A 72089-nucleotide genomic window follows, 5' to 3' on the forward strand; every position below is an offset into this window, starting at 1 on the left:
TCTTCATCGATACCCTTCTCCACTGATACTCAAGTCTACCCGGGCTCTCCAACTCTTTGGGGATTCTGTGAGAGACGTGGGGTTTGACTGATTGCCCCACTGGCGCCCGAGCAACCGTAAGGAGCTGCCAGAGTACGAAAAGTCTATCACACAACCTGAGATGCTCTGGAGTAGTTGCTACCCTCATCATACACAAGTTGTTTCAATACACGGAAAGCCAAATAAGCCGAAGGTTTCAAACCATATGTAACCGTATTTAGCGTATATTCTATTACAGGTTCATTGGGAGATGAACGCCAGAATATATGTTGATGTATGCGATCAGTTTTACTTAGAAGGATTTGCCTATACATTTTTTCTATATCGGCGCAAATAGCTATGGGATACATTCGGAAACGCAGGATAATGATTGTAATGTCATTTTGTAATTTAGGACCACTAACGTCAGTTTCATAATCGAATTTAACGTCACTTTAAACTTAAAGCTTCCTTTACTGTCATTTTTAGTAGGGTTAAAGGAAGCTTTAAAATTAAAGCGACTTTAGGTTTGATTATGAAACCCGGCCTGAGTAATCTATCATTAAGTGATTGACCCGATAAATCCGTATCAGATGCGTTCAAGACAACACGAAGTTTAGTTGATGAACTGGACTCCTTACGCACTACATGATGCGGATTTACGTATTTATTTGAAATTTTGGAAGGAGACATATGTCCTAACTCTAAATATTCGGACATGAATTTAATATATGAATTGTATGAATCACAATCTTTTAATAGTCGTTTTTCTAAGGACAAAAATGATTTTAGAGCCCGACTTGAATTCTGAAATAGCTCTGGAGAAGTATTTTCCACTTTGAATGGCAAGGAAACAATGTAACGACCGCTTTTATCACGTGAATGAGTGGACAAAAAATGATTCTCTACATATTCATCCACCGGATTGAGAATAGGAGTATCCGAAATCTCTTCCAACGCCCAAAAATTTTGTATCTGATCACTCAAAGCCGACTGCGTGAATAAGATTGATTTGTTCAAAGAAAATGCATCATTGATGGGACCAATGATTGTCCAACCAAAAAAGGTATTAACGGCAACGGGAGATCCAGAGTAGCTTCTACGGCCTTCACGGTCGAAAACGACTGAATAAGTGACTGCCCCCGGCAGCACATCTATTGGTTGTGAAATATGAAAAGTTTCATCGGCTAAGTTTAACTCTTTATAGGATTTGAGAATTTCTTCAGATAAGGAAACAGAGGGTAAATTATTGGTGATGTGTGGTAGCACTGTGCATTCCACTTGAAAAGAATTTTGCCCTGATTTTGGGTATCTAACATCTTCAGAGTGTATCTTTGATTTCATTCTAATAAAGGCGACATTATTATATTATTATTATTATTATAACCTACAGGTGACTAGCCCTAATGGTTTAGCATTTGTTTGATCAATGCCAGAAATTGAGACATTGACTGGATCAATTTTCAATCCTAACCTTTTAACTAAGTGAAGACTGACTACTGAAATCTGTGACCCTGGGTCCAGCACAGCTCTGATGGAAATCATGGAACCATCAGCACCTTTTATTCTCGCTTGTACCGTACCCAATAGTACCTGACCAATGGATTTAAATTTCTTATTGACGTGATATGAACTGAAAGTACCATTGGGAAGGGTTAATTGGGGATTGTTAACAGGATTGTTATTTTCCTGGGCTTCAGAACTATTCGACCCATTACCATTCTGAATGTTTTCAGAGCCGGAATTATTATTATGAGATTCGTTTTCTGGATGTAGACTGGTGTGATGTCGATTTGACTTACACATTTTGCATAACTTTTTGGAAACGCAATCTTTGAATTCATGAAGACCAAGACAATTGAAGCACCGTTTGGAACTTCTCAAAAACTCAAATTTATCCTTTCTAGACAGTGCCGTATAGGAAGGACAAACGAACAAGGGGTGTGAATCATGGCACTTTGGACAGCGAAAACTCTTGAACTTTGCTCGAGCATTGAGATTTTGGAATCTTGAACTGGATGCATTATTGGCGATCAGTACATTTTGACTCTTATTTTTATTAGAACTTACTGGGCGATTTGAACCGGCCGCTTTTGACGAGTTCTGTTCACAATATTCTTGCGCTTTTAATTGTTGAGTTACAAAATTTATTAATGTTTTGTATTCTGGAATTTCCGATGATCCCAACTGTCTTTCGGAGGCCTTTCTTGTATAAGAATCAAGATTACGAAGTGCTAGTGAGAAAAATAAGAAATCCTCCAAATTATCTATTTTCAAAGCCTTCATTGCATTAATAGAAACTTGATAACAATTCAAAAATTCTTTAAGATTGGAGGCTGAATTATTCGAGGGAGCTTTGTAATGGAAAATATTATTCGAGTACATAGTAGCTAAAAGTCGCGGATTTTGGAAACGAGATTTGAGACCATCATATGCTAGAAAATAATTATCATTTGATAATTGAAAACCTGATATAACAGCAAGAGCGTCATTTCGTAGGTATGATTTCAGTAATTGAAACTTTTGAACGGGAGCTAAATTATTGTTTTCATGAACCAATGAATTATATAATTGCAAAAACTCCGGCCATTCGGCACTATCACCAAAAAAGTTACGTATATTTATTTTAGGAAGCAGCATAGGTGAATCAAATTGTGAATTTGAGTTCTGTTGATTATTAGAATTAACTTCTTGTCTTTCTAAAAGTAAGAATAGGGCTCTTATATTTGTTACTACTTCCGTAAATGCTAACTCTGCTCGCGCCGTATCTAAGCGTTCTTCCTTTGGCAGTTCAGAGTTTAGATCCACTATTTGCTCCTGTATAGCTTGAAATTTGGATTCATACTCAGGAATCTTTTCTTGATAAGCTTGTAATTCAAATAACTTGGAAATAAGTCTTTACTCTATTCCAAATTCCAGTTACAATGGAGAAAACATTAGATCTTTTATCGATCAATTTATTCATTACATTACTGCCTGTATCGGTTTTCTGAGGCATTTATAAGATCGGATTGTACGAATTCAACACTAAATGAAGTAACGACAATAACCAATAAAAATGTGTTTGTTTCATGGAAACATATGACTTGATATCAGCTGTGATAAATGTTACCGGCCTGCGCTGAAACTCTATGATTCGAATCAAAATGGTGGACACAAATATCCTGAAAAAAAACCGAAAAATTCTAATGAAATGCACAAAGGGCACTAAATATCCGTCCCGAAGGACCAAGAATATGTTGGGGAAAATTCAGTTGGAAGAACTGAAGTGGTTCAACCTTATTGAAAAACTACTGTTACGATTTTCTTTCAAATTAGTGAAAATAATGGACTGTATTCTAAACTTAAAGAAAACAAAAGAATCCCAACATTTCACGAATAAAGGACAAATATGATTATCATTAACTATAGTGATTTTCTTACCTTTAGGTGGATGAACTTGAAGAAATGGACCTTTTAACTGTACTCACGCTCCAGAAGCAGATTTATCGAGCTCAACAAACTGAACGGAGGTGCAAGATCCTTCGGTTGAAATGATGTTCCGTAACCACGGAATTCTTAATTTAAAATTTGGCTTTAGAGACCTTTCACAGTTGTTTTGTTTCTTTTCGAGTTTCCTTTTTGTTGTTTTCACTTTTCTGCTGGCCAACGTCTTTCGCCGGAGGGAAGCGTGCACGTATATGCGAGCACCGCGCATATACGTTGTGACGTTTTTTTGAAGACGAAATTGAACGGTCGAACAGATGTATTATACTAATAATTTTTAATCGCTGTGTTCCGCATGATACGCAATTTTCCGAAAGTGGATAAAATACGTGATAAAATCACAAATATTTCGCTGTGAACGCTAAATAACTATAGTTTTGATAGATTGAAACGCGCAGAAGGTGTTTGTGCGGCTTTGGTTTGTGTGTTCTTCAAGAGTAAGCTGCGGATGCAGATAAGAAGGGCCCTTCCAGACTCCATCATCTCAATCCATAAGGTTAGGTCCAACGCGTTGGTGGCTTGCTGTAAATTCTGGTTATTAATTCACATTTTTCCCTTTATTTTTCACTCTGTGAAAGGTGTCGCTGACATTTCCTCGTTGTTTGTAGGACGAGTGGCCCGCGTCCATATTTTCTCTCCAGTCATATAATTAATTAAAATTTGAGTTATTGAACACATTTAACATGGTCCTTCGGCGCCGGATATTAAGGCCCTTTTCCTTCAAGCTTCGATGAAATAGTATTTTTTCTTGCCATCAGATTGATTTAATTCTAACTTTTTGAAGTTTCGCTAGCGCTGATCACTGATCGCTTCAGATTCATGCATAGGTGAATTTGGAGAAATTTTTCATTCATACAATCAAAATTTAACGTATTCATTTCAAAAAATTTACTGATCAGAATTTAAATTTATTCTCTTTGTTTCTTTGGACATCTTGATTTTCATATCTCCGCAACATATGTATATGTTCAGCCGACATCCGTTAAGATTGTAATTGTCATCATTGCGCATGGTTTTGAAGAATTGACGTTCCATCAATTTATCGCTTGACATAAATTAGATTTGTTCAGAGGTTGCACAAAATCGCACACGCTAATCATCATATTGTTATTGTTGCACGCACAAAATGGCAGATAAGTTACGAAAAATGATCGCTTTAAGACTCAGTTGTGTGAAGGAAATACAAGGTATACATAACTTGGCCCTTTCCGCCAAAGGGGACGCTGGATTTCGTATCAAATTCAAGGTTCAATATACTTCTCTCAAGGATTTGAGTGACGAGTTTAATAGAAGTCACAGTTCCGTTCTATCGTTATTAGCCGCGGATAAAGAGGCAGACCTGAACGCCGAAGATTCAGTTAAAAGTGATTTCTTAGAAATGTTTTATGACATCAAATCCATTTATGCGGAATTATTCGATGTAGCGTCTCATTTGAGCTATGCAGGTTCTTCAGGTGATCAAACTAATGCTGATATTCCGCATGTAAAACTACCGCAGATCGATTTGCAACGATTTTCCGGAGATATTAGAGATTTTCCTGGATTCAAGGATATGTTCGATGCTTTAGTTCATACTAATTCAGCGCTCAAGCCCGTGGAAAAATTCAATTATTTGATTTCTTCGCTGACCGATACTCCTTTAGAATTAATAAAACATCTGAAAGCCACAACCGAGAATTATAAAACAGCTTATGAAACTTTGGTTACTCGTTATACCAATCCTCGAGCTCAAGCTCGTGCTTATTGGCTGCCAATAGAAAATTTCGCTCCTTTAAAGTCAGAAGATCCTCATTCACTGCGGAAGTTATTGGATACATTTTCCATAAATTTACAAAGTCTGAAAAATATGAATGTTGACATAGAGTGCGATTTCGTTCTAACTCATATGTTGTTATCACGCTTAGATACGGAAACAGCTAGGGCATTCGAAAGGGAATATGGTTCTACATCTATTCCTGAATATTAAACGCTATTTACATTTTTAGAAAAACATTGTAATGGACTGTTGAATATATCTGGAAGTAACCCAATGCCAAAATCAATTTCGAAGGCTTCTAAATCATTCCCTTCGAAACCAACTCATAATTTTCTGACGCGAAAAGAGGTTAAAACACCCCAATGTGTATTGTGCTCAGGAGGTAGCGAATATTTGAATAAAACACAAAAGGAGAGATATGCCTTTTGTAAAAGCCGAACGTTTTGTTTTTCTTGCTTAAGTTGTCTTCATACATTGAATAGATGTAAATCCAAGTCAGCGTGTCGAAAATGCGGTAGTAAAAAACATCACACGACGCTTCATTGGGAAACTGAAAAATTTGGAAATCATGTCACAGATTCGAGTGGGGTTAATTCGGATCAAAACCGGGAAGGTCCGTCTGCGCCTAGCCCCTCCACGTCCGTAGAACATTCTTTTACCGCTCGTACCCCACCACGTTCTCGCTCACGCTGCGTCATATTGGGTACGGCGATGGTCGGGGTGCAAACATATGATGGAACGCAAAAGAAATTTCGCGCACTGCTAGATTCCGGTTCAGAAATTTCCAGGGGCTTGACACTTCCTTACCCCCACCCCAAATACGGTTTTTAGTTCTGCAATCAAACGCTATGTGGCACTGCATACGAAAATATATATCATATTCTCCACAGATTACTGTATTCTGACATATTGGATTTGTGAACGCCAACAGTGTCAATGTCAATATGTTTTAATGCAAATTCTTGTTTACAAACGAGATATTATACGAGAGTAAATTAAAAATACCCATTTATTGAACTCGACAGTCTTATCAGGAAATCGATTTTCTTGTAAGAAATGTTTGATTCAAAGAACCACGTAATTATAACATTAATCGTTTATACTTAAACCAATCCAACCAAACCCTTTAAAAATTGTGTTAATGGAAATGAAAGTCAAACTGTGTAGTCAGGTATTAAGCCACTCCGTGGGGTCAATGATGAAGCTCATTTCTCAATGGGGTAAGTTTTTTTTTCAAACATAATAATACAAAAATTTACTATTTTCCTTTTTAGAAATCAAGTATCCGCTTCAGCTTCCCAGAGAGGCTATCGACACTGCTGACTTTATACTATTCTTGGAAGAGTTATTTGATTCGTTGAATGTATCCAGAGCTTGGACATCCACTGCGAAACTCTTAAAGAAGACGGTTAGTATTCAAACAGAACACAATGTTTGTTGGGAGCAGGCGATACAAATTTTCAACAGTATTTCATTTTATTGCCCTCGAAAGAAAAGATCCATTGTGGTGCCCACTTTGAAGAATATAGTGCCAACATTGAAAGCATTCCTTTACCTTAGGCAAAAACTGTTCAATGATTATCACTTTAAATATATTCTCACTGGGGCTTTCAATCAAGATTGTTTAGAAAACCTTTTTGTGTACATTAGAGCACATGGAGTAAGGAATACTGATCCAAATGTTGAACACTTTATTTCATCATTCAAAACTATAGTTATTAAATTTCATGTCAGTGCATTCCTGGGGATCTAACTGTGAGGAAGATAAAACAGGGAGTCGTTGTTTAGAGACTTTGAAATCTTTCCTGCAGGAAAATTTAAAATCCACATAGGTCTTTGGGAAACTAATTTTTTCTTTTCCAAATTATTAATGCATTCTAAGCTTTGGCATGCTGTTTTTGATTTCTATTGCCGACTCCCAACAAACAGTGTGTCCTTTTCGGATAATGTTGAAGATTTCTGAAGATACAATAATTTCAACCTCATTTCCTATGAACAATATTATTACTGTTTATTATAATTATTGTCTTACGAAGATATGTGACCCATTGACATTTTCCCTCTGCTCATATATTCATTGCCATAATTATAGCTTATGTATTTCCATTTTTTTTTGTCCTGTGCTGGGTATATCAATATATGTATATTTTTCATGACAAGTTTTATTTCTCCTCAAAATTCGCCCTAATAATCCATATTATTCTATCGACGTCTAAAATACCAGGGAATGGGCAAATTTAAATTTCGCGCCATGCGATTGCAGTTTCCTGTTATACCGACATTTCTCCCGGTTAGTTGGGTGGCAACCGCATGGGGGCGCTGAGGGCGGGATAAACTGTATTTTTCATCGTAGAACGTGAGTGTCAGATCTATTCTACTCTGTAATCTGTGGAAATTTCTATAATATCGAGAGGATGTTATAACGCTCTAAATATTCCTCGATTGGTTTCCTCTGTGGTTATAAATGGCGTAGGTAATACGCGAGTCGTAAACAAAGGAATAGCGCAAATTAAACTTAGACCTATTGGTAACTCAGATTTAGTTTTGGCGATCGACGCGGTAATTTTGCCCGAAATATGTGATAAAATGCCGACTTATCGATTAGATAATACTTCGTGGGGGTATTTAAAAGATCTGCCTCTGGCAGATCCGCAGTATTACGTACCGGGTGAAGTTGATATATTGTTGGGCTGCGATGTGTTCGCCAATCTTTTGTTGAATGAGACAATTTCTGGAATCAATGGGGGTCCTAACGCTCTTCGTACTATTTTCGGTTACGTCTTGTTGGGAAGGATCGAACACGAACCGATCGCCTTGCAGGTCAACTCCTTCCTTAACACAATCTCTGAAGATTTTTTAGATAATTTAATGAAACAGTTTTTTGAAATAGAAACAGTACCGGACAGGGTCACCTCTCCTCCAGAAGGTGAATGTGAGGATATTTTTAAGAATAATGTTTGTCGAACCACCTCAGGCAGATACGTGGTACCTCTTCCGTTTAAGGTTACAGATCCGATTTTTCCTCAATGTCGTGAACTGGCACTTCAACGATTTTACGCTTTAGAACGACGTCTTTTGCGTCATCCCGCATTTCATGAACAGTATTGTGCTGTTATCAGAGAATATCTCGAATTGTCTCAAATGGAGATTGTGGACCCTCCGAGAGACGGGTTAAAATTTTTCTATTTACCTCATCATGCGGTTGTTAAACCCGATCATCAAACAACAAAATTACGGGTTGTGTTTAACGCTTCCGCGAAAACAAAAACTAGTGAATCGCTTAACGATTGTTTGTACGAGGACTATCAAGTTAGCCCGGAAGTTCTGGCATTTCGAAGAGAAAATTTTTTCAATGAAAATGCTAGCAAAGTGCTGGCGAATGCTGAAGAAAAAACTGAAAAATCTCATATAGATTTGGAAAAATTGGAAATTGAATTTTCCGGACCAACTTATGTGCAGCCCGGAAAACCCAGCATTTTTAATCGATATTTCGAAAATAGTAAATGCTAGCGAAATGCTGGCGAATGCTGAAGAAAAAACTGAAAAATCTCATATAGATTTGGAAAAATTGAAGTTTAAATTTTCCGGGCCAACTTATGTGCAGCCCGGAAAACCCAGCATTTTTCATCGATATTTTGAAAATAGTAAATGCTAGCGAGATGCTGGCGAATGCTGAAAAAAATACTGAAAAATCTTTTATAGATTTGGAAAAATTGAAGTTTAAATTTTCCGGGCAACTTATGTACAGCCCAGAAAACTCAGCATTTTTCATCGATATTTCGGAAATAGTAAATGCTAGCGAAATGCTGGCGAATGCTGAAAAAAAAACTGAAAAATCTCATATAGATTTGTAAAAATTGGAAATTGAATTTTCCGGTCCAACTTATGTGTAGCACAGAAAAGCCATCATTTTTCATCGATATTTTGAAAAAATGCAATGCTACAAAGTTCTGTCAAGTGCTGGAGAGAAAACTCAAAAATCTCATATAGGTTTGGATAAATTGAAAATTGAATTTTCTTGGCCCCTTATGTCAAACATGTAAAAGTCAGCAATTTTCATTGATTTCTAGCTATGTCCGGGCGAATGACCAGTACCACTAGAAAAATGGGTGATTTAATTTGCCAGGGCACTTCGTTCAAAAAAAAACCATTTTGATGAACAGCTTTATTGTTCCTACGCAGTAAGACAATCCGTCCTTTACTTATTAGTTGGCCGTGACTAAACAAAATGATACATTTTTCCGCTATTGATGTTGTTTCTGTTGACTCCAAAATAAGACATTTTAAGTCATCATATAGCATATGCATGAGTTCTAACAGAGGTTAGTGTAACGGGGTACCATAACATTGGGCGTATGATACAGGAGCTTAGGGAACAACCACCGTAAAAAATCCTGTCTCCACATGAATAGTGTAGTGATGACAGATTTGTTCACAGAATAAGCTTTCAATACTGAAGGGTTTCTTATCCATTGACATAATAATTTCTTTTTTCTTCGACTGTCGCAAAATACCTTCATTGTATATTCAATGATGATTTCTAAATATAGTATACTCCATTCACATTTATTTTAGCACTTGGTTGGCCATGAAATAATTTTCTCAAGTTTTTGTAACTACATCGGAGTAAGGTTGGCACTCATGAAATGTGGTTAATGTCATAACGCCGTTGCCACAACTAAAATCAATTTTCATTACGAAAATGCCGAAAGTGATTTAAAAAAGAGAGAAGACAGGGTTTCAGGAAGTGCTATATAGAATTCAGGTCCGCTCATTCAAATAGTTATCCCTGCGATATTCTAAATTCATTCATTCATTCATTCATTGCTGTATCCCGTTGCCCGGAATGAATCTACAAAAAGACGAAAAAAGGGAAAAGAAAACAAAAAGAAAAGAAAAAGAAAGGAAAAAAAAAGGTGCGAACAGACTTGTTATTCTAAAATCCACAATACGTCAGACGGTAGCGAACATATTCAATGTAAGAAAATTTATATGATGTTTCATCTGAATCTAAACGACTTATATTTCAGCTGAATATTTCCACCATCAGAAAGATTGTGAATGAAGACGATGACAAAGAATTTCCTTCTATTGGGAGACCCAATTGAGCATTTGAGAATTTTATGTTTGAGTGAGTTAAGGGGTTACATGTGTTTCGTGGGTTCAAAAAATAATTTTTTTTTTTGGCTCATTATTACTTTGTACAACATCTCAAGAATATTGTCCTAAATAAAAAATAGTTATTTTCCTATCAAGTGCGGAAAGTGATACTTGCCAGCACGAAACTGCCGTTGCCCGAACGATGCGAAGCAGAGTTCGGGTAAGCAGTTGAGTGACAATATTCTTGAGATGTTGTACAAAGTAATGAGCCAAAAAAAAAAAATTGATTTTTTGAACCCACGAAACCCATGTAACCCCTTAATTCACTCAAATATAAAATTCCCAAATGCTCAATTGGGTCTCCCAATAGAAGGAAATTCTTTGTCATCCTCTTCATTTACAATCTTTCTGATTGTGGAAATATTCAGCTGAAATATAAGTCGTTTAGATTCAGATGAATAATCATATAAATTTTCTTACATTGAATATGTTCGCTTCCGTCTGACGTATTGCGGATTTTAGAATATCGCAGGGATAACTATTTGAATGAGCGGACCTGAATTCTATATAGCACTTCCTGAAACCCTGTCTTCTCTCTTTTTTAAATCACTTTCGGCATTTTCGTAATAAAAATTGATTTTAGTTGTGGCAACGGCGTTATGACATTAACCACATTTCATGAGTGCCAACCTTACTCCGATCTAGTTACAAAAACTTGAGAAAATTATTTCATGGCCAACCAAGTGCTAAAATAAATGTGAATGGAGTATACTATATTTAGAAATCATCATTGAATATACAATGAAGGTATTTTGCGACAGTCGAAGAAAAAAGAAATTATTATGTCAATGGATAGGAAACCCTTCAGTATTGAAAGCTTATTCTGTGAACAAATCTGTCATCACTACACTATTCATGTGGAGACAGGATTTTTTACGGTGGTTGTTCCCTAAGCTCCTGTATCATACGCCCAATGTTATGGTACCCCGTTACACTAACCTCTGTTAGAACTCATGCATATGCTATATGATGACTTAAAATGTCTTATTTTGGAGTCAACAGAAACAACATCAATAGCGGAAAAATGTATAGTTTTGTTTAGTCACGGCCAACTAATAAGTAAAGGACGGATTGTCTTACTGCGTTGGAACAATAAAGCTGTTCATCAAAATGGTTTTTTTTTGAACGAAGTGCCCTGGCAAATTAAATCACCCATTTTTCTACTGGTACTGGTCATTCGCCCGCACATAGCTATAAATCAATGAAAATTGCTGACTTTTACATGTTTGACATAAGGGGCCAAGAAAATTCAATTTTCAATTTTTCCTAACCCATATGATTTTTTTCAATTTTCTGCCCAGCACTTGACAGAACTTTGTAGCATTGCATTTTTTCAAAATATCGATGAAAAATGCTGGCTTTCCTGGGCTACACATAAGTTGGACCGGAAAATTCAATTTCCAATTTTTACAATCTATATGAGATTTTTCAGTTTTTTCTTCAGCATTCGCCAGCATCTCGCTAGCATTTACTATTTTCGAAATATCGATGAAAAATGCTGAGTTTTCCGGGCTGTACATAAGTTGCTCGGAAAATTTAAACTTTAATTTTTCCAAATCTATATAAGATTTTTCAGTTTTTTCTTCAGCATTCGCCAGCATTTCGCTAGCATTTACTATTTTCAAAATATCGATGAAAAATGCTGGGTTTTCCGGGCTGCACATAAGTTGGCCCGGAAAATTCAATTTCCAATTTTTCCAAATCTATATGAGATTTTTCAGTTTTTTCTTCAGCATTCGCCAGCACTTCGCTAGCATTTTCACTGAAAAAATTTTCTCTTCGAAATGCCAGAACTTCCGGGCTAACTTGATAGACCTGTTTGTACGTCGGTAATAAATTACAAAACGACATTGGCGCTCCTTGTTAAAATTTCGTTTGCACATAATTTGTTTTACTGCAGATATAAGACAGATGTATCGCCAGATTTTGGTAGATCCTAACCACAGAGATTATCAACGCATAGTATTTCGCTTTTCTACTAAGGATGAGATATTGGATTTGCGCGTTAGGGTCTTATGTTTTGGGTTGAACTGCGCGCCTTATCTGGCCCTACGAACTGTTCGCCAATTAGTAGAAGATGAAGGGAAGATGTATGCTTCCACGGCTTTATTAGACGAGACCTATATTGACGATATTTGTACAGGCAGTGATTCCCTGGAAAATGCGCTCGAGTTAAAGGACGAATTGAATAGTCTGTTAGCCAAGGGGGGTTTTCAATTGCGGAAGTGGTCTAGTAATAGCGCTGAATTTTTGAATTGCATTCCTGAGGAACACACTTCATCGGATACCCATTCTCTTGATCAGAAGGATAACGTGTCAATTAAGATATTGGGACTTATTTGGGAGCCAAAGACTGATACTTTTCAGTTTGACGTTAAACCTCTCGATCGAAGTACATTATTGTCCGAATTAGCTAGAATCTTTGACCCTTTGGGATTTCTGACACCTATAACATTCATGTGTAAATATCTGATACAAAAAATATGGTTGGCAGGGTTAGATTGGGATGCCAAGCCACCAAATGAAGTCATACGAGTTTGGACCAAATATAGAAACGAACTGTCTGTCTTATCGCGTGTGCGCATTGATCGTCTTATAAGTATTCCTCATAATGGGATGGCAGAATTGCATGGTTTCTGTGACGCCAATGAACGTGGTTATGGCGCTGTAGTGTATTGCAGGGTCGTTAATAATGAAAAAAAACCTTGGAACATTTTTCTTGTGCGGTAAATCTAAGGTAGCGCCTTGTTCAAAAAGGCTTAGCATTCCTCGGTTGGAATTGTGCGGCTCTGTACTTCTTACCAAGCTTTTGATATGGATTAAGAAAATTTTTGACCATAAACTGCAATTCAGACTAATCCAAGCTTACACCGACTCTGAGATTGTACTCGCTTGGTTAAATTCGTCTCCACATAGATGGCAGACTTTCGTTGGCAACCGTGTTTCTTTTATTCAAGAAAGAATAGATGTATCTTCTTGGTCACATGTAAAATCGAGTGAAAATCCTGCGGACTTAGCCTCTCGCGGATTATTTCCATCTGAACTTTATAAAAATTAACTCTGGTTTCGAGGACCTGAATTTCTACAATTGGGTGAAAACCGGGCATACAAATATAATTTCGAAACACAAGAAGAGATACGTAGGTCTGTTCTTTTTACAGTGAATGATGAGAATTTCATCGATTCCTTGCTTTTGAATCATTCAAGTCTTGAATTTATTCGAAGAGTCTTGTGTTACATGATGAGATTCGTTAATCACGTCAAAGGAAAATTTAAGGTTGGCAATTCATTTACTTATTCTGACATCCAAAACGCTACATTGATTTTGGTTAAGCGAACACAAACATTACATTTTCAAGACATATTTGAAACAAAAAGATTTCCAAAATATTTCAAGAAATTAAATGCCTTCATCGATTCTGAAGGCTTTATAAGGGTAGGTGGCAGACTTTCCAATGCACATTTATCATACGATAAAAAACACCCCCTTTTGCTTCCCCCACGATCTAGACTTGTTGAACTGCTTATTGATTTTTTCCATAAGAAATATTTACATGCAGGTATCACTACTATGCATTACCTGTTATCGCAGCAGTTTTGGATTCTCTCTGCGCGGAAAGTTATTCGTTCCAAGATTTCAAAGTGCATCAAGTGTTGGAAAACTAATCCTGCTTTATCCCAGCCTGCTATGGGAGATCTGCCCAATTTTCGAGTTTCTCCGTCCAAAATATTTTCGCATGCGGGTGTAGATTTTTGCGGTCCTTTCTTTCTTACCATGAGTAGACACCGGGGTGTTAAAACTTCCAAAGCTTATGTATGCCTTTTTGTATGTATGTCGACTAAGGCCATTCACGTGGAATTGGTCTCGGACTTAAGCAAGGATGCCTTTATTGCTGCGCTGCGTAGGTTTGTAGCACGGAGGGGTAGATGCTCACATCTTTATTCGGATCGAGGGAGTAATTTTATCGGTGCGAGTAGAGAATTGAATGCGCTGAATATGAGGCAATTACCCATCACTGTTTACCCGGTCACGCCCCACACATGGGAGGTTTATGGGAGGCTGGGGTCCGGTCCGTAAAATCTCACCTCAAAAGGGTAATCGGTGATCAGATTTTAAATTATGAAGAATTTTATACCCTTCTTGTTCAAATAGAAGCTGTGCTCAATTCTCGACCTCTCACACCAATCAGTTCAGATCCTAATGATCTGTCAGTGCTAACCCCCCGGCACTTCTTAACATTAGAACCCTTGAGTGCCGTTCCCGATGACGATTATGCGAATGTCAAAATAAATCGTTTGAAAAGATGGCATCTAATTCAGCAAATGATTCAACATTTCTGGCGTCGATGGAAGAATGAATATTTAAATACTTTGCAGCAAAGAAATAAATGGTTTAAATCTTCTAATATGCCCATAGAGGGTTCGCTTGTACTTATCAAAGATGACATTCTACCTCCCTTGAAGTGGGACCTCGGACGAATTGAAAAATTAACTCCCGGTCGAGATGGCGTTTGCCGTGTGGCTGATGTTAAAACCAAATCCGGTATAATACAACGACCTTTGAACAAATTGAGTCCCTTACCACTGGAAACATGTTCTACCGCTGATGATGTCCGCTGAACAATACTTTGATTTCAATTTTTTTTTTTTTTTCGTAAAATAATTTCTCAAATTAAAGCAACTCATATTGTTTTTTTGGGGTTAAGGTTCATTATATTCCCCTTGGGGGGGGAGTATGTTCCGTAACCACGGAATTCTTAATTTAAAATTTGGCTTTAGAGACCTTTCACAGTTGTTTTGTTTCTTTTCGAGTTTCCTTTTTGTTGTTTTCACTTTTCTGCTGGCCAACGTCTTGCGCCGGAGGGAAGCGTGCACGTATATGCGCGGTGCCCGCCTGTGACGTTTTTTTTGAAGACGAAATTGAACGGTCGAACAGATGTATTATACTAATAATTTTTAATCGCTGTGTTTCGCATGATACGCAATTTTCCGAAAGTGGATAAAATACGTGATAAAATCACAAATATTTCGCTGTGAACGCTAAATAACTATAGTTTTGATGGATTGAAACGCGCAGAAGGTGTTTGTGCGGCTTTGGTTTGTGTGTTCTTCAAGAGTAAGCTGCGGATGCAGATAAGAAGGGCCCTTCCAGACTCCATCATCTCAATCCATAAGGTAAGGTGCAACGCGTTGGTGGCTTGCTTTAAATTCGGGTTATTAATTCACATTTTTCCCTTTATTTTTCACTCTGTGAAAGGTGTCGCTGACATTTCCTCGTTGTTTGTAGGACGAGTGGCCCGCGTCCATATTTTCTCTCCAGTCATATAATTAATTAAAATTTGAGTTATTGAACACATTTAACAAATGATGCTGCAACTAGTTAATGAAACTTCAATTGTCCTTGTGGTATTCACCCTTCACGTCACTGATGAAGGCGAAAAAAAACTCCACACAATGGTTTGACTCAAGTTCAATGTTTAATAACAAATTGAAATAATGTTCTTTGACTAATTCAATTTCACTTTGAAATAGAATTACGAATGGAAGCAAAAAACAAATTTTTCGAAGTCGAGGAATTGACGATTTCGTAAAAGGTAATCGATAATGGAAACAGATATCGTTCGTTCTTTACGCAAAGATTCATACGGAATTATATCGAAATTAAAACATGCGTGCGGTTTTAATCTTCATCAGGAGAGGCAAGGGGGGTAACAAGTATCACAGCTGTTACCAATATTTATTCGGTTGCTATTCAACTGAAATAAATTTGAGATTTTAAAATAATTGACTGAAAATTGTAGAAATTTAATTTAGATTTCTCTCGTGTTCACTTGGCGTGAACACTCACCTATACCAAACCATCCGAAGTGGAGCAGATCCGACTCATCCGACAGAGGTTGATCCCGCCCTTACAGCAAGCCTTGGCCTTCCAGGAGACCAAGACATATGATGAACTTCTCCGTAAGGAAAAAGTTTTTGAACTGGTCCAGTGACAGATGAGCCAGTACACCTGGCCACCCTCAAAACCAGGTTTCGTGGAGGAACCTCATCTGACGTACACTCCCCGTCAACTGAATCGATATACAGCAAGTTTTTCTATGAAGACCGGAGAGCAGATTCACCAAACAATCAATCACAGGGAATCAGTCCGGCCGACACAAGCCAAGCAGACACGACTTTCTCCGCCGGGGGAAAGCCGTCCAAAGCCACCCAGATCCAGGGAGTCAATAGTCCAGCAACAGGAATCACACCGTCCGACTGCTGGAGACAGGTCCCAAGGTCGATCCAGACCGTCAACACCGCCACCCCGCCGTCGAGCCGAAAATAGCCACGCTGACCGGACCGAATCATCATCGAGGAGGAGAGTGTCCTTCCAGACACAGTGTTTCCGATGTGGTGGATATGGCCACATGCGTCGAGAATGTCGCAGGCCACCGAAAATCTTCGGTTCTCGATGCCAGCGGGAGAATATTCTCTCACGAGACTGTCCGTGTTCGGGAAACTGAAGGGGAGATTGGAGGCGGAGTCGACCACATCTCCCGGAATCTTGACTCCACTGGCACCGACAACCTGTAATGACAATCGTCCGTTAGTAGAGGTCAGAATAGCCGGCAAACACTTCCGAGCAGTGATAGATACTGGAGCTACCAGGAGTTTCTGCAGTCAAGCCGTATCCCACCAATGTGAAAGTGAAGGAATCACAGGACAAACAATGCACAACAGTTTCGCAGTAATAGCAAACGGACAAACCACCGTCACACCGAAACTGTACACCACCACCGTGCAAATTTCTGATTACACACTTCCTGATTTGAAATTCTTACTGGTACCAAACTTAACGGTTGACATTATTCTGGATGTTCTGTCGACATTCAAGTTTTCCGTGAATTTTAGTACCGCTGAGTGCTTCCTGGAAGGCCGACTGCTCTCGAAACCGATGACTCCCGTCGAAGCCACCGCAGAAGTTCACACCGCCGAGGAACACCTGTTGGAACTGACGGAGTCTCAGAAACAGGAACTGGAGGCATTTCTGACCGAGGAATTAAAGAAGTTCGAAGAGCATGGTACAACCGACCTGATTGAACACAAGATCAAACTGAAACCGGGCACCGAACCGATCAAACAACGACACCGACACCTAAACCCGAAAATGCAGGGGATCTTCAATCAGGAAGTGGACCGTATGCTGGCTGAGGGAGTGATTGAACCCTCCAAGTCACCGTGGAGTTCACCTGTTGTATTGGTCAAGAAGAAAGATGGAAAATACCGTTTCTGCATCGACTTCCGTGCTGTTAACCAAGTGTCGGTGAAAGATGCATACCCGTTGCCGTACATTTCTGGGATTCTGGATGAACTCCGAAAAGCGAAGTACATCTCCACACCGGACCTAACACAAGGATACTGGCAGATACCGTTAGCCAAAGAGAGTCGTCCGATTACCGCATTTACCGCCCCCGGAAGAGGGCTGTTCCAGTTCACCGTGATGCCGTTCGGTTTGCGTGCAAGCCCACCCACCTTCCAGAGATTCCTAGACACCGTTATTGGCCCAGAAATGGAACCGGAGGCGTTCGCTTACCTGGACGATATAGTTGTCCTGGGGGAAATTTTCGAGGAGCACCTGGAGAACTTAAGAGAAGTATTCCGGCGGTTGAGAGAAGCCAATCTTCGTCTCAACACCGATAATTGTGACTTTGTGCGAAAATCACTGAAATACCTTGGACATGTCGTCACCTCCGATGGCATCTATACCGATTCCGACAAAGTTTCTTCGATAGTGGCTTTGCCAACACCGAAAACCGTCCGAGAACTGCGTTGATTTCTTGGAGTTGCCAGCTGGTACCTTCGTTTCATAGAGAACTTCTCCGATGTAGTTTCATCGTTGGAAATGAGGAGAAGACCAGCAGAAAGCCTTCGAGCTGCTGATACAAAAACTCACTGAATCTCCGATACTGGCCTGTCCAGACTTCACCCAACCGTTCATTCTGCAAACCGACGCCAGTGACATGGGCCTTGGAGGTGCCCTAACACAAGTGATCGATGGAGAGGAGGGAGTAATCGCCTATGTGAGCCGAACGCTAAACTCCGCAGAGAAAAATTACTACTTCTCAGAAAAGGAATGTCTCGCCATAGTATTTTCAATAGAGAAACTGCGACCATACCTGGAAGGATTTCATTTCACCGTTATTTCCGACCACATGAGTCTGAAATGGCTGAACTCCATCAAGTCACCGTCCAGAAGAATTGCTCGATGGGCCGTGTTCCTTCAGCAATTCCACTTTGAAGTCCAGTACCGTAAATGATCAATGTCCCGAAACCCGTCGCTGTCCCTGGATTCCGTATGTTTGTCCGAAATAGAAACAACCCAATGCAAATGGTACCTACAACAAGAAATTACAGGAGGTGGAAAAAGACCCAGCAAATTTTTCTGACTACGCCGTTGAAAATGGAAAACTGTTACGACATTTCTGGGACTCATCTGACTTCACAGAAGATGGAACCGGCCAACCCTGGAAACTCTGTGTACCGACCGAACAGCGAACCGAAATACTGAAGGAAAACCACGACTCAGAACTAGCGGATTACATGGGGATTGCCAAGATGATTGCACGGATAGCCAGAAACTACTACTGGCCAGGGATGTTTAGAGACATTGCGAAATACGTGAGAAACTGCACATCGTGCCAAAAGTACAAAGTTTCGCAACAGAAAACCCCTGGGAAGTTGCAACGACACGGAATGGCGGATGCGCAGTTCAAAAAAGTATCCACAGACATTGTTGAACCATTGCCACGGTCAAAAAAGGGAAACTCCTACATCGTGGTAATGCAAGACCGGTTCACAAAGTGGGTACGACACTCTACCCACTTTTCCGTTGTGGAAAGCCACCGCCAAAACTGTTTATGCGGCCCTCTACCAACAAGTCATCCTGAAATACGGTTGCCCAAAACTAGTAATATCCGACATCGGGGTACAATTCGACAGCAGAATATTCAAGAACAGTCTCCGAGAGCTGAACATCGCTCACCGTTTCACACTACCGTATACTCCTCAGTGCAACCCTGTGGAAAGAGCTAACCGTACCCTGAAGACTATGATAGCACAGTTTTGTGAAGCCGATCAACGAACCTGGGATGAAAAGATAGGAGAGTTAACGTTTGCCATCAACACCGCTAAGCAGGAGTTTACTGGATTCACACCGGCATTTCTGAATTATGGAAGGGAACTAGAAATCCCGAGAGCGATTTATTCGACAAACCCCCACAATAATGAAATGAACGGAGAATCCAACTGAAGAAGAAAACAGAGACATGACTTACCGTACTCAACTATACCGTGCCTTCCAACAACAGGCTCACCACTACAATCTTCGAAGAAGAGAACTCCGATACCATGTGGGAGATCTAGTTCTACTCGGGACCGTCCTTTATCCTCTGCCGTTGACAGTTTCGCCGCCAAGTTGGCTCCGAAGTTTTCCGGACCGTTTACCGACGTTAAAGTTGTTTCACCTGTCGTCTACGACCTGAAAGATACAGGAGGTAGAAAAATCACTAACCTACACATTGAAGATTTGAAACCATTTCATGCATAATATATGTTTATTGTCATGATCCGTTAACCGTTCTATAGAAATAACCTCTGAAAGGAGGAAATCCGTTATTTCTTTCTGTTGCCAACTATATATTTTTTTTTCAATTACCGATTATATTATCATTTTCCGTTTACCTGTTGATCAGAATAACTGTAGTTGCTCGGCCAACCAGAACCAGTTTGCCGTAAGACGAAGGGTGTCTATTTACAATGTTTCAGTAGGTACGCTAACTAGAAACTGTCCTTGTCATTCTCATCACCATCTTAGAAAGGCTGCCGTACAGTGTGATATCCCCAGTGCATCCAGACAATCTGTATTCAAGAATCAGCGGGTAGAAGCACCCCGAAAGAAGTTGAACAAGTTCCGCATGCCAACCAGTAGGGAATTAGCCCTCCGTGCCTGTCCAAGATGCCGAGGCCACCTGCAAGGGGAAATCTCGTAAATCTGAAGCCCGTTATTAAACATAATTATAACCGACTCTACCGTCATAATTCCGTTCAAATTCCGTACATGCACCACCGTTGACCGACATATTGTATCTACAGATTTTCATTCGTTCAGCATGCAATTGAATATAAATCAAACCGATCAAAACCGTCTGAAAAACCTGCTATTTATGAGAGGAATACTAATAAAGGATACTGTTTCACCTTCAATCCAGTACATCCGTCTATTAATCAAATGGATCTAATATACCGTCAATTTAATACTGTCTACCTGAAGAAAACACCGTCTACCTGAAAACAGAAAACAGAGAAAAACCGTTCCAAGAAGAAAAGTGGACAACTCGGAACGATGAAGATCGGAGAAGTTATTGTTAGAAATTACCCACCTGCAAGTCACATGCCGGCTTCGAGAGTCCCAACGTCCGTGCAACCAGGTCGGAAGGGGTGAACCAGTCCATTGAGCCCCCACGTCGAGCTGTCGGAGGCTCTCCACCTGTTGCAGCTCCCAAGAATCCTGGATAACTTACAAAACCATGATGAAATTCCAACATCCGCCAAACACAATTAAATTGGGTACTCACCGGGAGGATGGAGCACAGCACGTTTCCGACCAGCGATGAAGATGGATTTCCACATAGAGAAAGAAGATTTTCCACTATAATACACCCACACCATATACCGGCGTACCGTCCTTGAACATCCAAGGAACCGCTGAACAAAATGGCGGAAACCTGCGCCGAAATGACTAACGCTGACGTTTCTGCGTGCGCATTGGAACTACCACTGCCAACCATAGAGGGGAATAGGAACTTCATTGACAAGGTTATTTCACTTGTAAGTCCGGTCACATGCACATACATAGATGGCGCGCTCGAAAGTAAGGTCATTATTTCTTGGGGTAGATAGAGTCGTGAAATTAAACTCACTATTTCGTCGTAAGTTAATTTCTTCCGAGCTGCGAGGGGTGTAATGAATCCCAGTTTTCTGGGATTCATTACATTTCTTGGAGTTTATTTCAGTGCATTCCTTTCATTTCATATTTCCGCCTTTGCAAATATTTAATTCTCAAATATTCAGTACATTCATTCCGATAGGCAGAGTAAATGTAAAAAACCGTTTATCTGTGTTTTACGTTGTTTTTCTCGCATGCCGTTGATGATTTCGACGTTTTTCTGATGTTGATATGCGATAAACCGGAGCTGACGACGTTTTTCATTCTTGTCGCATTCTGGAATTTTCAGATTTTTAACGTGTGGGGGGATTTGCCTATAAAAGCAGATTTTCCCCCGCGACGGTCACTTCGACTTTTGACTTTTGATTCTCTGTTACTTCGGTCTCTTTAGATAGATAGATAGATAGATAATATTTATTCGCCCAAAAATAATACATTATTCCTACATAATAGGATTCGAGCATGTCAAATTAAAAAACTTATAATAACTTACATAATGAAATCATCAATTTTAATTTTATCAGTTAGATATTCAGATACGCTATAGTAAGCTTTATTTATCAGAAATGTCTTTAATTTACTTTTCAACTGCTTGGTATTATAAAGTAGTCTGGTCTCTCCTGGTACCTTATTATATATTGAAATGACCTGGTATTCAGCATTTTTCTGGATGTAAGAAAATTTTAACCGTGGTGGCTTTAAATCATTTTTCTTCCTCGTTTTGTATTCATGGTCCCTTATATGTTCTCGAAATAAATTCTGGTTACTGAGTACGAAAGAAACGGCCTCTGTTGGGGTTGTATCTCAATTATACCTCAAGTTCTAAGAGTTCTGGGTTGGTGAAAACTTAGGGACTCGAGGATTGAGATTGATAATGCGGATCACTTGATAATGAACGTTTATTTCCTAATCTAACAAACTATATATAGTCAAATTGTACAATGACGTCAAGACCACATAATCGAAATCGAATTACATTTTGCATATTCAGTACATTTTTCTTTACTTGCGATATTGCTGCAGTTGGATTAAGGAATGTTAGATATTAAAACAAACTATTGCAATCCTTTGTCTCACCTGGCCTACTTACACAGGAAATAACAATTATGAAAGAGCGGATGATCTAAATAATTTCGAATGGAAATATTTGGTTGAATTGAGTTTATGAATTTTTGATATATCTAATTTTGGATATTTATTGTACGTTTCGTACATATTCCCGGCGGCCATGGTGATGTGGTTGGGGTCTTGATGTCTCTGTTGGTGGTTGTCATCCCTGGAGATGGCTGCCTGGTCTGGGATCATTGTATATTGGCTGCAGCTCGATCTCTTCATGATGAGCTGGTATATTGCTCGCGTGTGCATCAGTCGGTGCTTGTTGTTGTTTCCTATGTTTTAAAAAGTAAACAATAAGTAAAACAATGACAATGATTATTACGATGATCGTGCTGGAGTTTATCGTTGAATGCAAGTGATATTGTTTCCAACGGTAGTAGTACCAGTGACCTTGACCTAGCAGGTTAGGGATTTCTCGAACTCTGTTTGCGACGAACATTTTCCACTTTCCAGCGTCAGCGTTTATCCATGATATTACTACTTGAGATTCGGACCAGGTGAATATTTTTGAATTGTTGTGATTCAGGGCCGTAACGCAGCGTTTGATGAGTTTGGCTAGAAGAAGGGCTGCGCAGAGTTCTAACTGCGGGATTGTCTTGGTATTTTTCAATGGTGATTCTTTTGATTTGAGAGTGAGGAGTCCGACGTGGGTGTTCCCATTTATGTCTGTTGTTTTTATGTATACTACAGCGCCATATGCTTTCAGGGATGCATCTGAGAATCCATGTATTTCCAAGGGTTGACCACGCCGTAGGTGAATCCAGCGTTGAACTTGAATTTCTTTTGATTTTGGAAGCTCGTTTCTGAAGTTTTTCCAGGTGTTCCTGATGTGCTCTGGTGGTGGTTCATCCCAAGATGTGTTGGTTTTCCATATTTCTTGCATTAACAGTTTCGCCTGTATAATGACTGGAGATAATAATCCAAGAGGATCGAAGATTGTGGCGATTTCTGATAAGATTTTTCTTTTTGTTAACCGATGTTCGGAGTTTCGTTTTATTAGATACTGAATATTATCTTCTCTGGGGGTCCATGTTATACCGAGCGTCTTGTTTGGTCCATTTTTGTCATCCAGCGTGACGGTGGATTTGCTTTCGGCCAGTACGTTATATTTCCACTTTCTTATATTGAATCCTCCCTTTTTGAGTAGGTCAGTTACTTCCTTTTGTATATGTCGTGCTTCTTCAATAGGGTCAGCGCCACTCAGAAGATCGTCAACGTAGAAATCCCGTAGCACTATTTCAGCTGCAAGGGGGTGGTTTTTCTTTTCATCGATAGCTAGTTGTCTCATTGTTCTTATGGCCAGGTAAGCTGCTGGTGCTGTACCGTAGGTTACAGTGGTTAATTCGTAGGTTTGAATTGGCTCATCTTTGGTGTTTCTCCAGAGTATAGAGTGTAATAGCTGGTTTTCTCTGTCCAATTTCACCTGCCTATACATTTTCTCGATGTCAGCTGTTATGGCTATTTTGTGCTTTCGCCATCTTATCAGAATATCTATGAGATCCTGCTGTAGTTTAGGTCCTGTGTGAAGAATGTCGTTTAGGCTGAGTCCGGTACTTGTCTTTGCGCTTGCATCGAATACGACTCTTAGCTTTGTCGTATCACGTTCTTCTTTCAATACGGGTTGATATGGAATATAATACCTCTTCGCTGAATTATTTGAGCTAGCAATTTTCATATGACCTAGCGCAATGTATTCCTGCATGAATTCTTTATACATAGTTCTAAGCTTTTCGTCTTTATCCAGCTTGTTTTCCAATTGAAATAGTCGTGCCAGGGCCCTCTGCTTCGATTCTCCTAGCTGAGTTGTACTTTTCTTGAATGGAAGTTTCACAGTGTAACCGTGCTCGTCCCGTCGAAAGGTGTTGGAGTAAAATTCTTCGACGAAAGTATCGTCGTTTGTTGTTTCCTCGGAATTTTCTGCTTCTTCGATGTTCCAGAATTTTGTGAGTTGTGAATTTTCATTCAAATTCGTGATCAAGCTTGCTACACGAAGTTGTGGACTCGATGATGCGGTTCCGCTAATAATCCATCCGAAATGAGTGTTTTGTGCCACTAGTCCATCCTCTGTTGCCTTGAATCCCGACTTCATATACTTGGGGAAGTAGTCAATTCCGAGTAGAACGTCGATTGGACCTGGTACATGGAATAATGGATCTGCGAGTTTTATATTATCCCAGTTGATTTTGGTATAAAGGTGAGTGGATGGCATATTATTTGTAACTTTGCCTATTACATTGAGCTCAGCGTCCATCGCAAATTCACTGTCGAAGTTGGGTGTAATGTTCGTATTTATTTTCCACCTGGATTCCGTAGCGGTATTTCCTAGGCCGGTTATTTCAGCGTTTTGTTTGATTTTTTGTTTTCCCAATGTTTGAGCTGCGGCCGTTGTGATGAAAGAGGCTTGTGATCCTGGGTCAATCAGGGCTCTTAGAGTTATTTTTTCATCGTTTTTGTTGGTAGCTCTGATGAGGGCGGTTGCTAGCACTGAGGTCTTTGATTCTTGAAGGTTGTTCTTTGCGTGTCCCAGATGTGAATTGACCCTTTCTTGAGTGGGGTTGGAAGGATGTGGCCTTTTTGTATCATCATTTCGCTTTTCTCGATGGAGCATTGTATGATGGCGACCGTTGCATTTTTGGCATCTGGAACGACAGTGACAGATTTGTTTGAAGTGGTGACTCAGGCAGTTCCTGCATAGTTGTTTTTGGTTGATGTGTGCTTCTCTTTCAGCTAAGCTAAGATTTTTGAATTTTTCACATCTGTAGATTTCGTGGAGATTATTGCATATGCTGCATTTTGTTGTTCTCTGGAGGTGACTGTTTATTTTCTGGTGTTCATCGTACTTTCTTTCTGGTTTTTTTGTATTCGTTCTGACGACTTCAAGTGTTTGGAAACGTTGAGCTAGGAAGCTGATGAGGTCATCCAGGTGCTGAATATCTCGTGGCTTGTTTACACTTTGCTCGTAGAGATTTGCTGTAGTTGAATCCAGTTTTCTTAGCATGATATATGCAATTATGTCTTCCCATTTGTTTATATTCATGTTTCTGAGGGCTTCTGTGCTTTCCCTAATAGTGTCGTGTAATTTCTTCATGGCTCCTGCTGATTCAGAATTCAGATTGGTGAAATTGAGAAGATTGTCCATGTGTTTATTGAACAGCATCCTTGGGTTGTTGTATCTTTCCTCTATGAGTTTCCAGGCTGTTTGGTAGTTGGAAGATGATATTTCCAGATGTTGGATAATTCTTGCGGGCTCTCCTATGAGATTTGTTTTCAACAGTTGCATTTTTTCTACACCTCCGAAGGAACTGTTGTTGTCTACTAGTTGCTTGAATATATCTCCGAAGTTGGGCCATGAGTCATACAGTCCAGTGAATGTCGGAATAGTTGTAGTTGGAAGATTAATTTTTGAGGATCCTGCTGATTTTTCTCTTCGGATTGTGGTTATTAATTTGGCTTGGGTTTCTTCGTACTTTTCATTTGCCTCATCGAAGTATCCATTTTTTGAATATAACTCTGCATCTTCTGTTCCCAGAGCGTTTATTTTGATTTCCAGAGAGACAATTTCTGACCATCTTCTTTCCATATTTTGTTGTTTGACCTTCAGTAGTTCGTAATGACTTTCATCTTCTAGTAGGTTGTTGATTTTGTTCAGATCTTTCAGGAATAATTGAATGCTCGACATCTGTTCTTTGATGATTTGGGAATCGGTAATTAATGGTTTGTGGGCATTTCCTTCCGTCGTAAGTCCATCTTCCTGAAGTTTTTGCTCAATTTTTTCCAAATGGGCAATTGCTTGTTGATAAATCTTTTCGGCTTGCCCATATACGTCCTTGGTATGGTATTCATGGGTTTTCGGAAGTTCTTGTAGCTTCTGATGAGTTTCTTTGAAGTTGTCCCATTCTTCATTTAATTGTGCCATCTTCCTGTCGCAGTATTCTTTGGTTTTTCTCGATGGTGAATCTTTCTTCATATTGATATGAGCCCTTTTTATGGCTTCGGCCGTTTTGAGCTGCTCGGCGACGAGGTTTTCCATTTTTTTTTTTTTTTGATCTTTGTGTTGCTGGCTGATGGATTCAGTGGCTGGATATTATGTGAGTGGTTAATTTCTTGTGGATCGTGGATACAGTGGGTGTTTTCCAAAGTCCCTGGTGGTTGAGTCCGTTGACTGCTTCTTGTTGTGTGCCCAGTGGATGTATTTCCCTGGTGGTCGAGTCAAAGGGTTGTAAGTCCGATGACTGCTTCTTGATGTGTGCCCAGTGGATGTATTTCCCTGGTGGTTGAGTCAAGGGGTTGTGAGTCCGATGACTGCTTCTTGATGTGTGCCCAGTTGATGTATTTCCCTGGTGGTTGAGTCTGTTGACTGCTTCTTGATATGGGTTCAGTGGATGTATTCCAAAGTCCCTGGTGGTTGATTGTAGGCTCGAAGGACCAATGTTGGGGTGGTATCTCAATTATACCTCAAGTTCTAAGAGTTCTGGGTTGGTGAAAACTTAGGGACTCGAGGATTGAGATTGATAATGCGGATCACTTGATAATGAACGTTTATTTCCTAATCTAACAAACTATATATAGTCAAATTGTACAATGACGTCAAGACCACATAATCGAAATCGAATTACATTTTGCATATTCAGTACATTTTTCTTTACTTGCGATATTGCTGCAGTTGGATTAAGGAATGTTAGATATTAAAACAAACTATTGCAATCCTTTGTCTCACCTGGCCTACTTACACAGGAAATAACAATTATGAAAGAGCGGATGATCTAAATAATTTCGAATGGAAATATTTGGTTGAATTGAGTTTATGAATTTTTGATATATCTAATTTTGGATATTTATTGTACGTTTCGTACAGCCTCATAGATATAGATAGACGGCAATGTCAGTATACCATATTTCACGAAAATAGGCCTACATGACTCCATCCTATCCAAGCAGAAAATATTCCTTAAGCATTTCTTCTGAAGAACAAATACTCGAGCAGCGTCTGTGGAGTTCCCCCAAAAAACTACACCATACCTCATCCTCGAATATCCATGTGCGTAATACATCTCTAAAGCTGTCTGCTGACTTACTGAATCTGCTAGAACTCTTACAGAGTAACAACATCTTGCCAGTGATTTTGCCACCCCCTCAACATGGCACCTCCAGTCCAGACGTGCATCGATGTCAACTCCCAGCAGATTTACTGTAGGTTTGGGCTGTAATGAAAAATTGTTACAAGCAATTCTGTCCGGTTCATTTAGTGCTTCATCTCTAAATGAAAATCTTAACATTTGAGTTTTTTCAAAATTCAGTAATAAATTGTTATCCTTGAACCATTCGTCCAGTGTTAGCAGTGCTTGTATTATATTTTCCTTCAACTTTATTGAATCGTTCTCTGAGAACACCAGAGACGTGTCATCTGCATACATAGTTAGAAAATTTTTGATAACATCAGGCAGTTCATTGGTGTACACAATAAACAAAAATGCCCCGAGGATAGATCCCTGTGGTACCCCTCTCTTAACTTGACGTTCTTCAGATTTCAGGAATTCGCCATTTTCATCTGTTTCAATGACACACTGTTTTCGATTCTTCAAATAAGACCTGACCAAATCCAGTGCTACTCCTCGAACTCCATATCTCTCCAATTTTCTCAATAAAGTCTGATGATCCACTCTATCGAAAGCCTTTGACAAATCTAGGAATAAGGCTGCTGTATTATTTCCACTATTCAGTGAATCCATAATTCTGCATAGGAGTTGATATATAGCGTTTGTTGTGCTTCGCTGTTTTCTAAAACCACTCTGATAATCTGTCAAAATCATTTTCTTCTCAAAAAAGTCCAACATTCGTTTCAGTAAAATCTTTTCAAAAACCTTTCCAATATTCGACAATAAACTGACAGGTCTATAATTATTCATATCAGATTTATCACCTTTTTTGAACACAGGTTTAATCAGGGCCATTTTCAGCTTTTCAGGATATATTCCTTCGATCATTATCCTATTCATAATGTGGCATAGGGGACCCTCTATTAAAGGCGATACCTTCTTAAGAAGACAGACTGGTACTTCATCATATCCTTTCGATTTTATATTTTTCAGTTCTTTTATACTCGTCTTTATCTCATATTCATCTGTCGGATACAAAAATAAAGAGGAGTCGTTATTCTTCAAAAGTTTGATATTAGTAGTTCTATTGGTATTCACATCCTGGCAATTATCAATAAAAAAATTGTTGAAATTATTCAAAAGGGCTCTTGTATCATCACCAACATCTTTGAAATTGTTCACTATACTGGAATTAACATGTTTATGATTTTGGGTGAGTTGTTTTATAACATTCCAGCCAGCTTTCGACTTATTTTTTGATTGCTCAATGAAATTTATATAGCTCAATTTTTTGGCTTCTTTTATAACTTTTTTCAGAATTTTAATATATTTTTTGTAGTAACTGTGCGATATAGTACCTTGAAGTTTCCTCCTGAAAAGAATCCTCTTATTTTCACAAGACTTCCTTATTCCCTTTGTCATCCATTCGATTGTTTTTGATATATTGATTTGTACAGTTTTGCTTTTAATTATACTATTTATAACATTTTCAAATTTGTGGATGAAACAATTGTATGCTTCATTCGGATTGTTACATTCATATACATTTGACCAATTTTCCGTAGACAAAGCATCGAAAATATCATTCAATTTTCCTTGTGTGAACATTTTTTTCTTAGTTTTTCTTACCGCTCTCTGTTTTTCTTCAATATCAATTGATATATACTGACCATAATGATCAGATATTGCAGTTTTCAGTACTCCACAATCATTGACAGAATTAAAGTTAGTGAAAATATTATCAATTAAGGAAGCACTTGTTGTTGTTTCCCTGGTGACTTGAAATATGTTTTGTTGAAAATTAAATGATGAAAAAATATCAAGTAAAGTTTTACGTTCAACATTATCCTCCATAAGATTGATATTGAAGTCACCACAGACTACTATCCTATAATTTTGAAAATTCCTAATACCCAACCTCAATATGTCTTCAAGTTTTTCAAAGAACATCTCCAAAGAGGATTTACCTGACCTGTAGACACAGATAATGAGTAGATGTCTTTCCTTATCTCGAATACATGAACACTCGAAGGAGAGTTCGTCACTTTCTCGTCGAAGATACTCCACCTCACTAGCATCTTCATTATTCATTCTAGTGTATATCGACCCACCATGCTCAAGAGATGATCGATAAAAGGAGGAAACCATTTTGTAACCATGGATGTTCACAATTTCATTGGGCTTTAGCCAATGCTCTGTAATACATATGTATAAGGGAGGATTACTCATACCAGATTGAAAAACTTCCAATTCGCCTACTTTATTTCTCAAACATAGCATATTATGATGCAGGATAACAGTGTGATGATGTTGTTGTACCATTTGATTTAAATTTTTTATTGTAAAAAATCATTTTCTGGGCGATTTTTATTATATGCATCGAAGCTGAATCTTCTAATACTTACGTTTTTTGGCCAGAATTCTGTCTTATATAGCTCATCTTTTTTATCGAAAGGTACTTTTACAAGAAAGCTCTTCAACTCACCTTTTTTTCTTTTGAACTCCAGATATTTTACTTCCACTTCCTGGTTTTCAAATCCTTCTTTTTTCCTTATATATTCCTCAATCATGTCCTCCGTTACGTGTGGTGACACTCTACTTATGAAAAACCATGCTTTCTTGTCGGGTCCGTTGAAACCACCCTTATCTTCAGACTTTCCAGTTCCAATACGTAGAACTTTTTTCCTGTTCGAAATTCGACGTCTTTCTTCGAATGTATTCTTAGCTTCTTTGTTTTGTTTTCTCTCGTTGGTTTTGTTTTTATTTATTGTTGATTGATCGGTATCACTTAAATCGGTTCTCGATAATGCAGCGGCATAATCCATTCCTTTTATTTCCACCAAAACATTCTCCGGGGTTATGTTCGACAGTTGTTTTTGTTTCGAGGTCTCAGGTTTTCGCATCTGTAATTCATTTTCATGAGTATTTACAGAAAATGTGTTTTGTCGATATATCGGTGTTTCTAATATCACATCCCTGCTTGTTATCGATGGCAATTGTAACCTCTCCATATTTTAGTTAGTTTACGCTCCGTACTTTTCTGCGATTCGACTTTGATTGCGTGCCCGACCAACCGTTCAACAAATTCATAGAATAAATTTTGTATTACGAAGTAAGTGCTATTAGGAATTAATTTTTAGTTCTTCATTTGTTTTCCGCGAGTGCCTGAAATAAAGGAGTTAGGTCCCCGTCTTTACCGTTCAGTTTCTCAATTAGACCTACACCGGTTACTTCTTCGACACTGCTGTACTGTATAGCTTTCTGTTATATTTTATCCTACTTTATCCTGTTTCGCGAGTCTGACTTTTCCCTTCGCTATCAGTCATGACGCGTGAGCCCTTGGGGTACTGAAGGAAAAGTCCCGTCAACCCCCCTGTCCACGTTCCGCGTCATAAGTGTTGAATCCGAAATCTCTTCTTTTCTATCAGTCATGGCGCGTAAGCCCTTGGGGTAGAGAATGAGAGATACCGCTCGTCGTCAGTGAAATCCCGTAGTTGCGCTAAAAATAGACCTTTTCTTCGCTATCATCATAGCCCTTGGGGTAGCGAATAAAAGTCTCGAATAGATCCGCCCTGGTTGTGTTTCTTTTCATTGGAGAAATACAATTAATTACATCCCGATACCGTATAGCAAGTCATTTCACTTCGCGAGGTCATCTTTAGTATTCATTTCGTCAGTTCTGGTTGGCGCATTTTATTGAACAACCTTTGATTTTTCACTGTACCCGGTATAAACTTTATAAAGTGCTCGTGACCGGATAGAATTTCCCGAATGTATGTTTGCTGATAGATTCGCTCATATTTCATACCTACACATATCTCCGTTGACCATATAATCAGTTTCCGAAGATGTGAATAAACTAGTACATAATTTAATTTTGACTACTTCGTTATCGTTATCGTCATACTACTCCATAAAAAGGGCGACACAGCCGATTTAGAGAACTACCGGCCAATAAGCCTTCTAAGTCATCTTTATAAGCTCTTCACCCGAATTATAACTACGCAGCTAGAAAATAAAATTGAGTTCTATCAACCTGTAGAACAAGCTGGTTTTCGCCGCGGATTCGGAACAAATGATCACCTCCAAAGTATAAAAACACTCATTGAAAAAACAACTGAATATAATAGACCCTTGGTATTGGCGTTCATCGACTTCCACAAGGCTTTCGATACAGTTGAGTTGAAGGCAGTAATGCAAGCACTGCAAGATTGCAGGGTCGATTTCAGATATTCCAAACTCATTTACAACATATACAAAAATGCTACAATGACTGTAAAATTATTCGAAAACACTGATCGCATACCCATCGGACGTGGGGTGAGACAAGGTGACACGATGTCCCCAAAATTGTTCATAACAGTCCTCGAGAGAGCATTCAAACAGATGAATTGGGATAAAAAAGGCATCAATATTGATGGCAAATATCTTAATAACTTGCGCTTCGCAGATGACATAGTACTCATTTCGGATAACCTCGGAGAAATAAAGGAAATGATAAAGGACTTGAAAAACGCATGCAGGGAAATTGGTCTAAAAATCAATATGAAAAAGTCCAAATTCATGACAAATCTTATTCCCAGTTCTAACATCGATATTGATGGTTGCGAGATTGAAAGGGTTGAAGCCTATATATATCTTGGCCACGAAGTTCGTATCTCGAGAGATAATCAGACCACTGAACTGAACAGAAGACTCACTCTCGCATGGGCAGCCTATGGAAGACTAAGGGATATTTTCAAGGATGATATTCCTGTCCACCTAAAAAGGAAAGCTTTCAATAAGTGCGTGCTTCCAGTTTTAACATACGGAGCCGAAACCCTGACATTAACAAATGCAACTGCAAGAAAGCTGAAAGTGACGCAAAGAAAGATGGAGAGGTCGATGTTGGGTGTAACTCTGAGGGATCACATAAGAAATGAAGATCTAAGAAAAAGAACTGGCGTAGAAGATGTTATCACCGTTGTGGCAAGACTCAAATGGAACTGGGCTGGTCATGTCGCACGGATGAGAGGAGATCGGTGGACGAAGCGATTGTTGGAGTGGAGACCGCGAGCAGACAAGAGAAGTAGAGGAAGACCGCCTACACGCTGGACAGACGACATAAAAAGAATATCCGATAACTGGGTTCGGACAGCACAGAACAGAAGAGAGTGGTATAGAATGGGAGAGACCTATGTCCAACAATGGACGCAAAGGGTTGCGTGATGATGATGATGATGACTTCGTTATCGCTACCACCCTAGATAACAGTGAACTCTGTCTCCGACTAGCAGCTACTCTGGCAGGTTTGCTATTCTTCCTAGTGAAAAGAATAGCTGGCGCTCGAGATAAGTTTTCTCCGAGGTAACCACGTTACAACCTGCACAGAACAAACAAAATTTTACAGAACAGACACTTGAATTTTCCAACACTGGCAGGCCAGGCTAGTTCTATCGGTCATGTTGGAACGGATTCATCAGGACGGTAACCGGGTGAGTAATATATGTTTTTCAAACGGTTGCTATACAGTTTACTTACTAACGATCTAACGGATGAAACGGTTTTAAATCCCTTACGTGAATGTTGGTGATCTTTTTACCACTGTCATCTTTCAGGTCGTAAACAACGGGTGAAATTACTTTCACAACGGTATACGGACCGGAGAATTTCAGAGCCAACTTGGCTGCAAAGCTATCAACAGCGGATGACAATAGATTAGCACGGCGTAGAACTCTATCACCCACATGAAAACGAACTACTCTTCGACGGAGGTTATAATGGTGAGCCTGTTGCTCAAAGGCACGGTACAACCTGGTATTGACAAACTCATAGGCCTCCTGAAGATGACGGATTTGCTCTTTCACTCTACTTTCTTCTGGGCTTCTGTTTGTCTCCTCTGTGTCTTCGTCTTGTGTGTTGGTAGAATAGATTGCCTTTGGAACTGTTAATTTCCTTCCATAGTTCAGAAACGCCGGTGTGAATACTGTAGATTCCTGTTTGGCGGTGTTCAGGGCAAAAGTTAGTTTTTTTTTTTGGTGTAGCAGGGGGAAAATCTGCAAGACAGACGAACCACCCTCATCTCCTGAGGGGGAACAGTGTGAGGTTTCTCACTCTCCTGAGCTCGAGACCCACTAAAAACCCTACTGCTCCTTGAATTTTGGTTCCGGGCATTTGCCTATAAACCGTTCATCTCTTGGTCGGTTTTCTTCTCGCACACTAGCGTGCTGGGATTTATGTGTTTATCCTCTATTGGATTAACACTTTATTGAATTTTTCATGCTTTTCTGTTCATGAATTCCGTTATGGTTTCCCATTTCAGGTCCTTATAAATCTGTCTATTCCTGACAAACCAAGGTGCATCTATTGCACATCGTAGCAGCTTGTTTTCAGTGGCCTGAATTCTTTTGATATGGCTCTTTGCTGCGAATCCCCAGGCAACTGATCCACATAAGTCAGTTGAGGCCTAGCAACGGCTTTGATTATCTTCAATTTTGTCTCTTTCGACATGTGGCTTCTTCTTCCTACCAGAGGATAGAGTCTATTCATCGCTGCTTTCGTTTTGTCGATTGCTTGTTTGATATGACTTTTTCAAGTGAGTCCTTTGTCAATCGTTATTCCTAAATATTTGGCTTCAATTTTCCAGTCGATTTCTTCGCCGTCAACATCCAGTTTCGTTGTGGGTCGCAATCTTCTGTTCTGTAGTAATAATAATAATAATCTTTATTTGATCAAATATCAACAGATGTAGATCACGTCAATACATATGAACCTATAATGGAACAAAATCTCCCTCACTCAAAAAATCCCCAACTATAATAACATTTTCTAATCAAAAACATTTTTAATCTTTTTTTTTAATTGCAATAGGCATGCATTTAAAATTTTGAGGAAATTTATTGCATACTGTGATTATAAAATATACAGCATTCCTTTGTATATAACTAAAATTTGTTTTTTCTCTACTGAGATAATTTTTTCCTCTGGTATTGTATTCATGGCTTAACAGTAATTCTTTAAAATCATTGAAGTTGTTGCTTACATACATTACACATTCATAACTAAACAGACTGTACAATGTCAATAAGTTATTGCCAATAAATATATTTCTACAGCTCTCATTGTATTTCATTTTGAAGATAGTTCTCAAGCATCTCTTCTGCATTTTGAATATTCTCTCAGCCTCAACAGAATTACCCCAGAAAATTATTCCGTACCTGAGTTTGGATTGAACGTAGGCATAATAAGCTGTCAGGGCCGTCTCTTCACTAATTGTATTGGTCAATATCCTCAAAGCATAGCAATATCCTGCAATGCCTGTAGACAGTTTTTCGATTTGTGTTTTCCAACTCAAGTCCCCATCGATATATATCCCCAGGAAAGGTACTGCATCCTCTGTCTTGATTGTTTTACCATGATATGTCAAGCTTATGGCATCTTTATTTCTTTCCCTAAAGACAAGCAATTTTGTTTTATCGATGTTTATTACCAATTCGTTTCTTTTGAACCACTTTTCAAGATTTTCCAAGTCACATTAAAGCTGATCCTTGCATTCAGTCACAGTCTTACGAGACAAAATCATTGATACATCATCAGCAAACATAACCATATCATTGGATGTTACATGAATTAAATCATTGCTATAGATTATGTAGAGTAGAGGACCCAATATTGAGCCTTGTGGTACACCTCTCTCAACATGTAAGGGATCTGATATTACCTGTTTGCCATTTCTTCCTCTCTCTGTGGTTCTTTGAGTTTTTCTTGTTAAATATGATCTGAAGAGATCTAGTGCAACTCCTCTTATTCCATATTTTTCCATTTTTTCTAGTAGGATGTTATGATTCACACTGTCAAATGCTTTTGTCAAATCAAGGCAAAGAGCTGCTGTCACTTGATTTTTATTCAATGATTTTATGATGGAATTTAGTGCTTGATACATTGCATTTATTGTCGATTTTCCCTGCCTGAAACCACATTGTTGCTTAACCAAGATGTTATTTATTTCAAAAAAATGTAAGACCTTATCAAAAATTATTCTCTCGAAAATCTTGTTGATATTAGATAATATTGATATAGGGCGATAGTTATCATAGATGTTTTTATTTCCCTTCTTGTGAATTGGTTTAACCAAAGCTTCTTTGAGTGCCTGTAGATATTCGCCTACTTGCAATATTCTATTGATTATATGAGTTAAGGGTTTCACAAGTATTGATGCACAGGTTTTTAATAGGTCAACAGGTATCTCATCATATCCAACTGTTTTCTTGTTTTTTAAGCGCCTTATATAGCCTAGCATTTCCTCTTCCAATACTGGCCCCAGGAAAATGCTACTATCGAGTGGTCTAACAGTCTCTGTGTCCGTCTTATTGCTCATATCAGGTCTTGGAGCAGACTTCAGAAAGAAAGCGTTCATCTCGTTTAATAAATCCTCCTCTGATTTTTCTGGAAACACCTCGAATAATGATTTGTCTTTATCTCTTTCATTCTTGGTTGTCTTATTGATCAATGTCCAAGTGGCTTTGGTCTTATTCTCAGAATTTGCTATGAATGTCATCTCTGCATTTTTTTTGGATTGTCTTACTACTTGCTTCAATATATTTGAGTATTTCTTGTAGAACTCCTGTGATACTAAACCATCCAACATTTTTCCATAAAGATCTCTTTTATGTTTGCTTGACTTCTTTATTCCCGAAGTGATCCACATCCTTTTGAGTCCTTTTTTTAGGTTGCATTTTTTCAATGGAAATATTTGGTTAATTCTCGACTTCAGTGTATCGAAGAAATATATTGCTTGGCTCTTTTGTCCATTGAGCTTGATTTTCCACTTTATGCACCAGTCATTTGTTTCGTCAATCGTCTCTTGTAGAACTCGTTCTATTACTTCTGGGTTGCGGTGTCGAGTTGCTATGCCTGTGTCGTCAGCATATAACGTTAGCATGGTTCTTCGATTTTTCGGAATATCGTGGATGTATATGTTGTACAGAAGTGGCCCAAGTACTGATCCTTGGGGTACTCCAGCCTCTATATCTCTTGTTGAGGAGCATTCTCCTCCTACTTTCACGTAGAAACTTCTATTTTTGAGATAATTCCTGATCAACTTGCATATTTTGATCGAATATCCAGCACATCTCATCTTATATATTAATCCTTCATGCCATACTCTGTCGAATGCTCTGGCGACGTCTAGTAAAACAAGACCTGTAGCTTGTTTATTTTGGAATCCCTCTGTTATGTACTCTGTGAGCCTTAATAATTGTTGTTCCGTTGAATGTTCTCTTCTGAATCCGAACTGTTCTGGTGGTATTAGTTTCAGATTTTCGGTTTCCTCATTTAGCCTCGTGGCGATAATTCTTTCTGCTACTTTTCCTAACGCCGACAGTAGACTTATCGGTCTGTAGTTTTGTGGAAACTTCTTCTCTTTGAATGGTTTATTGAATACTATGACTTCTGCTGTTTTCCATTTTTCTGGGTAGTGTTCTGTCCTCATAATTCCATTCGCGATATTTGTTAGAGCGGCTATACATTTTCTAGGTAATTTCTTCAACATAACGTTCGTTATTTTATCGCTTCCGGGAGCTTTCCTCTTCTTCAAACTTCTAATTATTTCCCTGATTTCATTTGGCGATGTTGGCTTGTCTATTTCAGCAGTCGCTGGTAATTCATCCATTTCTTCATCATTTTCTTCAACCAGTTCTTCCAAATCTTCATTATCGTCGTCTATCATGTAATTTATTCTCGATTCTCGTTCGATCGAGTCCGCCAATGCATCTGCCTTATCAGTATTGGTATACGCCATTCCCCTTTCTCCGTGTAGGGGTGGAATTTCAGTCTTTTCTCCTCGTAGGCTTTTTTGCATTCTCCATGCAGAATGATCGATTGTATTCAGTTCTTGAACCCTTTTGTTCCATCTGCTTGTTCTTAGATCTTTCAGGGCATTTTTCAGAACTTGGCTATGTCGGTTGAGGTTCCTTCTATTTAGGTCATTTTTGTTCATCCTATATATTCTTCTGAGTCTTCGATTTTCTTGTATAAGATCTTTTACTTCTTTAGGCGTATCGCCATGCGGATGACTTGGTGCTGGTCTCTTCACTTTTCTTGTGCTTTTTTCGTAAGCTTTCAATATAATCTCTTCCAGTTTATCAACCGCACATTCCAGATCGTCTGGAGTGCTTATTGTTGGAATTTCTGTTATTTCCGATTGTATTAAATGGCTGTATTTAGTCCAATTGGTATATTCTCTTATTTCCAGCAGTTTTTCTCTTGGTTCTTCTCCAATTGTCAATTCCACGGGATTGTGGTTTGAGGTTCCATCTTCCAAAGTTTCAATCGAGAATTCTTGAGTTATATTTTTCGATATCGCGATATCTATTACATCTGGTATTCCTCTTCCAAAAGCAAGATATGTCGGTAGCTCTGGTCCAATAACTATGGCATTTTGTTTTTCGGCGAAATCCTTGAGTTTTTTGCCATTTCTATTCTCTGTTATGCTGTTCCATAATGGGGATGTACAGTTGAAATCTCCGATGGAGATTTTCGGGTTTGATCCTTCCAACATGTTGTTTATCTCTTCTTCCAATAGATTGTTTTGTGGTGGCTTATACGCCGAGGTTATTTCGACTTTTTGCCGATTCAATTCGGCAACAATCGTCACTTTTTCTGTTTTTCCTTGTGTTCCGTCGGATCTACTTTTAAAGTAGTGTTTCAGATCTGTTCTCACCAATATTGCTACTCCTCCTCCGGTGTTTGTAATTCTGTCACATCTATATGTTTCAAAATTCATGAAATTCAGTCTTCTGTTCCGGTGTATTCTTGTTTCCTGTAGGGCTATAATATCAGGTTGTCTTTCTGATATTATTTGTTCTATCTCGGCTTTCCGAGTGTTGATCCCGTTCATGTTCCACGAGATTATCTTGAAGGATTTCTTCCTAATATCCGTAAGGTCCATTAATTCAGTTTACTAAATGATGCTTGTAGTTTTTTCTCTATTTCCCTCTCAATTTTCAACATTATCTTGCTGAAAATTTTTTCCGTGAAGATATCTAAATCATCGGCTGATTCAGATATCTTTTTCTTCTCCTGTTGGCTGTTCACAACCTGTTTCATTGTAAGATTCTTCTGTCCTTCTTTTTTCTGAAGGGGTTTTTGAGTCTCCTTCTTCTTTTTCTGCTCTGTAGGTTGGGTCTTCGCTACTTCCTGAATTTTTTGTTCAGAAGTTGTTGTTTTTGTTACCTTCTTTTTCTGTTCAGCTGATTTTCGGGAATTCTTCTTTCTGGTCACTAACTTGAACTCGCTACATCCTTTGTAGCTAGCTGGATGGCCCTCTTCTCCACATAAGACACATGTGGCATTTCTCTCTTCACCTTTTCTGGTGAGTGTGCAGTCATTGCTGCTATGACTTCCTGAGCACTTCACGCATCTCCACAGGAAGGAGCATTTGTTCTGTGCATGTCCGTACCTTTGGCACCTAAAGCACTGGCTTGGACTTTCTGCCTTCTTTTTTGGTTCGACTGTAATACAAAGGTTGTAGAGTCGTTGGATGTCGAATATCTCCTTCTTTTGGGTTTTAACCAGATATAATGGTATCGGCTTTTTCGTTTTGTTTGATGTCATTTTAGACACCTTAGCATCATCGATTCCCTGGAATTTCAAGTCATTTTTAATCAATTCCAGATCTGCGTCTATTGGAAGATGCCTAATGACGGCGTAAATTTTCTTTTCCTCTTACATCTGGTATGTGAAATACTCCTTTCCAAGTTGGTCGAAGAATTTAGTTATTTTTCTGTAGTCATCTACAGTTGTGGCTATAATCTTGATTCCGTCTTTCACTACAGTAGCCCGGTTATAGCTGAATTTTTTGGTATAGAGAGCATTTGAGATCTCTACCCAATCTGATGTACACATCATTGTGATGGGTGGGATTTGATCCCTTTTAGGCACTCCCGTTGTCTGCTTGACGGTCTCCTCATCAGAAGAGGAGCTTTCTTTTCGCGCGAGTTATATTTATTAAGGCAGGAAAAGCGTTTTTAAAAAGCTATATTTCGTACAATACGTTTATACAGTGAAAGTTATGTCAGAACTGATTCAATGATGATAGAATTATAATTTATAACCTCGGTACACTTTCTTAGTTCTTGGAAAATGAGACGATGCTGAGATCGCACTTCCTGCGATCTTCCAACGAAGTTCATCGTTCTCGGATATATAACTCCTCCATCCTCAGAAAGGTGTCTACGTAGTGAAGAATGGAACTGCTCTAGCTTGGGATTCTTCTCTCTGGTTGATTTCGTGGAACTGCTCGTGGTTGGAATTCTTCTGTTTCTGTTTGATTTCTTGGAACCCTGGATCTTAGCCACAACTTAATTTTCCTCGATCCAAAATAGGAGATAATTATGAAAAATAGCAAATAAATGATAATTATCAGGACTTCATGCAATGATTTGGTACTTTTTTGCTTTTCCATTAAGGGTTGAATTTCCTCTTGTTTCTTCTTCAATTTGTGTATTTGGTCCAATGAAAAATCTTCAAGTTTTATTTTGAATGCAGTTAGGGTTGTTGCATTCAACTCGGCAGCAATTTGAGGAAGGTACATTGGTTCTCCCTTCAAGATTTCTTTGTCGTTGTAGAATTTTTCTTGAGAGTTTTCGAAATGACATCCTTTTGGTATATTCAGCAGGAAGTTTCCCTTCAGTGTGCTGACGTCGGTTCTTCTGCATACTGTGCGAATTTTCATTCCAGTTGGAGCTAATTTGACGAATCTTCCATTACCAATCTGCTGGACAACGTTCTTGCTAGTTTCCACAGGGTGATTTTGGCAGGAACCAGTGGATTTTTGGAGTTGCAGTAGCTGGAACAGGCAATCTTCTACTTCTGACCCATTATTGAGTTTGTCGTTTTCGCAGTAATATAGTGGGTGTAAATCAATACAAGGCGAAGAGGCGTATTGATACCATTTTTCATTGCTTGTCAGATAGGTATTTTTGGGAATAATAATAGTGTTGTTTATAGTTGGGATTGAAAATAAATGGTAATGAGAAAAAGGTTCGGGGTGTACAATAAGAAAATAAAGAACGAAAACAATTCTGAATTCAACAAAATATGCATCTACTTTTATCAATTCATAAAATCTGTGATATTCTCTCTCGTCGACGAATATCAGATTACTTGAACCGTATAAATTTTTTGTTTTATTGATAATTGAATATAATTCGGAAAATTTAATAATGCTATGATGCAATATTCCGAGTCTGGAAAAACTAATGGCGTTTTCAATTTCATCGATTAATTCTATAATAATATTGATAGATATTCCGATTTGGTCCATGAGATTTTTAATCTGAATATACATATAAAAGTTATCACTTAATTGATCAAATTTTCCTGAAATTCCTTCAAGTTGGGAAGCAATTGTTTCTTGATTATTTCTGAGGACAGAAATAGTTTTATTGAAATTTTCGATTACTTCACCGGTTAATGAAATACCTGCATTTAAATTGAACATAATATCCTTCTGATTATTTTGAAGTTCTTTTAATGCCGATTCATAATGTAATGCGTCATTTGCATCTAAATTACCAGTAATACTTTTTATTATGGTTCCCAATCCATCAATAATTACTCTTTTTGATCTTCCCATTGGTATCAAACTTTTCAATTTTTGTTTTGCTGAGCTTAATTGATATTCATAAAATTTTTTATGATTTTCCAATTCTGTACGAAATACGGAGCTTGAAGTATTTAAAATAGTACTAGATACTATCTTATAATGAAATTCTAAATATTTTAATTGTGTGGAGATGGGTTGAAGGTCATAGTAATGTATGAAACTGTGAAATTTGCTTCTAACTTTCGCTTTCCCTAGGAGAATTGGAAGGACGCTCGGATTGTCCTTCAGGTTTATTATTTGAATGTCCTGTGCTGTCACTAGAATCATTAGGATTAGCCTGAAAAAGTTTCTTAGATTCAGTTTGAGGTTTTGTTTGTGCAAAATTTTCTTATCACTATCTATTTTAATTTTCTGATTATGTAGTACTTTCTCTTTCGAAAATTTGGAAGAAAGCTTATTTCTCATGTTGGATTTAATTTTTCTCTACGCGATAGTACCAGGTTTATACGTTAAAGGATCATGTCTATTTTGATTTTGCTTTTCTATGATGTTCTGCTTCCTCTCCCCCATCAGTTCATTCAGTCTTTTGTAAATTTCTCTAGTTTTTTGTTTATGGTTTTCTACATAGTTATTAATAATGGCTTTGTTTACATCTATATTGAGGGGATCCTTACTATTCAAATGGCCGTTAATTATGTCAATGGGTTTCTGCTTCGTCAAGGAATGAATAGAATTATTATATCCAAATATTGCGTAGGGCATTAAGTCTTCAATATTTGATGAATCATTGTTTTTACGTTTCAAAATTCTCAAATGTTCTAATATAGTAGAATGAAATCTTTCGATGATACCATTGGATTGTGAATTATTTACTGTGATATAATGAGGAGAAATTTGGTGTAGTTCAAGAAATTCAGATACAATACTATTTTTGAACTCTGTTCCATTATCCATCACTACTGTTGACGGTGAACCGTGATGCGTCATGAAATTACCAGAGATCTTACTATTTCTATAGCTGTAAGAGAAATTAATGGATATGCTTGGGCGTATTTCGAAAAGGCATCGACAATTGTAAGAAATTTCTTGTTTTGTGCTTGAAAAGTGTGAAGTGTGAAAAGTGCACAATTTCGAAGGGTTTACATGGCGTGGGTGTAAGCATTAATTTTTGATTTGGAGGGTCTCTATCATATTTATTAATTTGACATAATTCGCAATTATTAATATATTCCGTTACATCATTTTGGATACCAGGCCAATAATATGTTCTCTTTACTCTAGAAACAGTTTCAGAAATTCCTCTGTGGTTTGTTTTTCCCTCATGCATATTTTTAACAATTCTAACCTGCTCGTCTTTTTCTTCCACGTCTTCTAAGATTTCATTGCACTTCAATAATTTGAAAGCGGATTGTTTAAATGTTTTTCTGAGAATTTCGCATATTTCTTTATAATAATTATCTTTTTTGAAATACAAAGCGTAAAGAATATTAGGTCTTAAGTATGTTTTGAAAAAGTCAATAATTTCCCTTTCCAAATCGTTAGTAGATATTTGAACAAAAATTCTTTGTTTGCTCGAAAAAATTTTTTTTATTCTAACCTCCGCCGGGGAATGAAAAACAAATTCAAAAACTATTTGATTGTCAAAAATATTTAAAATTTTCTCAGAAATGGGGATTTCTTGAATTGGATTTTCGTGATTGGAATGTATAGTATTACCATTCGATTCATACTGATTTTCAATATTCTTGGAATTGATTAAATCATCTTGAGATAAGTAATAAATGTTGATATTTATGGTGGAATTTGCAAAAATATAGTTGATCATGCTGAATATTTTTCTCCATTCTAGTCCATCCAAACCACACGAAATTTTTAGTAATGCTAAGGATTTAACATTGTCTTTTTGACACAATTCTTTGAGATTGGAAAGTGATTCGAATACTGTTTCATATCGTGGTTTATGGTAATAAAATTCCTTAGTTATTAAGTAATAAATTTTTCTTTTGTTGTGTGAAATTTCAGCCACTTCTCCAGTTCTTTTATTCTGAGATTTGAGTTCTTGAACTTTACCGAATTTTTCTTTGAAATCAAGTGCAATACGCTTATTCATATAAAAATCTTCAGATACACAATGAGCAAGGGAGTAGGATTCCGGAGCATCAAATAAATTGCCTTTTTTTTCGGTCACAGTTGAACAATGATCAAATTTCTCGAATGATATCTCCTCAATGTCTGCTTCTTCCAAATTTACAATCATCGACTCGTTATCGTTATTCGTATTTTTCTCGGAAAATTCTTTATTAAATTTCTCCATATAGTCAAAAAAATCTTTGTTGTGAATCTCGACTCTCGATAGAGCATCTGCATTTGTGTTAGAACTACCTTTTTTGTAAACAATTTCGACATCGAATTCCTCGAGTTTTAATCTCCATCTTAAAAGCTTACTACTAGGCTCCTTAACTGACATAAGCCATTGTAATGGTTTATGATCTGTTACGATTTTAAATTTTCTGCCAAAAATGTAAGGTCTAAAGTATTTAGTTGCCCAAACGATAGAGAGTAATTCCTTTTCAATTGTACTGTAATTTTGCTCATTATCATTGAGAGTTCTTGATGCATATGCGACCGGCTTATCGTTACCAATTTTTCCTTGTGATAGGACTGCACCGATTACTAGCGTCTGTAGTTATAATAAATTCTTTTGAAAAGTCCGGATATTGAAGAATAGGTTCGTTCATTAACAAATTTTTACAGTATTCAAAACAGTTGACAAACGATGTGGTGTGCTCGATTTTTGCACCTTTTTTTAAACAGGCCGTTAAAGGTTTGGTAATTCTCGCGAAGACACGGATAAATTTTCTATAATATCCTAATAACCCTAAAAATCCTTTAATTTCTTTTGTTGTTTTAGGTATTGGGTAATTTTTGATAGCTTGAATTTTGTCTGGATTTGGTTTGACTCCATCTGTTGTTACAATATGCCCCAAATAAGCTACTTCCTTTTTTAGAAATTCTGATTTATCTAACTGAATTTTGAAATTGGCCTCTCTGAGCCTTTTGAAAACTTTTGAAAGATTAACAATATGTTCTTGTAATGATGTTGAAAAGACAATTATGTCATCTAGATAGACTAAACAATTTTCAAGTCCTCTGAGTACATTATCCATTACCCTTTGAAAGGTAGAACCCGCATTTTTTAATCCGAATGGCATACGTAGAAATTCGTAGTGGCCATTCTCTACATTGAAAGCTGTTTTAGGAATATCAGCAGGATCCATCTCTATTTGGTGAAATCCGCTAGCTAAATCTAGTGTTGTAAAATATTGACATTTGCCGATTTTATCAAGAACATCATTTATATTAGGTATAGGATATTTATCGTCAATAGTCTTCTCATTGAGTTTTCGGAAATCTATGACAACTCTCCATTTTTGTTTACCAGATGCATCAGTTTTTTTTGGTACTACCCAAATCGGCGATGACCAAGGTGACTGGCTGGGTCTGATAATACCTTGTTCTAACATAGAATTTATTTGATTTTTAACTTCCTCTTTATGAATAAAAGGATATCTATAAGATTTTGTGTAGACAGGGATATCGTTTTTAGTTTTAATAGAGTGTTTTATCTGATTTGAAAAAGAAAGGGGTTGATTCTCTAACTTAAAGATATCTGGATATTTTCGACATAATTTTAAAATATGAAATTTTTCTTCTTCATTCATATGATTGGTCAGTGGCGGCGATTGAGCGTAAGAAGTGGGGGGGCAATAAGGTGAAATCTAAAACTGAAAATGGCATTGTAAGAAATTGCTTAGTTAGTTTGATTTTTTGCACCTACAAGCCTTTCCAAATTCCAAACTCGAGGAAAAACTAAATGCAGTCGTAATTGATTAATTAATTTATCGGTAAAAAGAAACAATAGTTTAAGTAGGAATTAACAAGAATAATAAACAGTATGATATGTCTTCTAGATGTGTGCTTGTTTCAAAATAAAGTTAGATGTCTTGATTTCCGCCTGGCATATATTTCTACGCATTCTTCTAATTTGATGTTTTGAGCAGCATCTTTCTCAATGGCTAGTATAGCAAAATGTGACAAACGTTCTTGAAGCATAGAATTCCTGAAATAATTTTTGATCTGCTTCAAGACACTGAAAGATCGTTCTGCTGTTGCAGCGGACAAAGGGATAGCCAAAAACAGTTGCAGAAGCTTGAACAAATTAGGGAATACATACTGGTTGTGGTCATTTTCTGACTTGAATTGTGAAACCAAATTTGGCACAAGATGACGATCAATTTGGTCTGAATCATGATGTTTTCTTGAAAATACATCGATTTCGGATGCTAAAGTATCATTTTTCAAACCAAACGCGGAACTCACAGCAGAACACGCTTCTTCGATGCGGTCGTTACAAACTGCGTTATTTTTTATCGAAGCCGTCAGCAGTAGTTCCATGTTGCAGAGTAGAGCTAACTGGTTTTTCTCAAATCGTGATTTAATATTCTCCCTGAGTGTATCTATCAGAGGGTAATAAAATGTTTTTAAAAAGTATGTTTGAGGTGAATCATATTCAGGATGAACATCTCCTCCTCCTATTTTTATTACTGTATTCCAACCAATTGTAATCTGTATACCACATTTTTCTAAACTTTCTTCCCTTTGTTTCTGAGTATTTATCCAGAGTAGGATGAAAAGGACCTTTTTTAAAAAAACTGTGATGCTGCTTGTCTACCATGAATTGGATCTCTTGGTTCGAATATAGGCTGATGAGTAGTAGGCGTGCATACGGGCAATACATTCTCACTGGACACATTAGCACTAGGTTCAGGTCTATTTCAACTGTTGATTCTGTCACTGACGAGATTTTGTGTGGTTGATCTATGGCTGGAGTAACCGTCAGTGATAATTCATTCAATTGACTATTTGAATCCGGAACAATATTTGGAGGTGTATGGGACTGTAATCCTTCTTGGGATTTCTGCTTCTAACGAAGAAATCGAACAACGTTTTTCCCGAAGAACGCTTCATTTTGAACGTTCGATTTGACCAGAAATACGCGCGCAGAGAGGTTATATTTACGATGAGGCAATGCGCATGCAGTGAACTCTAAAAGAATTCTTATAGAGTTCACTGTGCGCATGGCAGTGGGTTCAGATATGATCGCGAATTGTCGTATGACGTCGGTTTGCGAAGGCGGAGCCTCCCTCGCCACGTCGTGAGGGCCACTCAGTTTCAAAAGTATACAAGTGTTGCTACCCTAAAAAAATTAGATGAATTCATTTCATATTTCCCAGAAAGTGAGGGGGCAACCGCCCCCCCTGGCCCCCCCCCTAATCGCCGCCAATGTGATTGGTTCTAATTAATTCTTCTACGCTTATATATTCTGAATTATTATTAGTTTCCATTTGAAAGATTTCGAAATTATTCTGTATAGGAATTGATTCAATCGGTTTATTTAAAATGAGGATAACATCTTCGTTGGTTTCATTACAAATTTCTACGTTTGCTAGGCCATTTTTAGAACAAGTTACAATCTCAGAAATTTCACAAGATTGAATGATTTGTTTTGGTATTATCACGTCACCAGATAGGTGTTTGATTGGAATTTTAGCAATGATTCTAGAATTCGCATCAATTTTAATTTTGAATGGAGTTTTATTTGCTGATTCTTGATATTTTATTGGAATTGTTGAAAAAGGAGTGTTGAGCTTAGAACTATGAAAATCAAGAGACGCATCCAATAGTTTTAGATTATCTAATCCAATTAAACCGTCATAAATATTATGAAACTTGAATAGATAGAATTTGAAATTTTCATTATGTCTATTAAACTCAGCAAATATAGGAATATTGGCACAAAATTGATGATGAGAGGTTTGATGGACTGTTGAGACAGTGAATGGTTCTTTGAATATGAAATTTGAATAATATTTTTTTGCTAAATCTGGATTAATAAAAGATTTTGTTGATCCTGTATCGATTAGTAATTTAAAAGAGGCATTTTTAATTTCAAAATAAGGTAATTCGCGTTTATCATTAGAAACATGAAATTCTTTTATGTGCTGTGGGTCTGAAATTGAACGTTCCGAAAATTTTGTTCGTAATCTTCAGCAATTTCGTTATTTTTGAATTCTTCATTAGAGCTGTGAGGATTATTATGATACTCGGTATTAAAAAGCTCTTCACTTATAAAATTTGGTTTCTGAGGAAAGGATTGATTTTGCCTGTTTGTAAAATATCTATTATTTGTTGAGGTACTCATTGGTTGAGTTCTCTGTTTAGTATGATTAGTAGATATACTCATTGGAGTAGGTGCAGGTTGTTGTTGCTTTCCGAAAACTTGAGCGTTACTGAAATATTTCGGCTCTTTATAACTTACATTTCTTTGAATAGTAATGGGTCTGCTAGGAAATTGCTGATTCGTAACAAAATTTTGTCGTTCGATGGGTACCATTGTGGAAAAGTTTTGACGAAATTTTGAAAAATTATTTGAATTATTTCTGTGATTACTATAATTCATGAATTTTCTGGAATTATTGATTACCGTTTGATTAGATTTTTGGCAATGTTTTATATTGTCTTCTTCAATTATTAATTTTAGTGCTTGAGATAAAGAATTAGGCCTCATAGCCCTAATAACAGGACCTAAAGGATCTCTTAAACCGGCTAAAAAGGTTTTTAAAGATTGGTTTTGGAAAAAATCTCTTTTACTTGATCTAAATCCACATTTCAAATCAATATAATTACAAATTGTATTTAATAATGTAATTACTTTTTCATAGAAGTCATGAGGAGATTCTCCGAAGTTTTGCCTCAGATTAACTAGATCCTGATTAAGACAATTCTCATCTCGTTGATCACCGAAATGTAATAAAAGTGAATTTTTTATGTCGTTCCAATCACTGGTAGCTCCATGAATTGCGACAACTTCTTCCGCTTTGCCGTGAAGCTTATTCAAAATACCATTCAATATCAACACATTTTGGAAGTTATTTTGATTTTCAACATCAAAATAGTGATTCAAAATTGCTTCCGAAGCTTGAATGAACCTATGTAATTTATTCGGATTCCCATCGAAATCGGGAATGATGCTTAAATTTTTGATATCAAAGTTTTCAGGTGCGTTAGGCATATTCAAAGTTGTATTATTACTGTTAAGTGAAAGATTATTAAATAATTCTAACAAATCTGTCTCTAATTCAGAATTGGTTTCCGCTACAGAATCAATACTAGGATTAGAGGAGTCTGACATCAACGAATAAAAATACGCTCACCACCTTGTTATGATTATCCACAACTGCATTATCTTCTTCCTCCTAGATGGATTTTTGATTGTTACTGCTGTGGGTAGGTTCTCGTTTCACCAAAAAGAAGGTAGAACTCTAAAGTTTTTCACAATGAAAACTCCGTGAAACTCCGTCGACTGCGCCAGTTATATTTATTAAGGCAGGAAAAGCGTTTTTAAAAAGCTATATTTCGTACAATACGTTTATACAGTGAAAGTTATGTCAGAACTGATTCAATGATGATAAAATTATAATTTATAACCTCGGTACACTTTCTTAGTTCTTGGAAAATGAGACGAAGCTGAGATCGCACTTCCTGCGATCTTCCAACGAAGTTCATCGTTCTCGGATATATAACTCGCGCGTTTAGTTGGGGGCGCGTTTGGGGCCTTCGCAACCTGCGTTGAATCATTTTTCCTTGTTTCGGGTTGTGAAACAATTCCTTTAAGGGAATTATTTTTGGAACCCGCTACCGGCTTTGTGTTTGCGGCGTAAGTGGGAGATTTCGGCATATTATTGCGGGTCATTTCCTCCCTCAAGAGGCGCATCTCACCGACCAACTGTGACACAGTTTCAGTCAGTTTGACTATTTGAGCTTTCAACTGCCCATTTTCTTCTCTGAGCTTTACAAGCTCCTCGTGTTCGCCTTCGCTGAACTCTTCAGCATCGGTCGCTTCCATGTAGGAACCCTCATTATCTGAGGTTTCCGACATGGTTTTATACTCAAAAATCTCAAAATATCAAACAATTTGAAAAAAAATAAAATATTCAGAAATCTTCACTGAAATAGTCTAATATAAACCTATGGTATAAAGCCGAATGTTTTATACGCTATGATAAAAATCAGAAAAGATATACGAAAAATAAGCTCACCTGATGTTTTCTACAGTACCAACGAGAAAAAAAAATTCTCTGGACACTTAGGATGAACACCAACTTTGAAAATTTTAACGAATTAAAATTCCGATATTATATATAGAACCTACACAAACTTCACAGACGGAATCAAATATTCCGCAGCTTTGTTAGTGGGCACTTTCACTTCGACTTTCTCTTCCGCTTTCTCTTTTATAGCACTAGGAGCACTATAGTACGTCCTCTTTTGTCAAGATTTCACACGCAAAAATTAGTTCACCTAATTTCTCATCCTTTTTTTTTTTTTTTTATAGCAGGGGGAATCTGTGACCGTGAAAAACACGGGGCTCTATCTCTCGCCCAGAGGAACCCATTTCTAGGGAACACTGTGGGGTTACTCACTCTCCTGAGTTCGCGACCCACTAAACCTAACCTGCCTTTTATTGGTTCCGGGCATTTGCCTATAAACCATTTATCCCTTAATCGGTTAATTCCTTCTTGCACATTGTCGTGCTAGGGTTTTCATGTTCGTCCATTTCGAATATCTCTTCTTAGTATAGTTTTAATAAGTTTTCGTACTCATTTTAATCTCTCCTCAATTGATCTCGCGGTCTCCTTTTGTGAATTCTCATTCTCCTTCCACTTTCACGTAGAATCTTCTGTTCCTCAAATAATTCCTAATCAACTTGCACAGTTTCATTGAATATCCAACATATTTCATTTTGTAAATCAATCCTTCATGCCATACTTTGTCGAATGCTCTGGCGACATCTAGTAGTACAAGACCGGTTGCTTGTTTATTTTGGAATCCTTCTGTTATGTATTCTGTGAGTCTCAGTAATTGCTGTTCAGTTGAGTGGTCTCTTCTGAATCCGAATTGCTCTGCTGGAATGAGATTCAAATTTTCAGTTTCTTCTGTAAGCCTCTTAGCGATTACCCTTTCTACTACTTTTCCTAGGGCGGACAATAAACTTATCGGCCTGTAGTTTTGGGGGAATTTTTTATCTTTGCCTGGTTTGTTGAACACTATGAATTCTGCAGTTTTCCACTTTTCCGGATAGTGTTCAGTGCTCATGATACCGTTTGCAATATTTGTGAGAGCAGCTATACCTTTTCTAGGTAATTTCGTCAACATAGCATTCGTTATTTTATCACTTCCGGGAGCTTCTCTATTTTTCACGCTTCTGATTATCTCTTTTATTTCAAATGGAGAAGTTGGTTTTTCTATTTTGTCGTCTACTGGTGGTTCGTCCATTTCTTCTTCGTTGTTCTCTACAAGATCTTCCAGCTCGACATTATCGTCATCAGGTCTGTAATTTATTCTCGATTCTCTTTCGAAAGAGTCCGCCAGTGCTTCTGCTTTATCGTTATTCGTATATGCCATTCCTCTTTCTCCGTGGAGAGGTGGTATTTTAGTCTTTTCTCTTCTCAGACATTTTTGCATTTTCCATGCAGAATGATCGAAAGTATTCAGTTCTTGAACTCTTTTGTTCCATCTATTTGTTCTCATGTCTTTCAGGACATTTTTTAGAACTTGGCTGTGTCGGTTTAGATTTCTCTTATTTATATCTGTTTTGTTGAGCTTGTATGTTTTTCTTAGTCTCCGATTTTCCCTGATGAGATCTTTGATTTCTCTGGGTGTATCACCGTGTGGATGTATCGATGCTGGTCTCGTTATTTTCTTTGTGCTCTTTTTGTAGGCATCTAGTATATTCTTTTCTAGTTTATCAACTGCTCTTTCTAGGTCTTCCGCTGTGTTGATTGTTGGTATTTCTGTTACCTCCTATTGTATCAGATGGCTATATTTCGTCCAATCGGTGTATTCTCTTGTTTGCATTAGTTCTCTTCTTGGCCCTTCTCCTATTGTTAATTCGATGGGGTTGTGGTTAGAGGTTCCGTCCCACAAGGTCTCTATCGAGAATTCTCTAGTGATATTTTTCATAATTGCGATATCAATTATATCTGGTAATCCATTTCCGAATGCTAGGTACGTTGGTTCTTCAGGTCCAATAACGATAGCTTCATGTTTTTCAGCGAGATCTTTCAGTTTTCTGCCATTTCTGTTTTCCATCCTGCTGTTCCATTCTGGAGATTTGCAATTAAAATCTCCGATGCAGATTTTCGGGTTTGTTCCATCTAGTAAGTTGTTGATTTCTTCTTCCAATAAGTTATTTGGGGGTCTTTCATATGCCGATGTGACTTCGACTCTTTGTCGATTTATTTCAGCAACAATCGTCACTGTTTCTATTTGTGACTCGTCAGATCTTCCTTTAAAATAGTGTTTCAGATCTCGTCTGACCAGTAAGGCAACACCTCCCCCAGTGTTTGCGATTCTGTCACATCTATATATCTCATAATTCATGATATTCAATAGCGTATTTGGTTGTATTCTTGTTTCCTGTAAGGCTATAATATCAGGTTTTCTCTCTGATATTATTTCTTCTATCTCGGGTTTTCGAGTTCTGACCCCGTTTATGTTCCAGGAGACTATTTTAAGGGAATTTTTCCTAGTTGTATGTTCCATTATTTCAGTCTACTGAACATTCCTTGGAGTTTTTTCTCCATCTCTCTTTCAATTTTCAACATGATTTTGTTGAAAATTTTTTCAGTAAAAGTGTCTAAATCGTCGGCGGATTCAGAGACTTTTCTGTTCTCTTTTGTTTTGTTGATCGTAGGTTTAGCTTGGGGCATTTTCGGTGTCTCCTTCTTCTGTACTGGTTTGGGTACTTCTTTTTTCTTGTCGTCTACTTTGGAGGGGGTGGGCTTCTTTTTCTCCTGGACTTTTAGAGGAATCGTGCTCTGCTGAGCCGATTTCTGGCCTGTTTTCCTCTTCTTTGTGACTAATTTGAATTCGCTACATCCTTTGTAGCTTGCTGGATGGCCTTCTTCGCCGCACAGAACGCATGTGGCATTTCTCTCCTCACCTTTTCTGGTAAGTTCGCAATCTTTTGTGCAATGATTGCCCAAACATTTGACGCATCTGTATGGAAAAGAGCACTTGTTTTGGGCATGCCCGTACCTTTGACATCTGAAGCATTGGCTTGGATTTTCTGCCCTTCTTTTTGATTCCACTACAATGCAGAGATTGTAGAGGCGTCTTATTTCGAAAATCTCCTTTCTCTGAGTTTTTACCAGGTATAAGGGTATAAACTTTTTGGTTTTATTGGATGTCATTCTGGACACCTCGGCGTCCCATGCTTGGACCTTTAGATCATTTTTTATTATATCTAGGTCAGCATCTATTGGGAGATGTGTTATAACAGCGTACATCTTTTTCTCTTCCTCCATCTGGTACGTGAAGTACTCCTTACCAATCTGGTCAAAATATTTTGTTATGTTCCTGTAGTCGTCCACAGTCGAGGCTACGATCCTGATCCCGTCTTTTACGACGGTTGCTCTGTTGTAGCTGAATTTCTTCAAGTAGAGAGCTTTTGAGATCTCTACCCAATCGGCTGTACCCATCGTCGTGATGGGTGGAATTTTATCTTTTTTAGGTAACTCCGTTGCTTTTTTTGCGGTCTCTTCGTCTGAAGATGAACTTTCTTTACGCGCGCGTTTTGTGGGCGGCGCGTTCTGGGTTTTAGCAACCTGTGTTGCAAAATTTTTCTTCTTTTCCGGTTCTGGAGCTACTTCCTGTTTGGAGGAATTTTTGGGGACCGCTACCGACTTTGCAATTTCTGCAAATATGGGGGATTTCTGTGCCGTAATCTGTTTTGCAATTTCAGCAAAACTAGGGGATTGAGGCGCTTTATTCTTGTTAACTTCCTCTCTCAAGAGGAGTATCTCCCCGACCAACTGAGACACGGTATCAGTCAGTTTATTTATTTGAGCCTTCAACTGCCCATTCTCTTCTTTGAGCCTTACAAGCTCCTCTGCATCTCCATCGCTGAATTCTTCGGTGTCCGTAGCTTCCATGTAGGAGCTCTCATTGTCTGAGACCTCCGACATGGCTTTTTGTCCGTATTGAACTATATGAGGTATTTCGGAATAATAATGAACTTTGGAAATCCTTACTACTATGTTACTATTAAGCTATGTGGCTAAATTAAATATTTTCTATACTATCAGAAAAATAAATCGACTCACCAGTGATATCCGTGGAACCAGCGATCTTGAGATCTGGACTCGACACTGAATACGCTGAATTTGAACGAATTTCCGCTCTATAACACATACACTTATAGAACTAACAAAAAACTTCGGAAGTTACGTAGACGGAATCATAAATTCCGCAGCTTCGCCAGTGTACACTTTCACCTCCGCATTTCTCATCCCAAGTACGGTGGTCGGCTTCACAGACCATTCATTGTCTTCAGTGTGCGATTGGCTCGTTCTACAGCGTTGCACTGGGGCGTATACTTACGGAGGGGTGAAACGATGAGCAATGTTCAACTCTTTGAGACTGTTTTTGAATAGTTTACTGTCGTACTGTACTCCGTTGTCTGATATTACTAGTTTTGTAAACTTTGTAAAACGATCCTGCATCACCACAACTTAGGAATTCCCTTTTTGGACCGTGGAAGCTTCCTTTTCGGTATTGGACTTCAAAGTCGAATTGCTGAAGGAAAACGGCCCATCTAGCAATTCTTCCGGACGGCGATTTGATGGAATTTAACCATTTTAAACTCATGTGATCGGAAATTACTGTGAAATGAAATCCTTCCAGGTATGGTCGCAGTATCTCTATCGAGAAAACGATGGCGAGGCATTCCTTTTCAGAGACGGAGTAATTTCTTTCAGCGGTGTTCAGGCTCCGGCTGACATAGGCGATCACTGTTTCCTCTCCATCCAGAACTTGGGTCAGGACTCCTCCCAGGCCTACGTCACTGGCGTCTGTTTGCAAGATGAAGGGTTGGTTGAAGTCCTGACAGGCCAGTATCGGTGATTCGGTCAGCTTCTGTTTCAGGAGTTTGAACGCTTTTTGTTGTTCCTCACCCTACTCCACCGTGGTTTCTTCTTCAACAGGTGAGTCAACGGTGAGCCGACATCGGTGAAGTTTTCAATAAACCGGCGGTACCAGCTGGCCACTCCCAGAAAACGGCGCAATTCCCGGATGGTTTTCGGCGCTGGGGATGCTACTATGGAGGAAACTTTATCTGGGTCAGTACGGATTTCTTCGGAGGTGACGACATGTCCTAGGTATTTCAGTGATTTACGTACAAAGTCACACTTGTCGGGGTTGAGACGAAGATTGGCTTCTCTCAACCGCCGGAATACTTCTCTCAAATTCTCCAGGTGCTCCTCGAAAGTCTCCCCCAAGACAACGATATCGTCCAGGTAAGCGAACGCCTCCGGTTCCATCTCTGGACCAATAACCGTGTCTAGGAAACTCTTGAAAGTGGCCGGACTGGCGTGAAGACCAAACGGCATGACAGTAAACTGGAACCGTACCCTTCCCGAAACTTTAAAGGCAGTAATCGGACGGCTCTCCTTGGCTAAAGTTATCTGCCAGTATCCTTGTTTCAGATCCAGTGTGGAAATGTACTTGGCCTTACGCAGTTTATCCAGAATCCCAGAATTGTACGGCAACGGGTATGCATCCTTCACAGACACTTGGTTGACACGGAAGTCGATACAAAACGGTATTTTCCGTTTTTCTTTTTGACCAGTACCACCGGTGAACTCCATGGTGACTTGGAGGGTTCAATCACTCCCTCAGCCAGCATACGATCCACTTCCTGATTGAGGATCTCCTACATTTTTGGGTTCAGGGGTCGGTACCGTTGTTTAATCGGTTTCAGTTTGATCTTTTGTTCAATCAGGTCGGTTGTACCATACAGGTCTTCGAACTTCTTCAACTCCTCTGCGAGAAATGCCTCCAGCTCCTTTTTCTGAGATTCCGTCAGTTCCAAAAGGTGTTCCTCGGCGGTGTGCACTTCGGCGGTGGTTTTAACAGGGGATATCGGCTTTGAGATCAGTCTACCCTCCAGGAAGCATTCGGCGGTGCTGAGATTGACGGCAAACTTGAATGTCGACAGAACATCCATCGCCAAAATAATGTCAACCGGTAAGTTGGGCACCAGTAAGAATTTCAAGTCAGGCAGTGTGTAGTCCGAAATTTGCACCTTTGTGGTGTATAGTTTCGGCGTGACTGTGGTATGTTCGTTCGCTATTACTGCGAAACTATTGTGCATCGTTTGTCCTGTGATTCCTTTATTTTCACACTGGTGGGTACGGCCTGACTGCAGAAACTCCTGATCGCTTCGGTATCTATTAGTGCTCGGAAGTGTTTGCCGGCTATTCTGACTTCTACTAATGGACGATTGTCATTACAGGTGGTTGGTGCTAGTGGAGTCAAGATTCCGGGAGATGTGGTCGACTCTGTCTCGAATCTCCCCTTCAGTTTCCCGAACACGGACAGTCTCGTGAGAGGATATTTTTCCTCTGGCATCGAGAACAGAAGATCTTCGGTGGCCTGCGACATTCTCGACGTATGTGGCCATATCCACCACACCGGAAGCATTGTGTCTGGAAGGACACTCTCCTCCCTTATGGTTGGTTCCGGTCGGCTTGGCTATTGTCTGCTGGACGGCAGGAGGTGGTGTTGAAGGTCTGGATCGACCTCCGGTCCTGTCTCCAGAAGTCCGGCGGTGTGACTCCTGTCGCTGGGCTATTGACTCATTTGTTCCGTGTGGCCTGGAATGGCTTTCTCCCGGCGGAGAAGGTCTTGTCTGGTTGGCTGGTGCAGTTACAGTTGTAGCACGAACTTGGTCTCCGGTATCCAGTGAAAAACTAGCTTGGTAGCGGTTCAACTGACGGGAACTATACGTCAGGTGAGGTTCATCCACGAAACCTGGTTTGGAGGGTGGCCGGGTGTACTGGCTAATCTGCCACTGAACCAATTCTAAAACTTTTTCCTTACGAAGAAGTTTATCATAAGTCTTGGTCTCCTGGAAGGCCAAGGCTTGCTGTAAAGGCGGGATCAACCGTTGTCGGATTAGCCGAATCTGTTCCACCTCGGATGGTTTTGCATAGAGGTGAGTTTCTGGAATGAGTTCTGCATCCGGGTAACATACAGAAGCAACTTTTTTTCAGGTCCCTGTGTTCGCCTCTTTATTTCCTCCAGCAGGTTCTCCTCGTAGTTAACTGGCAGAAATGCTTCTTTCAGTTGGTTGCTGAAATCCTCCCGGTCGTTGAAAGCACCTCACCTGACAATGAACCAATCCCTAGCATCCTTTCGTAGTAATTCATAAACTGATTCAAAAACTTGTTCTAGGGACACCTTACGAGACTCAGCCAGTCTCTCCACCTCCTCAAGAAAGCCGTTCACACTGCCAGTGCCATCAAAGGAAATGTTCTACTTGTGCACAGGGACGGTGGGTATTGCTGATCGGGACTCCGGTTCCGATCTGACCGACGCTGCAGCTGTCCGGTTAGGTAAGTGTGGGAAAGACACCCTTCATGTAGAATTAAGCCATCTACTCTGTGTTGGACCTTCAGGTGTTATCCTCCTACAGTCTTGTGACTGTGTGGTAGGTATCGCCGGTAACTGTCTCAGTAATGATTTACATGTCTGCCTTGTCTCATTCATGACCTGATTTAATGTTGGAATCCTTATAGGTGTACCAGCACGCGAGACATTGACCGCTTACAGGGGTTCGACACCATCTCCCAAGTCGATCAGTGATGTCTCCATCCTTGAAGTCCTCTCCGGTTGGATCGGTGACATCCCAGGTGAACAGGGCACCTCCGTATCCAAAAGAGATCCTTGATCTTGGTTGGGTGGCTGCTGTTGTTCCCGATTACTGCGACTACGCAGTTCCTCCAGTGTTTCCAATGCCTTGTTTTTAGTTTTCTTCATTTGTTCGACCAGTTGTAACTGCGTTGTGTCCGCTGTGTCAATAAAGCTCAGTCTTCCTTGAATGGGTATTAATTTGGTGTAAATTCGCGAAAACTCGTTGGCCGCATTATTATAATTGAAATTCTGAAGGGACTCCACTTAGTCGGTGAGTTTATTTGGACAAATATCAATCTCCGAGGCGTGATTCAATGATGTTAAGGGTTGTAGAGTTTCATCAGACTGGAGCACTTGTCGTAGCAGACTTCTTTTGGTCATCACAGTGCCTGGTATCGATTGTCCCCTCAGTTGCAATTCGTATGTAAGTTCATCACTAAGTAACCGGTTCACATCCATATTCGACATATTATATTCCACTCTAAGTTCAATTCAGAACGCACCACTATTTAACACTCACTATGTCTTTCACAATCCGTTCTAAGTCTGATCCGGTAGGTTAATCGTTAGCCAACCCAACTCAAGTTCGAAATGGGTCCCGGTGTACCCACAAAAAAAATCCAAGTCCCGACGTACCAAAAACAATCTTAAGTCCCGATGTATCACAAAAAAATTTTTCCAAGAAATACCGCACACAAGCGCGAAATTCGAATAGCACCGGAAGCACAGGTTAAATTCACCACACACCGCAAGATTACCAAACAGTTTTTCAAGTTCAATAGCCATAAAAATAAATCACAACAAGAGAATTTCACACTGAGAGAAAAAAAGCATTAGGGCAATTACAAAATTTAATAAATATAGCCTCAAGTAGCTAAGTTAATAGAACCAACTAAATAATTGTCATTGCTTCCAAACTATTGAAACAATAATTTTTTTTAGTTGTATCAATTCAATTTTATTTCATTATATGCATTACTTCATTACTTTATTGCAACTAACTCGGTTTATTTGACCTTACTAAAATAGTTTGATTATTAGAACCATTTTTCCTCTTCCATCAAATAATTCATTTAATTATCACAATAAAACCACTTATTTGTAACGTTCAAATTTGAACGTTTGTAGATTCGCGCGAAGGTGCGCAAGGATCGCTAATATTCGAGCGCAGGTCGCGAATGGTCGGACCGGAATAAATCCTTTTCTCGGCTCATTATTATTTTGGATGCTCCGTCTTCACGAGATAAATAAAAAAGCGGTAGAAAATTTCTGCAACCACAAGTGTGGGATCTGTTATACATTTATTTCAAGGAAGAGAAGTATTGAGAAGGTGTAGTGATCACCATTCATTCGATTAATTCGGATTTCAATAATAATAAGGTAACCGAAGTACTTGATAGTTGGATTGTTTTTTTTAAACTTTAACATTGTAGCGCTACGAGTGCGATTTCTGTGGAAGCACCAGTCCGATTGGCCGATTGCTAATTTTGGGCCGATTTGCCGACTTTAGGCCCGATTTTGCGGACCTCTCGACCGCCAAGGTACACCCAGTTCACCTTGGTACATCGCCACTCACCGGGGACGTTGCCACCCCTTACGTTTGTGCCGTTTCGCCCATATTCACCTAAGTATACCTCAATTAAATCTTGGTGCAATTTCGCATGTGTATAAAGTTACAAAAGACAGTAAAGTTTTAGATTTTATACCTATTTACCTCCTGAAGAAACACGTTTGAATTGTGTATTTGATAGTGAAGAGAGAGATAGAATAACACAAACTAACAACTAGACTTAGAAATTTTGATATCGATGTGATTTGGCGACTATAAATAAAAGCAAGGGAGAAAATATAATATCATCTTGTTATTAACCCTCATTCAGGTAGAGAAGAAGGAAATTATTGGTGAGTTCCTTTTATTGTTTTCCTCTTTACAAATTTATTGTACGTTAGAACCGGAACTTCGAGCTAGCCGGAGTTCTAGCGTTACAATTGGCGCCCAACGGAAATAATTGTTTAGTTTGATTTTATAATTTCCTTCTCTGCTTGAAAAAAGGGTTTCAGTAAAATATTAATAATTGTATTTGTGAGTGAGACATAAAATGAGGCATAAATCATCGCGAAATCTTATCGTGATATTTTACAAACAGATAAGAGCCAATACCTTCAGTGGCATATGCATATGTTGTTGTTTTCATTCGCAGTCATCAAGATTGGAATCGGAATTTAATGCGAACACAGGGTTCGCATTTGAATCGGACTGGTGTTTCTTTGTTTTGTCTTTTTTTCATGTCAAGTATTTCGGTTCTGAATTGAATCGGTAGTTAAGTTATTATTTTTTATTCATTCCTCTGATATTCGTCGTTGATTGAATTTGTATTTTCATTATGTCCCGAACGGGTTATGAGATAAATCGTCTCAGTTCAGATGAACTGTGTTATGAATTGGAAATACGTGGAATTTCAGGGTTGAGTAAGATGGATGAAATGAGAAAAGCATTGCGCCAACTTATTAAATTGGAAAAAGGTAACAACTCTTTCAAATATCCAAATTATCCATTCGAATTCAAGGTAGATTCTGAAGCTTTATCGAAAAAACTTATTGAGTTACAGAATATTCTGGATGCTTTTGACAGTTCGGAAGATGGTATTTATAAAAAACTGGTGTCGAAGTTATCTCATGCGATGGGACGAATTAATTTAACCTCACCTACTAGTGAAGAGGAGAAGAAAGTTAAGTCCTTACTGATTGTACAATTTTTGTCCTTAAAATCCGTTATGCAGAAAAAAATTAAAAGCTGTCAGAGAAAATGTTCTACTCCTCTAACACTAGAGCAAAATGAATCGGATTCGACATCTTCTTCAGATGATGACGATTTGGCAACTCTCTCCAATCTGAATATTGTTTCAAAGGCAGACGCGCCGAAACATCAAATGGGTTCGAATCTGTCTCCTATTACCGTTCCAATACATTTGTGGAATTTAAAATTCACTGGCGAAAATTCAGAATTGTCGGTTAGTGCTCTTTTAGAAAAAGTAGAGGAACTAGCCATAGCCAGACATGTACCTGAGTCGAATTTGTTTGATGGTGTTTTAGAATTGCTTGACGGCAAAGCTTTGTTTTGGTATCGTAGTATATGCAAAGACCTGTCGGGATGGAAAGATTTTTCCTTGAAACTCAGAGAACAATTTCAACCACCAGATTATAACTCTCGTTTGTTCGAAGAAATAAAGAAAAGAACACAAGGTAGAGGAGAAAACATAGGTATGTATGTCGCGATCATGAATAACCTTTTCAGTAGGCTATCAGCTCAAATATCTGAACAGTCTCGTCTGCAGATAATTTTGAAGAAACAACCCATTATCAACGTCAATTAAGTACTTCTGTTGTTGAAACTTTCGAAGACCTCCTCAAGGTAGGAAAACTAATTGAGTCAAGAAATGTCAATGCTAGTTCATAAGTGGCTCCAACTAGAAATCACGATGAGTTATTAGAACCGGACCTAGGTTATACAGAGTATCATGCGCGAGATCATGCGGGTTGTTCGTCAAAATTTCAAGACCGATCAACGGCTAAAAATTCTAGGGGTAATGTGAAATGTTTTAAGTGCGGCACCGTTGGACACATTGCTTCAAATTGTACCAACAATAATCAAACGGAAGTTTTTTTTTTTTTATAGCAGGGGGAATCTGCGACCGTGAAAACACGGGGCTCTATCTCTCGCCCAGAGGAACCCATTTCTAGGGAACACTGTGGGGTTACTCACTCTCCTGAGTTCGCGACACACTAAACCTAACCTGCTTTTTATTGGTTCCGGGCATTTGCCTATAAACCATCAAAAAGCCGTTGCTAGGCCTCAACTGACTTATGGGTTAAAAAAGAGAAAGCGGACGAGAAAGTCGAAGTGTCACAGTACCGTAAAAGAGAAAGCGGAGGTGAAAGTGCCCACTAACCAAGCTACGGATTTTTTGATTCCGTCTGTGAAGTTTGTGTAGGTTCTATATTTGTTATCGGAATTTTAATTCGTTAAAATTTTCAAAGTTGGTGTTCATCCTAAGTGTCCAGAGAATTTTTTTTTCTCGTTGGTACTGCAGAAAACATCAGGTGAGCTTATTTTTCGTATCTCTTTTCTGATTTTTATCATAGCGTATAAAACATTCGGCTTTATACCATAGTTTTATATTAGACTATTTCATTGAAGATTTCTGAATATCTTATTATTTTCAAATTGTTTGATATTTTGAGATTTTTGATTATAAAACCATGTCGGAAACCTCAGATAGTGAGGGTTCCTACATGGAAGCGACCGATGCTGAAGAGTTCAGCGAAGGCGAACACGAGGAGCTTGTAAAGCTCAGAGAAGAAAATGGGCAGTTGAAAGCTCAAATAGTAAAACTGACTGAAACTGTGTCACAGTTGGTCGGTGAGATGCGCCTCTTGAGGGAGGAAATGACCCGCAATAATATGACGTAATCTCCCACTTACGCCGCAATCACAAAGCCGGTAGCGGGTTCCAAGAATAATTTCCTTATAGGAATTGTTTCACAACCCGAAACAAGGAAAAATGATTCAACGCAGGTCGCGAAGGCCCAAAACGCGCCCCCAACTAAACGCGCGCGAAAAGAAAGCTCCTCTTCCGATGAGGAGACTGTCAAGAAGGCAACGGAAGTGCCTAAAAGAGATAAAATTACACCCATCACGATGATGGGCACCTCAGATTGGGTAGAGATATCTAAAGCTCTCTACACAAAAAGGATAAATTACAACCGTGCAACTACAGTTAAAGACGGTATAAAAATCATCGCGTCAACCGTAGATGATTTTAGAAAAATCACTACATTCTTCGAGCAGCATGGTAAAGAATTTTTTACCTACCAAATGGAGGAGGAGAAGAAGATATATGCCGTTATAAGGCATTTACCAATCGACGCTGATATTGCGTTGATCAAGGACGACCTGATATTCCAGGGAATATCAGACGCTGAGGTGTCCAGAATGACATCGAACAAGACAAAGAAACCAATACCTCTCTACCTGGTTAAAACCCAGAAAAAGGAAATCTTCGAAGTGAAGCGACTCTACAACCTCTGTATTGTGGTTGAACATAAAAAGAGGCCTGAAAGTCCAAGCCAGTGCTTTAGGTGCCAAAGGTACGGACATGCACAAAACAAATGCTTCTTCCCGTGGAGATGCGTGAGGTGCTCAGGAAGTCATAGCAGCAATGACTGCACACTCACCAGAAAAGGTGAAGAGAGAAATGCCACATGCGTCTTATGTGGAGAAGAGGGCCATCCAGCTAGCTACAAAGGATGTAGCGAGTTCAAGTTGGTGACCAGAAAAAAAAATTCCCGAAAATCAGTTGAACAGAAAAAGAAGGTAACAAAAACAACAACTTCTGAACAAAAAATAAAATTCAGGAAGCAGCGAAGACCCAACCTACAGAGCAGGAAAAGAAGAGGGAGACTCCAAAACCTGTCCAGAAATAAGAAGGACAGAAAAAGCTTACCATGAAACAAGCTGTGAACAGTCAACAGGAGAAGAAAAAGATATCTGAATCAGCCGATGATTTAAATATCTTCACGGAAAAAATTTTCAACCAGATAATGTTGAAAATTGAGAGGGAAATGGAGAGAAAACTCCAAGCATTATTCAGTAAACTGAATTAATGGACCTTACGGATATTAGGAAGAAATCCCTCAAGATAATCTCGTGGAACATAAACGGGATCAACACTCGGAAAGCCGAGATAGAACAAATAATATCAGAAAGACAACCTGATATTATAGCCCTACAGGAAACAAGAATAAACCGGAACAGAAGACTGAATTTCATGAATTATGAAACATATAGATGTGACAGAATTACAAACGCCGGAGGAGGAGTAGCAATATTGGTGAGAACAGATCTGAAACACTACTTTAAAAGTAGATCCGACGAAACAGAAGGAAAAACAGAAAAAGTGACGATTGTTGCCGAATTAAATCGGCAAAGAGTCGAAATAACCTCGGCGTATAAGCCACCACAAAACAATCTATTGGAAGAAGAGATAAACAACATGTTGGAAGGATCAAACCCGAAAATCTCCATCGGAGATTTCAACAGTAAATCCCCATTATGGAATAGCATAACAGAGAATAGAAATGGCAAAAAACTCAAGGATTTCGCCGAAAAACAATATGCCATAGTTATTGGACCAGAGTTACCGACATATCTTGCTTTTGGAAGAGGAATACCAGATGTAATAGATATCGCGATATTAAAAAATGTAACTCAAGAATTCTCGATTGAAACTTTGGAAGATGGAACCTCAAACCACAATCCCGTGGAATTGACAATTGGAGAAGAACCAAGAGAAAAACTGCTGGAAATAAGAGAATATACCAATTGGACTAAATACAGCCATTTAATACAATCGGAAATAACAGAAATTCCAACAATAAACACTCCAGACGATCTGGAATGTGCGGTTGATAAACTGGAAGAGATTATATTGAAAGCTTACGAAAAAAGCACGAGAAGAGTGAAGAGACCAGCTCCAAGTCATCCGCATGGCGATACGCCTAAAGAAGTAAAAGATCTTATACAAGAAAATCGAAGACTCAGAAGAATATATAGGATGAACAAAAATGATCTGAATAGAAGGAACCTCAACCGACATAGCCAAGTTCTGAAAAATGCCCTGAAAGATCTAAGAACAAGCAGATGGAACAAAAGGGTTCAAGAACTGAATACAATCGATCATTCTGCATGGAGAATGCAAAAAAGCCTACGAGGAGAAGAGACTAAAATTCCACCCCTACACGGAGAAAGGGGAATGGCTTATACCAATACTGATAAGGCAGATGCATTGGCGGACTCGATCGAACGAGAATCGAGAATAAATTACAGGATAGACGACGATAATGAAGATTTGGAAGAACTGGTTGAAGAAAATGATGAAGAAATGGATGAATTACCAGCGACTGCTGAAATAGACAAGCCAACATCGCCAAATGAAATCAGGGAAATAATTAGAAGTTTGAAGAAGAGGAAAGCTCCCGGAAGCGATAAAATAACGAATGTTATGTTAAAGAAATTACCTAGAAAAGGTATAGCCGCTCTAACTAATATCGCGAATGGAATTATGAGGACAGAACACTACCCAGAAAAATGGAAAACAGCAGAAGTCATAGTATTCAATAAACCATTCAAAGAGAAGAAGTTTCCACAAAACTACAGACCGATAAGTCTACTGTCGGCTTTAGGAAAAGTAGTAGAAAGAATTATCGCCACGAGGCTAAATGAGGAAACCGAAAATCTGGAACTAATTCCACCAGAACAGTTCGGATTCAGAAGAGAGCATTCAACAGAACAACAATTATTAAGGCTCACAGAGTACATAACAGAGGGATTCCAAAATAAACAAGCTACAGGTCTTGTTTTACTAGACGTCGCCAGAGCATTCGACAGAGTTTGGCATGAAGGATTAATATATAAGATGAGATGTGCTGGATATTCGATCAAAATATGCAAGTTGATCAGGAATTATCCCAAAAATAGAAGATTTTACGTGAAAGTGGGAGGAGAATGCTCCTCAACAAAAGATATAGAGGCTGGAGTACCCCAAGGATCAGTACTTGGGCCACTTCTGTACAACATATACATCCACGATATTCCGAAAAATCCAAGAACCATGCTAACGTTATATGCTGACGACACAGGCATAGCAACTCGACACCGAAACCCTGAAATAATGGAACGAGTTCTACAAGAGTCGATTGACGAAACAAATGACTGGTGCATAAAGTGGAAAATCAAGCTCAATGGACAAAAGAGCCAAGCAATATTACTACAGAAGAGAAGACTGCGACCCACAACAAAACTGGATGTTGACGGCGAAGAAATCGACTGGAAAAATGAAGCCAAATATTTAGGAATAACGCTTGACAAAGGACTTACCTGGAAAAGTCATATCAAACAAGCAATCGACAAAACGAAAGCAGCGATGAATAGACTCTATCCTCTGATAGGAAGAAGAAGCCACATGTCGAAAGAGACAAAATTGAAGATAATCAAAGCCGTTGCTAGGCCTCAACTGACTTATGGATCCGTTGCCTGGGGTTTCGCGGCAAAGAGCCATATCAAAAGAATTCAGGCCACTGAAAACAAGCTGCTACGATGTGCAATAGATGCACCTTGGTTTGTCAGGAATAGACAGATTTATAAGGACCTGAAATGGGAAACCATAACGGAATTCATGAACAGAAAAGCAGAGAAATTATTCGAAACAGCGAAAACCCATCAGAATCAAGAACTCAGGAGACTAGTGGACTACGATCCAGAGGAAGACAAAAGGAGAATGCGAATTTACCGAAGGATACCAAGAGATCAATTAAAAAGAGATTAAAATAAGAACAGAAACTTATTGAAAAATTCAATAAAGTGTTAATCCAATAGAGGATAAACACATAAATCCCAGCACGATAGTGTGCGAGAAGAAAACCGACCAAGAGATGAACGGTTTATAGGCAAATGCCCGGAACCAAAATTCAAGAAGCAGTAGGGTTTTTAGTGGGTCTCGAGCTCAGGAGAGTGAGAAACCCCACACTGTTCCCCCTCAGGAGATGAGGGTGGTTCGTCTGTCTTGCAGATTTTCCCCCTGCTACACCAAACAAAAAAAAAAAAAAGGTTAATTTCTTCTTGCACATTGTCGTGCTAGGGTTTTCATGTTCGTCCATTTCGGATATCTCTTCTTAGTTTAGTTTAAATAAGTTTTCGAACTCATTTTAATCTCTCCTCAATTGATCTAGCGGTCTCCTTTTGTAAATTCTCATTTTTCTTCTGTCTTCCTCCGGATCGTAGTCCACTAGTCTCCTGAGTTCTTCGTTTGGATGTTCCTTCGCTGTTTCGAATAACTTTTCAGCTTTCCTCTTCATAAATTCGGTGATGGTTTCCCACTTCAAATCTCGATATATCTGTTTGTTCCTGACAAACCAAGGTGCATCTATGGCACATCGTAGTAGCTTGTTTTCTGTTGCCTGAATTCTTTGTATATGGCTCTTTGCCGCGAATCCCCAAGCACCTGATCCATAAGTCAGTTGCGGTCTAGCAACGGCTTTGATTATTTTCAATTTTGTCTCATTTGACATGTGGCTCTTTCTACCTATCAGCGGGTAGAGCATATTCATCGCTGCCTTGGTTTTGTCAACGGCTTGTTTGATATGGCTTCTCCATGTTAGACCTTTGTCTAGGGTGATACCTAAATATTTCGCTTCGTTTTTCCATTTGATTTCTTCTCCATCTACCTCTAGATTTGTTGTAGTTCTTAGTCTCCTCTTCTGCAGTAATATCGCTTGGCTCTTTTGTCCGTTGAGCTTTATTTTCCATTTAATACACCAGTCATTTATTTCATCTATAGCTTCTTGTAATATTCCTTCAATGATTTCTGGCTTGCGATGTCGCATTGCGATTCCTGTGTCGTCGGCATATAGTGTCAGCATAGTCCTTGGAGATTTTGGTATATCGTGAATATATAAGTTATACAGTAACAGCCCAAGTACTGACCCTTGAGGCACCCCTGCTTCCATATATCTGGTTGTGGAGTTCTCTCCTTCCACTTTCACGTAGAATCTTCTGATCCTCAAATAATTCCTAATCAACTTGCACAGTTTCATTGAATATCCAGCATATCTCATTTTGTAAATCAATCCTTCATGCCATACTCTGTAGAATGCTCTGGCGACATCTAGTAGTACAAGACCGGTTGCTTGTTCATTTTGGAATCCTTCTGTTATGTATTCTGTGAGTCTCAGTAATTGCTGTTCAGTTGAGTGGTCTCTTCTGAATCCGAATTGCTCTGCTGGAATGAGATTCAGATTTTCAGTTTCTTCTGTAAGCCTCCTAGCGATTACCCTTTCTACTACTTTTCCTAGGGCGGACAATAAACTTATCGGCCTGTAGTTTTGGGGGAATTTTTAATCTTTGCCTGGTTTGTTGAACACTACGACTTCTGCAGTTTTCCACTTTTCCGGATAGTGTTCAGTCCTCATTATACCGTTTGCAATATTTGTGAGAGCAGCTATACCTTTTCTAGGTAATTTCTTCAACATAGCATTCGTTATTTTATCACTTCCGGGAGCTTTTCTATTTTTCAAGCTTCTGATTATCTCTTTTATTTCAAATGGAGAAGTTGGTTTTTCTATTTTGTCGTCTACTGGTGGTTCGTCCATTTCTTCTTCTTTGTTCTCTACAAGATCTTCCAGCTCGTCATTATCGTCATCAGGTCTGTAATTTATTCTCGATTCTCTTTCGAAAGAGTCCGCCAGTGCTTCTGCTTTATCGATATTCGTATATGCCATTCCTCTTTCTCCGTGGGGAGGTGGTATTTTAGTCTTTTCTCTTCTCAGACATTTTTGCATTTTCCATGCAGAATGATCGATAGTATTTAGTTCTTGAACTCTTTTGTTCCATCTATTTGTTCTCATGTCCTTCAGGGCATTTTTTAGAACTTGGCTGTGTCGGTTTAGATTTCTCTTATTTATATCTGTTTTGTTGAGCCTGTATGTTTTTCTTAGTCTCCGATTTTCCCTGATGAGATCTTTGATTTCTCTGGGTGTATCACCGTGTGGATGTATCGGTGCTGGTCTCGTTATTTCCTTTGTGCTCTTTTTGTAGGCATCTAGTATATTCTTTTTTAGTTTATCAACTGCTCTTTCTAGGTCTTCCGGTGTGTCGATTGTTGGTATTTCTGTTACCTCCGATTGTATCAGATGGCTATATTTCGTCCAATCGGTGTATTCCCTCGTTTGCATTAGTTCTCTTCTTGGCCCTTCTCCTATTGTTAATTCGATGCGGTTGTGGTTAGAGGTGTTCCACAAGGTCTCTATCGAGAATTCTCTAGTGATATTTTTCATAATTGCGATATCAATTATATCTGGTAATCCATTTCCGAATGCTAGGTACGTTGGTTCTTCAGGTCCAATAACGATAGCTTCATGTTTTTCAGCGAGATCTTTCAGTTTTCTGCCATTTCTGTTTTCCATCCTGCTGTTCCATTCTGGAGATTTGCAATTAAAATCTCCGATGCAGATTTTCGGGTTTGTTCCATCTAGTAAGTTGTTGATTTCTTCTTCCAATAAGTTATTTGGGGGTCTTTTATATGCCGATGTGACTTCGAATCTTTGTCGATTTATTTCAGCAACAATCGTCACTGTTTCTATTTGTGACTCGTCAGATCTTCCTTTAAAAAAGTGTTTCAGATCTCGTCTAACCAGTAAGGCAACACCTTCCCCAATGTTTGCGATTCTGTCACATCTATATATCTCATAATTCATGATGTTCAATCGCGTATTTGGTTGTATTCTTATTTCCTGTAAGGCTATAATATCAGGTTTCCTCTCTGATATTATTTCTTCTATTTCGGGTTTTCGAGTTCTGACCCCGTTTATGTTCCAGGAGACTATTTTAACGGAATTTTTCCTAGTTGTATGTTCCATTATTTCAGTTTACTGAACATTCCTTGGAGTTTTTTCTCCATCTCTCTTTCAATTTTCAACATGATTTTGTTGAAAATTTTTTCAGTAAAAGTCGGTGGATTCAGAGACTTTTCTGTTTTCTTTTGTTTTGTTGATCGTAGGTTTAGCTTGGGGCATTTTCGGTTGCTCCTTCTTCTGTACTGGTTTGGATACTTCTTTCTTCTTGTCGTCTACTTTGGAGGGGGTGGGCTTCTTTTTCTCCTGGACTTTTTGAGGAATCGTGCTCTGCTGAGCCGATTTCTGGCCTGTTTTCCTCTTCCTTGTAACTAATTTGAATTCGCTACATCCTTTGTAGCTTGCTGGATGGCCTTCTTCGCCGCACAGAACGCATGTGGCATTTCTCTCCTCACTTTTTCTGGTAAGTTCGCAATCTTTTGTGCAATGATTGCCCAAACATTTGACGCATCTGTATGGAAAAGAGCACTTGTTTTGTGCATGTCCGTACCTCTGACATCTGAAGCATTGGCTTGGATTTTCTGCCCTTCTTTTTGATTCCACTACAATGCAGAGATTGTAGAGGCGTCTTATTTCGAAAATCTCCTTTCTCTGAGTTTTTACCAGGTATAAGGGTATAAACTTTTTGGTTTTATTGGATGTCATTCTGGACACCTCGGCGTCATGGATTCCTTGGACCTTTAGATCATTTTTTATTATATCTAGGTCAGCATCTATTGGGAGATGTCTTATAACTGCGTATATCTTTTTCTCTTCCTTCATCTGGTACGTGAAGTACTCCTTACCAATCTGGTCAAAATATTTTGTTATGTTCCTGTAGTCGTCCACAGTCGAGGCTACGATCCTGATCCCGTCTTTTACGACGGTTGCTCTGTTGTAGCTGAATTTCTTCAAGTAGAGAGCTTTTGAGATCTCTACCCAATCGGCTGTACCCATCGTCGTGATGGGTGGAATTTTATCTTTTTTAGGTAACTCCGTTGCTTTTTTTGCGGTCTCTTCGTCTGAAGATGAACTTTCTTTACGCGCGCGTTTTGTGGGCGGCGCGTTCTGGGTTTTAGCAACTTGAGTTGCAAAATTTCTCTTCTTTTCCGGTTCTGGAGCTACTTCCTGTTTGGAGGAATTTTTGGGTACCGCTACCGGCTTTGCAATTCCTGCAAATGTGGGGGATTTCTGTGCCGTAATCTGTTTTGCAATTTCAGCAAAACTAGGGGATTGAGGCGCTTTATTCTTGTTAACTTCCTCTCTCAAGAGGCGTATCTCCCCGACCAACTGAGACACGGTTTCAGTCAGTTTATTTATTTGAGCCTTCAACTGCCCATTCTCTTCTTTGAGCCTTCTTCTCTGCATCTCCATCGCTGAATTCTTCGGTGTCCGTAGCTTCCATGTAGGAGCTCTCATTGTCTGAGACCTCCGACATGGCTTTTTGTCCGTATTGAACTATATGAGGTATTTCGGAATGATAATGAATATTGGAAATCCTTACTACTATGTTACTATTAAGCTATGTGGCTAAATTAAATATTTTCTATACTATCAGAAAAATAAATCGACTCACCAGTGATATCCGTGGAACCAGCGATCTTGGGATCTGGACTCGACACTGAATACACTGAATTTGAACGAATTTCCGCTCTATAACACATACACTTATAGAACTTACAAAAAACTTCGGAAGTTTCGTAGACGGAATCATGAATTACGCAGCTTCGCCAGTGTACACTTTCACCTCCGCATTTCTTCACTTTTACGGCACTGTGACACTTCGACTTTCTCGTCCGCTTTCTCTTTTATAGCACTAGGAGCACTGAAGCACGTCTTCGCTTGTCAAGCGAATGACTCGGAATACAACCGGAAGTTTTTTTTTTTTTTTTTTTTGGTGTAGCAGGGGGAAAATCTGCAAACAGACGAACACACCCTCTGCTGAGGGGGAACAGTGTGGGGATTCTCACTCTCTGAGCTCGAGACCCACTAAAAACCCTTAACTGCTTCTTCATAGGTTCCGGGCATTTTGCCTATTAACCAGTTGACTCTTATGGTTTCTGGACTCTCACACGATCATAGTCGTGTTGATAGTTGTATGCTGCCTATAGCTTTTATAGGTTAAGCTCTTCTTTGGTTACATTTAAATCCTTAACTGATCTCTCGGTCTTCGGTGGTAGGTTCTTGACCTTCTAGCTTCTTCTGTTGGATCGTAGTCGACTAATCTTCGTAGTTCCTCATTTGGATGTTGTTTGGCTTTGTCGAATATCCTTTCCGCCTTTCTCTTCATAAATTCTGTAACTGGTTCCCATTCCAAGTCCTTGTAGATTTGTTTGTTCCTAACAAACCAGGGTACGTCCATCGCCATTCTAAGGAGTTTATTCTCAGTGGCCTGTATTCTCTTGATGTGGGTCTTGGCTGCGAAGCCCCATGCCGCCGATCCATATGTGAGTTGTGGTCGCGCAATAGTTTTAATCATCGTCAACTTGATGTTTTTATTCATATGACTTCTTCTGCCTATGAGTGGATAAAGTTTACTCATTGCGGCTTTTGTTTTATCAACAGCACATTTGATGTGGTTTTTCCATGTAAGTCCTCTGTCAAGCGTCACTCCTAGGTATGTTGCTTCATTTTTCCATTCAACCTCTTGTCCATCAACTTCAAGGTTTTCTTCCATCCTCAATCTTCTCTTTTGCAGTAATATTGCTTGAGTCTTTCTTCCATTGATTTGGATTTTCCATTTGATGCACCATTTGAGTAATTCATCTATGGCTTCCTGCAGTCTCCGGTGTATGATCTCTGGGCGTCGATGTCTGAACGCTATTCCTGTGTCATCTGCGTACAAGGTGAGCATATTCCTAGCATTCTTCGGGATATCATAAACGTATATTACGTAAAGCAGAGGTCCAAGTACCGATCCTTGAGGCACTCCCGCTTCCAATTGTCTGGTTTGAGAGGTTGCTCCATCTATCTTCACATAAAAGTTTCTATTCCTCAGATAATTCCTTATAATCTTGCATAGCTTGGTCGAATATCCTGCTCTTTTCATCTTGTAGATTAGGCCTTCGTGCCATACTCTATCAAAAGCTCTCTCGATATCCATCAGAACTAATCCTGTGGCCTGTTTGGTCTGCATTCCTTCGGTGACGTATTCTATGAGCCGTAGTAATTGGAGTTCAGTCGAGTGTTCTCGTCGAAATCCAAATTGTTCGGGTGGGATTATCTTCAACATTTCTGTTTCCTCATTCAGCCTTTTGGCGATAACACTCTCGACGACTTTTCCTAGTGCTGATAGTAGGCTGATTGGTCTATAATTTTGAGGAAATTTCCGTTCCTTTCCAGGCTTGTTGAAAACTATCATTTCTGCAGTTTTCCATCTCTTTGGGTAGTATTCGGTCCTCATCACTCCGTTTGTTATATTCGTCAAGGCTGCTATTCCTTTTCTAGGCAATTTCTTCAACATACAATTCGTTATCCTATCTTCTCCCGGTGCTTTCCGGTTTTTCAGTTTCATTATGATCTCTTTGATTTCTGTTGGTGAAGCCGGTTTTGGAATGATTTCGGTTTCCGGTGGTTCCATCATCAGTTCTTCGTTTGCCTCCACTTCTTCTTCTAGATCTTCATT

At 38.8% G+C, this 72089-nt stretch overlaps 2 protein-coding genes across 2 annotated transcripts; one reads left to right on the top strand and one right to left on the bottom strand.

The window, feature by feature from the left end:
* The first annotated feature begins 5939 nt into the window (after positions 1-5939).
* LOC123309642 lies at positions 5940-20977 on the top strand. Its single transcript, XM_044892847.1, has 4 exons — positions 5940-6042; positions 7657-8192; positions 18317-18483; positions 20831-20977. The coding sequence occupies exons 1-4, from the start codon at positions 5972-5974 to the stop codon at positions 20975-20977; spliced, it is 921 nt and encodes a 306-aa protein (XP_044748782.1). The 5' UTR covers positions 5940-5971.
* Positions 20978-22677: 1700 nt separating this feature from the next.
* On the bottom strand, positions 22678-26553 carry LOC123309643. Its single transcript, XM_044892849.1, has one exon. The coding sequence runs from the start codon at positions 26551-26553 to the stop codon at positions 22678-22680; it is 3876 nt and encodes a 1291-aa protein (XP_044748784.1).
* Between the last annotated feature and the right edge of the window lie 45536 nt (positions 26554-72089).

This window comes from Coccinella septempunctata, chromosome 3 (genome assembly GCF_907165205.1).
Source record: "Coccinella septempunctata chromosome 3, icCocSept1.1, whole genome shotgun sequence".
Classification (NCBI taxonomy): domain Eukaryota; kingdom Metazoa; phylum Arthropoda; class Insecta; order Coleoptera; family Coccinellidae; genus Coccinella; species Coccinella septempunctata.

Excerpts from the sequence above, each read along its gene's own strand:
- LOC123309643 (XM_044892849.1), bottom strand. The coding sequence starts at position 26,553 with ATGGAAAACCTCGTCGCCGAGCAGCTCAAAACGGCCGAAGCCATAAAA.
- LOC123309642 (XM_044892847.1), top strand. The coding sequence starts at position 5,972 with ATGGTCGGGGTGCAAACATATGATGGAACGCAAAAGAAATTTCGCGCA. Across the intron at positions 8,193-18,316 it reads CTCTCCTCCAGAAGGTGAAT|ACCAGCAGAAAGCCTTCGAG; the intron begins GTGAGGATATTT and ends AATGAGGAGAAG. Across the intron at positions 18,484-20,830 it reads AGGAGGGAGTAATCGCCTAT|AAATTACCCACCTGCAAGTC; the intron begins GTGAGCCGAACG and ends AGTTATTGTTAG.